Below are 72,089 nucleotides of genomic sequence, written 5' to 3'. Positions count from 1 at the left end.
CTTCTTTCCATGCCTTAAACATCTATGATTCAACAGGAGGAGCTTGGAAACGATGCGGGAAGAACAGAGAGGATGTGGGGCATTGCTGTTAACCTCTCACAAACAAAGACAATTCAGATTATTATAGATAAGACTGCAGTTCTCTGAGAGCGACATCCATTCATTAATCATCCTGCTTATTCTCCACAGAATCTGGTCCCAGCTCTCAGCTCCGTCTCATTTCCTTCCAACTAATTTGCTTTTCAAGCTCTCAGCATTTAATTCTCTCTTCCCTGCCACACGTGGGGATTCACAGCCCTATCTCAGTCAATAGACAATCATATCTAAGAGCAGCAGGTCACTGACAAGAAGCTAAGACTTCATTGCTAATAATTTTGTCTAAATACATCTTTCGGTACAGTACTGAACTAGGGTCTGAAGTATTTTGGAAATGTGGGGGTTCCAAAAAAAAGAACATTCTGACCATTTTAAATGCTGTACACAGTTCTGCTTCAGTTGGGAGATAATCACCAATTTGTTTTGTCCACTAGTCCAAGCCTTCCTTCATGTTCCTGTCCCGAATAAGAAAATACAAGTATAGAAGAAAAAAGAACAGGAGTGAGTCCAACACTCTCTCTGTTAGGGGGAAGCTGCCTCTCAGCATCCATCCCATCAATCCGGCCAGGAACTTTATGACTTTCAATGGGATGCCTTCACATTCTCTTGGAATCTGGATGATGTAGGCTCAATGAACTATGCTTGTACTCAAACAGCAGTTCTCCCATCATGTAACAATGAAGTTCTTTCTATTTTACAAGTTAAAAATCATACAACGCCAGGTTATAGTCCAACAGGTATATTTGGAAGCACTAACTTTCAGAGCGCTGCTCCTTCCTTGGAAGCTAATGCTTTGAAATAAACCTGTTGGATGATAACCTGGCATTGTGTGATTTTTAACTTTGTCCACCCTAATTCTACACTGGCTCCTCGAAATCATATTTCAATAGGGTAGGCATACGCATTCCTACAGAAAAAATAAAATACATATTGAGATTCTAAAGAAAATTGTGCATTTATTTGGAAATGTTTAATGAAAGGGGTGTATGTGTGTGTGTGTGTGTTTGTCCCTGAGGATACCATCAAGAATAGAATGCTTTGGGGAAGCCTGTTTATTGCTTTCCACAGAACTCAAATGTTCATTTTAAATAACCCCTCCCACAACAAGCTTCGACTTCCCCAAACCCACACCCCACACCCCAACCCTCACCCCCATCCCCCATTGCTGGCTAGCTAGCTCTTCTTTATATACACATTTCAGTATAATTAATTATTTAATTCTCAATGTACCTTATTACGTCTAACTCATCGGTTCTGAAGGGGCATGCAGATCAGTCCAGGGAAGGACAGCAGTTTCCCTTTTCTGAAGTATATTGGTGGACAAGGTGGGTTTTTAACAGTGATAAACAGTGGTTACATGGTCACCATTAAACAAGCTTTTATTTCCTTGAGTTCAAAGTTCACTGTGGTGGCATTTGAACCCATGCCCTCATGAACACGAATTAGGGACTTGTATCTGACCTTTGCTATTGACTGAAGCACTGCTGCAAAATCTCATTGACCTTGGACAATAAGTCATTCAAGGAAATGGATCCTTTAGACTGCATGTCTTTTACACTTTGATAGCTTCCCATGTACTCAATGTCGGTGTGCTATGGAGCAATTTCTGCACAGTCGTGGTGATTGGAGGTGGAGATTGAGCACTTCAAATCCTGGGATATTTGTTTTGGTCATTGTTATGTCCAACCTTGTTCTCGAGTGTGAATCAAATGTGTCTATTTTTCATTAAATTTCAAAGTTATCACTACTTCATAACATGTGAATGTTCAGTAGAATATACAAAGTAGATTTTTTTGATTTTTTTTCTTGAACTGTCACTTTCTTACATTGTGCACTTAACGTAATTCCATTTGATGCACATGGGCCTCTCACTGTGGGCTGAAATTATAAAATAAGGCATTAGTTCCCATGGTAATCAGTTCTCGTGTGTCCTTTCCCTCTGTATAACAATGCTCCATTGAAAGACTATGTGTGATCATAATGGGATTTTTTTTTGTGTCTTGCTCTGCACTGTAAGATCCAGTCCACCTCTAGTTGCCAATAGCGACCAACATCATCAGTGACTGTAAAAAGCAAATGATACCCTTGGGCAAGCATCTGAACCATAGCAATGAATGTAGAATTGTTATAATAATTTTAAATTATTGCATCTCCTTCCTGTAGAAAAATATGTAAATGTCACTTGATGTTGGAATTAAATTCTATTTAATTTTATTGCGGTTTTTTTGCCTCTGATTGAAAACAACAAAGTCACTCCCAGGAGCCGGTTGTAATGACAGTTCAGTTATAGAAAATGCTGATCTTAATGGAAATCACGGGCAAATGTTTAGGTCACTTTCTGTGGCAGACGGTGAATACACAACTTAATTGAAGATGACGGTCCAGGAATTGCTCGATGCTGCGCCTGCTTCTCAAACTTACAATGGGCGCCAAGTGTACAACGCAACGGGCTGAGCCCACATTCCACTCTGGGAAGTTATCTGCCTGCTATATCAGAGAAGAGGTCAGCCCCGCCTTCTTCCATCCCTGCAAACTACCTCCATACTTCCAACCTCCCCTGGTCTGATGGTGCTCTCCTGCCAGTGAGGGGCTAAGGGTAAGAAGGGGTATAGAAAATCTGTTCCTTCATTGATCAGCAAACTCAGCATTAGTAAGTGTGTGGTGGGATCAATGACAGCCAATCCAGTGTCCATGTACAGACCCACATCCTCCACTTCTTGCAAAACCTACCCTGGAAAATGCCCCCGGCATCAAGTCACCTGTGCCCAGGGATTCAGTAAAACACCACTTCCTGGATGATGCCTCAGAGCAAAAGAATTGCAGCTCTCTGATTGTCCAGCAGTAGTTAGCAGTCTCAAAATTCCTGCCCCTTGGAGCCTTAATCCTATGGAAGTCTTTCCATTGACCTCCCTAGTTTTTAGTGCACAATACAGAGAATCCTAGGTAGAGGCAGCAGGGGTCTCTTGTCTGATAGGCTTGTGGTTTTCTAGATGTTAATCCATACACCACAGAGAGTTAGGCTCATATTTAGCCAGATATCTGGAAGTTTATAAACAACTAGTGGTGTATGCTAATACGCGAGAAAAATGTTCATCCTCAACAACCTACCATCTGAAGAAGGGTCATTGGACCTGAATCGTTAACTCTGCTTCCTGTCCACAGATGCTGCCAGAGTTTTGTATCTGTTGCAGATGTGGCCATCTATGATGGTAACAGTGGAGGTGAAGTCCTGTGTTCACACTGATGATTCCTTCCATTGTATTCTATGGCACTACCACAGTGTTAAATGGGACAGACTTTGCCGAGATTTAGCAACTCGAAACTGAACATCCATGAGCCCTCAACACCAGATGAGTTGTATTCATTGATAGTGTGTGTGGCCTCATGGACTGCTATATCTCCCTCTCTACCATTACTGTCAAGCCAGGGGATTAACCCTGGTTTATCAGAGAAATCAGGAGGGTATACCAAGAACAACACCAGGAATAGGTAAAAACTGAGTGAGGCTATAACACAGGACTTGCATGTCAAACAATGAAAACAGCATATAATAAATAAATAAGTAGATAGATAGATAGTTGATAGATGGATAGATAGATAGGAGATCTCTTGCCAACAAATCAGAGGTAAGCTTGACAGTCCAGCTCCAATGCTGGTGGATAATTAAACAACTTGCTGAAGATGTAGACTCCACAAATATTCCCCTCTTTATATTTGGAGGAGCCCAGTGTAGCTGTGCAAAAGACAAAACTGAAGTACTTATACCATCTTTTGCAAGAAGTGCTGAGTGGATGATTCATGTCTGCCTTGAGGCATTTACCTGACAATATGGAAAATTGCCCTCTGCACAAAAAGCAGAGCAAATCCTACGCAACCCGTTACCCCCTATCAGTCTACCCTTGATTGTCAGCAAAGTGATCTAGGGTCCGTGACAGTGCTATTAAGCAGCCATCTCACAAATGGGTTCCACCAAAATTACCCAACTCCTGGTCTCATCATAACCTACATTGAAACATGGACAAAAGATATCTGAACTCCAGAAGTGAGGTGAGAGCAATTCCCTTTACATTGAGGCAGTTTGGATTGAGCATGACATCAATAACCCCAGGAAAACTGGAGTCAATGGGAATCAAGGGGCAAGCTCTCTGCTGGTAGAAGTCAGAGGTAGCACCAAGACAAATGGTTGTGCTTCTTGAAAGTCTGTAGGAGTTGCTCAGGGTGATGATCATAGTCCAACCATCTTCAGCTACTTCATCAATGACTTTCCCCTCTATCGTGAGGGCAGAAGTGGGGCCATCACCAAAATGAGGTTGGCATTTGCAATACCTACTTTGATCTCTTGCCAGAAATGTGCACTCAACATGAGCTGAGGATCACCAATGGTTTTTTATCTTCCTAACTTTAGCAAGATGTCATTCTATGCATTGGCATCTCATCAACTGTCATCGCTTGGCAGAGGGACAGAAAGGATATGCAAGTAAAGAGAGCCATGTCTGGCACTAACTGCTGGGTTGAACAGCATCTTATCTTTTCAAAGCTAAGTATTAAGATACATCCCCCCCAGGGCAGGAATGTCCAGAAGCATCTCAATGCCTCAAGGCTCAAACTGGCAGTTGTGAAGAAATCTCTCTCCGAGGAACTCAGGAGCTAGCTGCATACAGCAACACTGGCAATTCATGGACCCTGAGGTATGTATTGTCCTCCATGTTTGAGAGACCTTGATCCTACACTTTGTATGCATCAAGGTTCGCTCAATTAAGTCTTTGAGGTGGCCCAGAAACTACTGGAGGAATGCTGAAGAAAAGTCACACTGGACTCGAAACATGAACTCTGCTTCTTTGTCCACAGATGCTGGCGGGCCCATTGAGTTTCTCCCGTGGTTTTCGTTTTAATTTCAGATTTCCCGCATCCACATTCATTTCTTTTGCTTTTCTCGGAGAAGAAGTATTGTTGATATGTGTCTTCAGTATGAAAGCACAAAGCTTAGTGAAACAACTACTCTCCGGTGCCTGCTCACAAAGATTAAAAAAAAACATTTGGCTGAATTTAAAAGAAAAGTTTTGAGAATTAGCACCATTAGAAGTATAGGGAATCAGTACTGATAGCGAAAAGGTGTTGGGGAAATTGATGTTATTGAAGGACAAGTACAATTACAACATTTAAAAGGCATCTGGTTGGGTAATGAAAAGGAAGGATTTAGATGGATATGGGCCAAATGTTGGCAAATGGGACGAGATCAGTACTGGATATCTGGTTGGCACAGACCAAAGGGTCTGCTTCTGTGCTGTGTATCTCCATGACTCTATGAAAATAAATCCCCGGGGCCTGATTATCTCTATAAGGAAGAGGCATTTGAAATAGTGGTTGCATTGGTGGTCATCTCCAAAGATTCTAGAGTCTGGAACAATTCCTACAGATTAGAGGGTAGCTAATGAAATCCCACTATTTTAGAGGGTTAAGAAGGGAGGCAAAGAGAAAACTCAGTGTAAAGACCAGTCAGCCTGATATCGGTATTGGGCAATAGTGGTAGAGTCCATAGTGAAAGGATCAATAACTAAGATTTTGTACGTAGGTACATTTGTACCTAAAGCGGCACCAGGAATGACGACATAGTAGACTTTTCACTGTACTCCTGTATCCCTGTACTTGAGTATATGTAACAATAAGATCGAATTCTAATTCGAGTTCTAGTTTCAGCAAGGGTTGTGTTTCCTGATTGTGAGGCTGTACTGCCTTCAGCAGGCAGGATGAATCTTAATACTTGTTGTGTTCTGTACCTCAAGGCTCCATTCAATGAAGCTTCTGCTGCCGATATGACCATGGTCTACTGAGTCATAGTTAAGCACTATCCAAGTGCTGGTGAACCAATGTCATAAGTAATATGGTCAGCAGATAGCCCTTATCACTCAATAGTTATCATGGTAGCTCAAGTGCAGACAGCACCATGGACACACATAGTACAAAGACATTATTGTCTCTGCCAACATAATACTGAGAAGGGACCGATATCACATGGATGTTGAGAGAATGGTATCCCTTTTGGTAATGGTACTGTCAAATTCCAGCGTTGTGATCCTTAACACAGAATTTCCACTCTCATACTGAATTGGGAAGAAACATAGATTCGATTTATTTGAAAAGTAAACTCCATCATCAAACTGATAATGTTGACCACACCCTTGATTCAACATGGTGATGCTCAGACTCCTCATGCCTGCTGGTCATGTGATGTCATCTTGGTCTTTGACTCATTAGGAGAAAGTGAGGACTGCAGATGCTGGAGAGCAGAGTTGAAAAATGTGGTGCTGGAAAAACACAGCAGGCCAGGCAGCATCCGAGGAGCAGGAGAATCGGCGTTTCGAGCATTCCTGAAGAAGGGCTTATGCCTGAAACGTCAATTCTCCTGCTCCACTGATGCTGCCTGGCCTGCTGTGTTTTTCCAGCACCACTCTTTGACTCATTATCATACTCAACTCTTAAAGCAATACAGCTCTAAAAGTAACAGTATGACAGTACTTGTCAGGCATGACACATAATGCTTGTGTGCAGTCAATTGCAACATCTCCAACCTGGGAATGTGGCCAGCCCTCTTTGCATTCAGGGATCACGCTCACACAGCAGTGGACGGAAAACTGGACAACACTGCAAACGTTCGCTGTTTCAGTCTGCAGATACATAAGGTTAATGTATTTTCCCAGCCACCAGCAATGTCTCCTTCTAGTTCCAAATAGTATCCAATGCTGCAGCATGGAGCAGAGTTTAGCGAGTAGCTCCTTCCACATTGGTCAAACTCATTGGGAGGAATCTTATCTACCTAGTCCGGTGCAAGAATAGATCTCAATTCCATCATGTGTCGACTAGCATGAAGTTATAGGATGAAGACACTTGTTTCCACATTCAACATCCAATTAAAGATAGTGGCCAGGATGCTGAGGCAAGAAGACCAATCACAGAGTCCAAAGCAATGGATTTTCCAGCAGCCTCACTTGAAGATGGGTAAATCAGGCAGAAGATTGCAAGAGTGCCTCAAATGGACATGCTCCCTCAACGTTATTAAACTTTAGTTGGGGTTACAGCTGGCAGGCCCTCAGTATACTGGTTGAACATTACTTTTCATTAAGTCATAGAGTCATAGAGCACTGAAACAGACCCTTTGGTCCAACCAATCCATGCCGAACATAATCCTAAATTAAATTCATCCCACGTGCCTGTTCCTGGCCTACATCCCTGCAAACCTTTCCTATTCATGTACTTATCCAAATGTCTGTTAAACGTTGTAATTGTACCCGTATCCACCACTTCCTCAGGATGTTCATTCCACACGCAAACCACCCTCTGTGTAAAGAATTTGCCCCTCACATCTTTCTCTAAACCTTTCTCATCTCACCTTAAAAAAGTGCCCCCTCATCTTGAAATTCCCCATCTGAAGGAAAAGCCAACTATCATCAACTCTATGTATACTTCTCATTATTTTATTAACTTCTATCAGGTCACCTCTCAACCTCCTACGCTCCAGTGAGAAAAGTCCCAGCCTATCCTGCCTTTCTTTGTAATTCAAACCTTCAATACCTGGCAATATCCTGATAACTCTCTCCAGCTTAATAATATCCTTCCTGTAACAGGGCAACCAAAACTAGAAACAGTACTCCAGAAGATGGCCCTCTAACGTTCTGTTCAACCTCAACATAAAGGATAATATCATTAATTCTGTGGTCTATTTTCAAAATGGACATCAATGGTTAAAATAGGGATTAATGGTTAAAAGAGTGATCGATGGTTAAAATAATGACTTAGCGCTAAAATGGTGATTGTTGTTAAAAATGGTAGTGGGGCCAATGTTATAAGAACACAAAGGAAACAGTCAAGTGACAGGTTAACAATCTGCTCTATTCCCTCCAGGGAAGTTATATTACAGCCTTTAGTTTCCTGTTTGAATTTTATTTGCATCTCCTTTGTCTTCCCTAATTTGTAGTTCTTGACTGAAGGTCATTCACTGATCAACCCCTCTCAGCTCCAGGGAACCCCAGCTCCTCGAATCTCAACTTTGCTGCCTGCAACACCAGCTAAATGTTGATGTGATGCTTTTAGAGGCTTAACTTGGAAACTAGCTGATGGATTTAATAAAGTATTAAAAGAAATTCAACATCAAACGAGCTTTGCATCAGAAATCCTTTCCTCTGATTTCCAATTCAACCACGCAGAATTCATGTTGTGTTGTTGAGGGTTTGTTAAATATTTATCTGACAGGCCCTGGCTGTCAATTTGTTCAACAGGAAGAATTAAGTGTCGCAAAAGAGCAGGGTTTAATTCTCCACCTCTACTGCTGCTGCAGAGATCCTGATGGATTGAAAACTAAAACCCCTCCTAAAAATGCAAACTGAGCCCTGGTCTCTCTTCAAATGACCAACATCAACAATGCCTGTTCCCATCTGTCAGGAATTTAGGATTACCAAAGAATAATTTAATTCTGCTGACACCATCGTGCAGTTCTGAATTGTTGGATGTAATGTCTTTCAGATCAGGCACTAAACTGAGAGTCCCTTTCGTTCAAGACCAATGGCTATGTTTTAAGAAGAACAAGCAGTTCTCCAATGTCCCAAACATGTACCTCACCTTGACATCACTCCAATAGTTCTGTCAGACTTTGCACACTCTTCAAAGGTGGTTCCTTCTCGACAAAACTCTTTGAGGTGATGGGAAGATGCTGTGCAGATGTAAGCCTACCTGTTTGTTTGGCAAGTTACAGAATGCAGTAGAATACAACAACATCAACAGTAACAATTTCAGTCATACAGAGTCTCTAACATGGAAATATAGTTCTAAGGCAGAAAGGGAAGGGGGATGAGAATAAATGGGTTTTGACATAAAGGGGATACTGTCACCCGAGAAGTGGCCATGAATGGTGCCAGGCTGAGCCAGCCATGACTGCCATTGATCAGACATAGTGCTGGAAATCCTTACATAAGTGCTCAAAAACCTCAAACATTTAATATCAGCAAGGATGACTGATTCATTCTTTCCATTGCAGAGCCCATTCACTTCCTAATTGGGTCGTGCTGCAGTTTCAATTTTGTTCAAAAGGCGATACTATCAAAGTCCTTTACAATCAGAGAGACTGGGCTTTCAATGCCAGCTGTCAGGAGTAACTTCAGATATTAATTCTAAAGATAACGAATGTTATTCCAAAGTTGCACAGTAATGAATCCCAATTTATCTGTGAACAATTGCCTTCCATCCCAGCGATAGAGAAAAGGTTCATTTTCAGACTGAGGCTCATTTTAATTGTTAATAGACTGATGTAATACCACAGCTCGGAAATGGCACTTAAACAGACACCAAAAAAAATTTTTCTGATGTTCAATTTGTTCCAGATTAAATTCATTGGCTGTTTCCATGGTCCAGTTAATGGAACTGTCATGTCAACACACACACATGCTCCTGGAGTTTGATTTACAAGATTAATTTTAACAGAGAAGTTTATCCTGATTTCAGGAGAACTCTGACAATGCACATGCTTCAGAAAAATGAACCCAAAACAGATTTGATTGGGATTTTGGAAGAACTAATATCTTATTGGTTAATTAAATCAACCAAAGCTATTCAGCCTAATGTGAAAAATCAACAATTCACATCCTATGGCAAATATCAAAGCATTAGAATTTCCTCCTTGAGTTAATGAGAGACTGAGTTCACTTGAAGGCTTGAATGAGACATTCAGTAGCCTAGAGGTCAGTAAATTGGCACATGGAGAAAGCACAATTCCTCAGTTTCAAATCAAATGCTGAACAGGTTAGCAAACGTCTTGACCGTATGGAAAGAGCATCAGTTCACATATTGCATAAATACCGCATCAATGAGAAGTAAATTATGTTTGGCAAACTCATAATAATCTTTGATCAATATTTCACTTTGAGAATGAATTAAAAAACTGGCTAGATCATACTTCAAAAACAGATATCAACTTCTAGAGGAGTCTGCTGGGAAAAAAAACAAGAGCAGTGGACTATTCAGCCCCTTGAGGCCAGTCCAAATACTTCAATATTTGGATGACTGATGCAGGGAGAATGCAGGGAGCTACAAAGTGAGAAGGAGCTGAGTAAGCAGTTGAGTGGCCCTGAGATGCAGCCTGGTCCAGTGTCTCCTCACAGCAGTGTTGCCATGATGGTGGCCATTGGGTGGTAAAGTGCAGCTTTAAAGTGCAGAAGGGTCCTGCAAGCGGCTTTTAGAGATGCCATGAGATTGGCCGATATCATAAGCCATGGACGTGGGGATGAACGAGGGTATTGCCCCCTGGAGGCTACCCTGAAACACCATTGTCCAAAATGGCAGGCCAGAGGAGTACATGGCAAGCTGAAGTCACCTAGGGTATCCATTCTGACTTTCACGTCAGAAATTGTCGACATCTAGCTTCCTCACAGAGTGTGGTAGAATATCAATCTGCAAATACATGTCCTTTAGGGAAGCAAAGAATAATTTAATCCTGCTGACACCATAGTGCAGTTCTGAATTGTTGGATCTTAACCTGATCTGGCCAACATGTGACTCCAGACCCACAGCAAATCGATTGACTCTTAACTGCCCTCTGGAATGGGTAATAAATCCTGGCCTAACCAGTGATGCCCTCATTCCCCGAATGAATAAAACTATTTTTTAGAAAAAGAGGTGAGATTTGTTTTTAATGAGGCTGCTAACAAACAATAACTTCCTATAATTTTGAGAAACTCACCTGGACAGCCGAGTCAGTTTGAAAAGACCTCACCTGACTTTCCTAGATTTGTTTTCCATCGCCCATGGCAATTGGACCCTCACTCAGAGTCATTTAGTCACACAGCGTGGAGGCAGACCCTTCGGTCCAACTTGTTCATGCCAACCAAGTTCCTTAAACTTAACTGGTTCCAATTGCCCTACATTTGGTCCATATCCCCCTACACCTTTCCTATCCATGTACTTGTCCAAATGTCTTTTAAATGTTCAATTCCACCCTTAATATCTTTAGACAATGCCAGGGAGGCACCAAGTATTTAAAGGTGTCAGGACACGTTGAGAAAACTGCATTCGAAAAACAAACAAGACCCTTGTCTTTATCAGTAGAGGCAGAAATAAAAAAGCAAAGAAATCCTGCTGAAGCTTCATAAAACTCTAGTTCAACCTCAGCTGGAATATTATTTTGAATTCTGTCCAATGCAGTGTAGGCAGGATATCAAGGCCTGTAAAGTAGACAAGAGGAGATTTATCAAACAGTATCAGAATTGAAAATCTATGAAGAGACTAGAGAAGCTGGTGTTGTTCTCCTCACAGCAGAGAGCCATTGACAGTGGTATTTAAAATCATAAAAGAATTTGATAGAATGAATAAGTAGAAATTGTTTCCAGTGCAAGAGGATCAATAACAAGAGGACACAGGCTGAATGTAATTGCCAAAAGAAGCTGAGATGGAGATGGGGAAGTGTTTTTCTTCTTACGCAGCAAGTTACCATGATCTGGAATGCACTGGCGCAAAGGATAGTGGAAGATTGAATAGCATCTTTGAAAAAGGAATTGGTTAAATTCTTGAAAAGGGAAAAGAAATGGCTATAGAGGAAGACCAAGGGAGTGAAACAAATTGGACAGCTTTATCAAAAAACCAGCAATACAGCAAGGGGCTGAGTCTCATTCTGTTACACTGTGCCAATTGACAAACTCTTGTCTTAACTCACATTAATCCAACTCCATTTAAAGACGCGAATTAATCCTGACTCACCCCACCTTGGAATATCCAACAGTCATCATTGTAATCTGTGATTTTCCTTGTAGATTTGGAGCTTTGGATCTGTGAGTGAATCACATGGAAATTGCTTTGATTTACCATTTATTTGAAATGAGTTGCTTATAACACCATTCAGTCAAAACAACACAACTGAAATCTGCCATTGATCCCTTTACAAATTAAAATGGATTGGCTACGGATTTGGGAGATTGATGGTGCTCCTCACTTCACACGATCCTTTAAACCTGTGTTATGCAGCATTAGAATTAGATTACATTTATTTCTTTTCAGGTGTTATATAACCCAGAAAAATATGCACATATTTAAAATTGCAAAGGGTGCTGTGAGTTAGGCAGCCTTCCTGAATACCAATTGCTTTCCAACTCCCACTCATTCATTCCTTGTCACAGAGACTCTCCTGATGGCTTGCTAATAAATGTTCACAACATCACAATTTCTGCACTTTGTCAGCTAGGAGTTCTCTCTGCAACCCACTCCCGACTCTTAATGCTTCCTCATTCGGACCTGTCCAAATTCACCCTTCAAAGCAATCTGCAGTCTATGGTTGATGCTTTAAAATCAAATCATTAGGTGTCAGCCATGGCTCAGTAGGTAATGTTCTTGCCTCTGAGTCAGAGATTATTCACATCTGACTCCAAGTATTCAAACATTACATCCAGACTGTCACATTATAGTGCACTGAGCAACAACTGCTGATTGGTAGGGGCATGACTGAGGTAGCTCTGCACTGGCAGAACTGAATTTAAAGTCACCAGATGACCACTGTCTCATTAGAGAGAGATGGAGGTGATTTGAACCGAAGGGTCACCATTGTCTCAGGTGAGGAGAGAAGTTGAGAAGGAGAGTCATTCGTGGTACCCTCAGCCAGTGTGGAATTAAACCCAGACTGGTTGGTGTCACTCTGTATCAGAAATCTGCCATCCAACCAAATGAGCTAACTGAACCCTCGAGAACTGAAGGAGTGCGGCACTGTCAAAAGGACAGGCTGAGGAGCTCTGCACCATGGGAGTGGCAGAACTAAGGGAATGCTACACTGATGGAGGGCAGTCCTTAGGGACGCCTGCACTGACAGAGCAGAATTACTGAGTGAGTGGTGCACTTCACAAAGTTCAGCACTGACACAGTGCTGCACGGTCTCAGGGCAGAATGGTTTGTAGTTGGTCAGGATCACAAAGGCAGGAGGACCTGGCCCGTCAGAGCAGTCCTCCTGCAATATGTGGGAAATCAGGGACACTTCCATTCTCCATGGTGATCATGTCTGCAGGAAGTGTGTTCAGTGTTAGCTTCTGATTGACAGCTCAGCGAGCCTAAAGCTTTAGATGGATTCACTATGGAGCATCCATGAAGCTGGGAATGTTGTGGCTAACACACTTAGCAAGCTGGTCACTCTGTCAGTCAGAACTACATAGAGACAGAAGAGTTGGGTGGCTATCAAGAATCTGATTGGACATAGGCAGGTAGTGCAGGAGTCCCCTGTGGCCTTGTCCCCCTCTCAAGCAAATTTACTGTAGTGACTAGTACTAAGGGGAATGGCCTCTCAGGGAAAGCAACAATAGCCACGCTTGTGGCACCATGGTATGCACTGGGAAGGAAAAGACCAGGACAGTTTCAGTGATGTTGTAAGGAGAACTGACTGGAGGTTCATTAGCAGCAAATGTATACAAATAAAAAGAACTATAGATGCAGAAATCTGAAAACAAGCAGAAATTTGCTGGAGAAACTTAGTAGGTCTGGCAGTATCTATGGACAGAAAGCAGAGTTAACATTTCATGTTCAGTGACCCTTCTTCAGATGCTGCCAGACCTACTGCGTTTTTTCCACAAATTCTGTTTCTGTTTCTCTCAAACGGTATGTTGTGTCTCTGGTGCCAGGGTCAAGGAAGTCTCAGAGAGGCTATAGGCCATTCTGAAGAGGGAGGGTGAAGGACAGCAGTCGTGGTACATGTCGGTACCAACACCCTTAATAGTCTTCCTCTTTAATCTGCTACCTAACTCTCTAGATTCCTGTTGCAGGACCTCATTTCTTCTCTTACCCATGTCAGTGTCAACTACATGGGTAAGAAAAGGAATGAGGTCCTGCAATAGAAATTTAGAGAGTTAGGTAGCAGATTAAAGAGGAAGACTATTAAGGGTGTAATCTCTGGATTACTTCCACTGAGCATAGGAGGTAGACCAGATGAACGCCTAACTGAAGGCATGTTGTAGCAGAAAGAACTCTCGATTTTTGGATCATTGGCACAACTTCTGGGCGTAGGTCAGACTTGTAAACGCTGGACAGATTTTGCATGAACTTGAATGGGCCCAATATCATTCCTGGGAGGGTAGCTCATGCTGTGGGTAGGTCTTAAACTCATTTGACAGCGGAGGGGTGGAAACCGAGGAGCTACAAAGTTGGGAGCAAGGTTCAGTCAGATAGAGAAGGAATATCTGGACAGACCAGCAGATGGAGAGGACTTGGCAGGATTGGAATGCTAGACCGTATTTATTCTAATACAAGGACCTGACTGGTAACGCGGATGAACTTAGACAGCATTGATCAGCATGTGAGAATAAGATATTGTTGCAATCATTGAGATAAGGTCAAAGGAAGGGACGGACTGGTAGCTCAGCATTCCAAGGTATCGAAGATTCAATGGTGATTGGGAGGGGGGGTTGTGTGCAGAAGAGGTAGAGGCATTGATGAAGGAGACCATCACAGCAGGAATAAGGGAGGATGTCTCAGAAGACTGTCCAAATGAGCCATCCAAGCAGAGCTTAGAAATAAAAAAGGGACAATCACTTTGCTGGGGTTATATTGCAGGCCTTCCAAGGGAGATAGATAAGCAGATATGTAAGTAAATCACTGGAAAGTGTGAGAGGAAATGCATTATCGTGGTAGTGGATTTAAATTTTGCCAACATTAATTGGGATCACCTTAGTGTGAAAGAATCAGATTGGGTGGAATTTTCAAACAGCATCCAGGAGTACTTTTTTTTGTGCCATTGTGCGGATAGTTTGACCAGAGCTGGAGCGACGCTCGATCTAACCTGAGGGAGTGAAGCCGATTAAATGGGTGAGCAATTTTGAGACAGTGACCATAATTCTGTAAGTTTCAAAGTCATTGTCCAAAGAAATAAGCATAATTAACCATGTTAAGTATCATGCGATACATCCTCAGTATGACCCCTCTGACATTGCAGTACTCCCTTAGTACCAGTGTGACTGCACAAAGCTGTTGAGAGGGAACCTATGACCAGCAGGAGCACAATAAGGTGAGTGCTACTGTGATACAATTGATATTCTGTTTAAAGTAGGCCCCACTTGAGGAGGATATAAAGCAGCAGAGGATCAGAGGACATCCAGGGTGCTCTGGCCCTGAGGAATTTGTGAGCCATGTGTTTTTGTTTTAGAGTGAGAAATTTGAACAGAACGCCCTAGGCTGGTCTCTGACTGCGTATTAAATTACACTTCTAATCTAAGCAGCAAATGTCAGAGCAATCTATCACTATGGCAACCAGCAATTCTCATGTGTGTGCAATAACAAAGAAGAGTAAATAGTGTCATTATAATAGTTCTGGGGTTCAACAAATGAAACGTCCAAGTGGTACATTGCAGATTTGGACAGATGGAAGACTTTGCAAATAATGGAATCAAGTTTAGACAGTGCAGTGGAGGGTTGAGCTGGGTAAATATCCACAGTGGAGCGACGAGATCGCAGTCAGACACAAAGAGTCAACTTTTTATTTGGAATAACGAGAGGTTTAATTCATTGTGAAACAATTGTATTCTCATTCCCTAAACTGACAGTTAGTTCTCAGAGATCATCACTGATCATCAGTTAAACTGACATAATGTCACATCACACAAATATACAGGTACACATGCAAATACAGGTACACTTACACAGACAGTGAAAGATAAACACAGACAAAGATATATATACACACACGCTGAGGTATACTCATCACATTATCACACAGATATATACACATGCTGTGAGACAGGCACATACCCACATAAAACACACACACACACAAACACAAACATACAGACACAGATGCAGAAGCATACGTTGTTGGGAAGATATAAGGAAGTTTCAGACGGATATAGATGGTTAAATGATTGAACAAATATATAGCAGATGGAGTATAATGTGGGAAAATGTGAAGTTATTCACTTTATTAATTAAATGGAGAACGACTGTGCATTTCTGTGGGTGCAGCAGAAAACAGGCTTCCTGATGCTTGAATCATAAAAAGTTAATGTGCAGGTGCTTAATCAAGAAGTCTAATGGGATGCTATCCTTTATTCCAATGGAATTTACAGGACATTAATGAGGCCACATCTCAATACTGTATGCGGTTTTGGTCTCCTTAGTTAAGAAAGTATATAAATGAATTGAACGTGGCTCAGAGGTAGTTTAATAGATTGAAAACGGGATGAGAGATTGTGTAATGAGGATTGTTCCACTAGGACAGGTCTGTTTCTGCTGAAGTTGATAAGACCAAGCAGTCCTGATGAAGGGCTTTTGCCTGAAACGTCGATTTTCCTGCTACTCAGATGCTGCCTGACCTGCAGTGCTTTTCCAGCACCACTCTAATCTTGACTGTAATCTCCAGCATCTGCAGTACCCACTTCTGCCAAGACCAAGCAGTGATCTGATTAGCGTGTACAAGACACTGATGTTTTGAGACAAAGTCAACATTAAAACAATGTTGACTCTTGTGGTTCAGTCCAGAATTAATGGGTTTGAAAGTTAGAGGGTTTCCAATGTCAGATAGAAGTTAAAGGACGTTTGCTATCTTTCAGAGGGTTGTACAACTTCTAACTCTAGGGGCAGTGGAGGTGTTGTTTTATAATATTCTTCAGGCAGAAGTAAATGGATTCTTGTTAGGCAATACATGGGTGAATGTGAATATGGTATTCAAAGCACAAACTGGTCAGGCATCAAATTATTGTGTTGCGGGACAGATTCAGCAAACTGTCTGGTCTATGTGTGCTCTTATCTTGTATGTTTGTATATACACACAGACACTGGAGTGTGTACTCACTGGCCCCCCGAGCCTAGCAACTCTCTTTGGACTTACAGTTGTGTTGAACAGGTGCAGCAGTCAGACAGTAAAGAAGACTTCCAAGATGTTGCACCCTCTCTGCTGAAATCCTGTTTCTTAAAAGAAGTTTCTGGGAACCTGATAGAGTACATGTCCACCTGGGACACCTGACGTAATGGACTGTGTGCGATTCCCAAAAACTCATATCCTATTTAGTTAGAACCAGTACTGGGCATTCATCACCAAACTACAAACTGATAGGAATTCAGCTTTACTAACAAGAAATTCAGTGGACATCAGAAGTCATCACAATTTAGTCTTTTTATTTGCTAAGTGAGAGTGTCTTTGAATGAAATTAAGAGAATATACTCTTACTTCTGATTCATGGTTTAGGTATTAATCAAAGATTGCCGAGGTGAATTGTGTTCATGATAAATAAATTATTTTGATTCGCTAAAAAAATTTGCTAGGCAATTCGTTTAAAGAGAAGCAATTGGCCATTTTGATAATTGACCCTAAAACTTTACACTGATGGTATGACTATTGGAGTTATGGAGCTTGATAATTATTGCACTTCTCATGTCATAGTCCTGACAGTATATACACATAGATTCAAAACCGTCTTAACACAGACACAGAGGAATATACACACAGAGGAATATACACACAAACAGGTTATTAACACACATTTGTGTGCACACTAACATGAACGAACATACAGAAAGACATAGGAGATATACATCAACACAGGACGATATACCCACTAAGATAGAGTTAAGTACTTATACATACCCACAAGCAGGTATACCTACACTGATATCCTAGCTGATGGTATTACTGAGTCAGATGCAATTGGATTTGATAGTTTTTATTATTTTTGTTAATGTTGTGGTCTTTCACTGAAACATAGTCACAGAAGGCTGCAGAATTCTTTAAAAAACAGAAGAACACAAAATGATGAAAACAAAATATAAATAAACCAAACTACATATTCACAGCTGCTGAGGTGTGTATGCAGAGAAACAGAGATAAATACACCAGACACTGAGGTGTACACACACAGATACAGAGGTAAATACATACAAACACATGTATCTCCATAAACCCTGTGTTGTGTACAGACAGACATAGTTCTGTGCAAACAGAAATAGACATAGACATAGATATACACACAGACACAGAGGACTATGTGCACAAACACAAAATTCACAGATACAGTGGCAGAATCTTGTGTCGCTGCCTAGTGCCTCTGTTCAGAAAGAGTAACTGTGGGACAGCTATGGGGTAAAAACAATGGCTGCAGATGCTGGAAACCAGATTCTGGATGAGTGGTGCTGGAAGAGCACAGAAGTTCAGGCAGCATCCAAGGAGCTTCGAAATTGATTTTGCGGGTAAAAGCCCTTCATCAGGAATAAAGGCAGTGAGCCTGAAGCATGGAGAGATAAGCTAGAGGAGGGTGGGGGTGGGGAGAAAGTAGCATAGAGTACAATGGGTGAGTGGGGGAGGGGATGAAGGTGATAGGTCAGGGAGGAGAGGGTGGAGTGGATAGGTGGAAAAGGAGATCGGCAGGTAGGACAAGTCCAGACAAGTCATGGGGACAGTGCTGAGCTGGAAGTTTGGAACTAGGGTGAGGTGGGGGAAGGGGAAATGAGGAAACTGTTGAAGCCCACATTGATGCCCTGGGGTTGAAGTGTTCCGAGGCAGATGATGAGGCGTTCTTCCTCCAGGCATCTGGTGGTGAGGGAGCAGCGGTGAAGGAGGCCCAGGACCTCCATGTCCTCAGCAGAGTGGGAGGGGGAGTTGAAATGTTGGGCCACGGGGCGGTGTGGTTGATTGGTGCGGGTGTCCCAGAGATGTTCCTTAAAGCGCTCTGCTAGGAGGCGTCCAGTCTCCCCAATGTAGAGGAGACCACATCGGGACCAACGGATACAATAAATGATATTAGTGGATGTGCAAGTTAAAACTTTGATGGATGTGGAAGGCTCCTTTAGGGCCTTGGATAGAGGTGAGGGAGGAGGTGTGGGCACAGGTTTTACAGTTCCTGCGGTGGCAGGGGAAAGTGCCAGGAAGGGAGGGTGGGTTGTAGGGGGGAGTGGACCTGACCAGGTAGTCACAGAGGGAACGATCTTTGCGGAAGGCGGAAAGGGGTGGGGAGGGAAATATATCCCTGGTGGTGGGGTCTGTTTGGAAGTGGCGGAAATGTCGGCAGATGATTTGGTTTATGCGATGGTTGGTAGGGTGGAAGGTGAGCACCAGGGGCGTTCTGTCCTTGTTACGGTTGGAGGGGTGGGGTCTGAAGGCAGAGGTGCGGGATGTGGACGAGATGCGTTGGAGGGCATCTTTAACCACGTGGGAAGGGAAATTGCGGTCTCTAAAGAAGGAGGCCATCTGGTGTGTTCTGTGGTGGAACTGGTCCTCCTGGGAGCAGATCCGACGGAGGCGGAGGAATTGGGAATACGGGAAGGCATTTTTGCAAAAGGTAGGGTGGGAAGAGGTGTAATCCAGGTAGCTGTGGGAGTCGGTGGGTTTGTAAAAAATGTCAGTGTTAAGTCGGTCGTCATTAATGGAGATGGAGAGGTCCAGGAAGGGGAGGGAGGCATCAGAGATGGTCCAGGTAAATTTAAGGTCAGGGTGGAATGTGTTGGTGATGTTGATGAATTGCTCAACCTCCTCGCGGGAGCAGGAGGTGGCGCCAATGCAGTCATCAATGTAGCGGAGGAAGAGGTGGGGAGTGGTGCAGGTGTAATTACAGAAGGTCAACTGCTCTACGTAGCCAACAAAGAGACAGGCATAGCTGAGGCCCATATGTGTGCCCATGGCTACCCCTTTGGTCTGGAGGAAGTGGGAGGATTCAAAGGAGAAATTGTTAAGGGTGAGGACCAGTTCGGCCAAATGAATGAGAGTGTCGGTGGAAGGGTACTGTTGGGGATGTCTGGAGAGGAAAAAACGGAGGGCTTGGAGGTCCTGGTCATGGCGGATGGAGGTGTAGAGGGATTGGATATCCATGGTGAAGATGAGGCATTGGGGTCCGGGGAAACTGAAGTCTTGGAGGAGGTGGAGGGCGTGGGTGGTATCTCGAACGTATGTGGGGAGTTCCTGGACTAGGGGGGATAGGACAGTGTCGAGGTAGGTGGAGATGAGTTCAGTGGAGCAGGAGCATGCTGAGACAATGGGTCGGCCAGGGTGGTCAGGCTTGTGGATCTTGGGAAGGAGGTATGTCTGTAACTGTGTATATCTCGGTGTATCTCTGCAATTCTATGATGAGTATCCAGCAATGTGTTTATACAATTAATCCATGTGCCAAACACAGCCTTTCATTGGAATGAGAGAGATGGTCGGGTTGGGGTGGGGGGGTTTAGTACAGGGTTGAGGGATCCTGTCTACCGACAGCTCCTAGCTGGTGAGAGGCCAGCATGTCTTTTGCTCGGCAAAACTTCCTGAGAGGTATCAAAGGTCCATAGCTGACAACTGACCAAGTCTCAGAGCTTGGAGGTCACATGGAAAGGAGGCATGGACAGAATTGGCAGCAGGGCAGAGGTTTCAGATTTCTGGATGTCTGGCCCCTGTATATACAACGAGTCACAGAGTCATAGAGTCATAGAGATTTACAGTAAGGAAACAGAACCTTCAGTTCAACTCATCCATGCCAAAAAGATATCCTAAATTAATCTAGTCTGATTTGCCAGCACTTGGCCCCCATATCCCTCCAAACCTTTCTTATTTATATACCTATCCAGATGCCTTTTAAATGTTGTAATTGTACCAGTGTCCACCATTTCCTCTGGCAGTTCATTCTATGACTGCACCACCCTCTGCGTGCAAAATTAAGGCCCTTTGAATTTTTTCTCCTCTCACCCTAAACCCTCTAGTTCTGCACTCCCCCACTTCGGGGAAATGACCTTGTCTATTTACCCTGTCCATAACCCTCATGAGTTTAGAAACCTCTAAAAGGTCACTCCTCAGCCTCCAACGCTCCAGGGAAAACAGCCCCAGCCTGTTCAGCCTCTCCCTATAGCTCAAATCCTTTAATCCTGGCAACATCCATGTAAATCTTTTCTGAACCCTTTCAAGTTTCACAACATCGTTCTGATAGGAAGGAGACCAGAATTTCAAGCAATATTCCAACAGTGGCCTAACCAACATCTTGTAGAGCCGCAACATGACCTCCCAACTCCTGTACTCAATACTCTATCCAATAAAAGAAGGCACATTAAATGCCTTCTTCACTATCCTATCGACCTGAGACTCCTATTTCAATTAACTATGAACCTGCACTCCAAGGTCTCTTTGTTCAGCAACATTCCCCAGGACCTTACCATTAAGGATATATACAATTCCTGCTCTGATTTGCCTTTCCAAATGCAGCACCTCACATTCATCTAAATTAAACTCCATCGGCCACTCCTTGGCCCATTGGCCTATCAGCCCATCTGCCCATCTGATCAAGATCCCATTGTACTCTGAGCTTACCTTCTCCACTGTCCACTACACCTCCAATCTTGGTGTCATCTGTAAAATTACTAACCATACCTTCTATGTTCACATCCAAGTCATTTATATAAATGACAAAAAGCAATGGACCCAGCACCGATCTTTGTGGCACACCACTGGCCACAGGCCTTCAGTCTGAAAAGCAACCCAACACCACCACATTCCGTCTTCTACTTTCGAGCCAGTTCTGTATCCACATGGTTAGTTCTCCCAGCATTCTGTGTGATCTAGCCTTGCTAACCAGTCTACCATGAGAAGTCTTGTCGAATCCCTTAATGAAGTCCATATTGATCAAGTCCACTGCTCTCCTTTTGAATGACAAAACCACAACTCCATATGTCAAAGATGATGAGAAGCTTGCACAGATTTACTTGCCTTATTCTCCACTCGGTAACAGGGCGTCCTTTAATCATACATTGTATTTAAAGAGTTGAAGTGGGGTTAAAGTAGACCAGGAGCCATCCCATCCTGGGATTAGTGATGCTGGAGAAGTAATGGGAATGCAGTGCTCCTTGCTTCAATGCCCACCTGCTTCCAAACATGATACGAGAGTGGGCAGAACCTTCCATTGGTGAGATAAGAATAACTGCTGGTGATATCACAGTCATAAATGGTCATAAATGACTAAATGGGTCATCAAGGAGCCATAGCAAAATTATCGTCAATGAGAATCCGGCAGGAAACTCTCCACTGCTTGGATTCATACCTGGCCCATCGGAAGATGGTTCTGTTTGTTGGAGGTCAATCATCTCATCTCAGGACATTCTTCAGGAGTTCTTCAGGGTTATGTCCTTTTCAGCTGTTTCATCAATAACCATCCTTCCAACATAAGGTCAAAAATAGAGATATTTATCAATAATTGCACAATGTCTAGCCCCATTTGCAACTCCTCAGATACTGAAGAATGTCCAGAACATACCCGGCTTCAGGCTGACAATTGGCAAATACCATTCATGCCATACAAGTGCTGGCAGTCACCATTTCCAATGAGAGTACATTTAACCATCAACCACTGACATTCAATGGCATTACCATTACTGCATGTCTCATGACCAATGTGGGGGTTACCATTGGCCAGAAACTTGCTGTAGGAACAAGATGCTAAGAATCAGATGCCAGGAGTCCTACAGTGAGCAACTCAACTTATAGCTCCTCAAAGTCTGTCCATCATCTATATATAGAATACTCCCCACTTGCCTGGATGAGTTCAGCTTCAACAACACTCAAAAAGCTTAACACCATCTGGTATAAAGCAGTGCACTTAACTGAAACCACAATACAAATATCCACTCCCTCCACCGATAACAAGCAGCAGCTGTGTGTACTACTAACCAGATGCACTGCGTAAATTCATCAAGGTTTCTCAGACAACACCTTCCAAACCCACAACAAGAAGGACAAAGACATCAGATACATGGAACACCACCACCTGCAAGTTCCCCTCCAAGCCACTTAACATCCTGACAGGGAAATGTATCATGATTCCTTCACTGTCGTTGAATCAAAATCCTGGAATTCCCAATGTAACAGCACTTTGGGAAAACTTACACCAACTGGACCATAGTCATCTGAGAAGGGGTCTCATAATTACCTTCTCAAAGGCAACAGTGAATGGGTAATGTTGCCCGCCAAACAATGCCCACACCAACAACCAGCAACATATTCACACATTGTGACATTGTCACACGCAAACATGCTAAAGGCGTGCAGACATAGTCACCATGACACACTTACTGACTGGCTTAGTACCTAATGTTATGGCCCCAGACCAGAAGGTTTCTGGCGCCAGTGCCCTGAGCAGAATAGGTAGTGTGATACCCCTGGGGAGCGCAGAGGGAGTGCGACATGGTCAAACAACAAGATTGAGAGAGTGCTGCACTGTCAGAAGGTCAGTACTGAGACAGTGTTGTACTGTCAGAAGGTCAGTACTGAGGGAGTACCACACTATGAGAGGGTCAGCACTGAGGGGGTGCTGCACTGTCAGAGTGTCAATACTGACAGAGTGCTGCACTGTCAGAAGGTCAGTACTGAGGGAGTGCTGCACTGTCAGAGTGTCAATACTGACAGAGTGCTGCACTGTCAGAAGGTCAGTACTGAGGGAGTGCTGCACTGTCAGAGGGTCAGAACTGAGGGAGTGCTGCACTGTCAGAGTGTCAATACTGACAGAGTGCTGCACTGTCAGAAGGTCAGTGCTGAGGGAGTGCTGCACTGTCAGAGAGCCAGTACCGAGGGATCTGCACTGTCAGAGGGTCAGTAATGAGGGAGCGCAGCACTGTCAGAGAGTCAGTACTGAGGGAGTGCTGCACTGTCAGAGAGACAGTACTGAGGGAGTGCTGCACTGTCAGGAGGTCAGTACTGAGGGGGTCCAGCTGATGAAACATTCAATCAAAGTTGTATTGGAGTTTAGTGTAGATTTCTGGACACCACCTCATCAGAAGTTTGTGAATTCATTGGAGAGAATACAGAAGAATGATCCAATGAATGAGAACCTTCAGTTCTGAGAATAAATTGAGGAAGTTGTGACTGTTCTTTCTAAAGAGAAGAAAGCTGAGAGAAGATCTGATAGATGATTTCAAAATCATGATCGAGCTGGATAGAGTAGTTAGGGAGAAGCTGTTTCCACTTGCCGAAGTAACTAGTATAAAAAGGTATTGATTGAAAGTGAGCGCAAAAGAAACCTGGACGATCTGAGAAAAAAAACATCTTCAGTCCATGAGCAGTTAGGGTATATTGCCTGGAAGTGTGGTGGAGACATGTTCAATTGAGGCACTTGAGGGGTCTTAGGTAATTTTTTAAATAACACTAAGATGTCAGGGTATGGGGGAAGAAACCCAGCCACTCATTGATGGAAAAGAAGCTGGGAAAATATGGCATCCGCTGTATGAAAGATCGGATCCATGAGATGTACACAGGAAGAAAGAACTTCAAAATGTCCAACAATTTGTTGTAGCCCTGCAAGCTATCTTCACCAAGATGCTGACATTAACACAAAGACACCACACTTTATTGAGAGTGGTGATGCCGGTAACCAAGAAAACCAAACCAACAGGATGATCAGGAAAATTAACTAAATCACACTTGTGAAATTGCCATCATGTTCTGTTAAGTAAAGAAATTATTTACACATAAAAACAAACCAGGAAATTGGCACTCGGTGATGATCACCATTTGAAGAGCCAGTGCAGGAGTCATGAACTGACTGGTCTCCTTCTATGCCATTACACTTCTGTGACTCTGTGATTGCTTTCAGGGTGAGTGTTAAGGTTCAGTGGTTTTATCTGAAGACAAAGATGGATGTCACTGATCGCTTTTTGATGTCCATTTCTGGTTACTTTGGAAGACAGGAACAGGAGTAGGACATTTAGCCTCTTATGTCTGTTCCACAACCTGTGTCAGAAATTGATGATGTATTCTTTTGTCTTACTTTTCCTTTTGTGATTGTTCTGTGTGCTCTGGAACTATGGATAATATGAGTAGCGGCTCAAACCCTCCTTCCAGCACATGGATATCCCAAATCTTCCTCAATCTTACTGCCTGCCATCGGCTTGCATTGGAATGATTTACAGGTTGAAACTCACTGGTTCGGTCATATTCTGTGGCCATCAAGTCCTTAGATGGGACTTGAAATCAGAGCTTCTGACTCAGAGGAAGGAACGTTACCTACTTCACTGCAAGACTACTGTAACCATTCTATAACTCTGTGACATCAGAGTGTCACAGCTTCTCAAACATATTACACTCTATATCTCCTTCATGCCCACAATGCTTTCAATCCTCCCTATTTTTTGTGACTGCAATGATCTGCCACTTTGTTCCAATGGCCCAACTCTGTTTCCCTGTTATCCCTTTCCACATTTTCTAATTCTGTTGTTCTTCTAGATCTTTCTCTGAACATCTTTCACCTGTTCTGTCTGCTTTCCAGAAATATCTCTCGAGCCATTACTTTTTCTGCAACTAGTTCATAATGATCATGGGGAGAGCGCAATTGTCAAACCATTCCAACAAATTCCAATCATTTCTGTGACATTATCTGATTAACTCAAATATAGAATATTCATAGATGATGTAGAAAGACAAGAGGATTGAAAGAAAGTTGGATCCCAATAATGATAAACATCCAATTTATTTTTACTTGTTCATGAGAGGTGGCCATTGCTGTCAAGTCCAGAATTTATTGTCCATTTCTATTTGCCCTTGAGAAACCCATACAATTGACTGCAAATCTGTAACAGTGAACATGGATAGATATGGTATCTAGGACATCATAAAGTACTTTAAAAGTTCTTTAAAAACTACTGAGTAAAAAGATAATGCAACTTTTAGCAAACATACAAATACCAATAATTTTAGATAACATTACCGGGTTTTTTTTAACTCCATTTCTCGCTTCTCAGTGCGAAGTGTTAAAAAACGTGAAGTCAGTATTGAGCTGTGATAGCCTCTATTGTAGAATAATGAGTGTTTCTTGTATCAGTGGACTTAGTAAGTGTTGTGCTTCCACCACTTCTGCCACTCCAAACGGACCCAACCAGCGGAGATATATTTCCCTCCCCATCCCTATCAGTGTTCCAGAGAGACCATTCACTCTGCGACTCCATTGTCAGGTCCACCCCCCTTCCCCCCCCCCCCCCACCCCCCCACTCCCGCCCAGCACACAGCCACTCCTGGCACCTTCCCCTGGCACCGCAGGAATTGGAAAACCTGAGCCCACACCTTCCCCTTCACCTTCGTCCGAGGTCCCAAAGGATCATTCCACATCCGGCATAAATTTACCTGTACCTCTACCAATCTCATCTACTGTATCATTGTGGTGTCCTCTACATGGGGGAAACCAGATGTCTTCTTGCAGATATCTTCAGAGAACATCTCTGGTACACTTGCACCCACCAACCCCACCGCCCCGTGGCTGAACACTTTAACTCCCCCTCCCACTCTGTCAAGGACATGCAGGTCCAGGGCCTCCTCTACCACCCGATGCCTGGAGGAAGAACACTTCACGTTCTGCCTTGGGACCCTGCAACCACATGGGATAAATGTGAATTTCAACAGTTTCCTCATTTTCCCTCCTCCCACATTATCCCAGTCCCAAGCCTCCGATTTGGCACAGCCCTCCTGACCTCCTTTCCCATCCATCTGCTCCACCCCCCCCCCCCGACCTTTGACCGTCTCCCTCATCTTCATTTACCTATTGCTTTCTCAGCTACCTTCCCCCACCAACCCCCCCCCCCCCCCCCCCCCATTTATCTCTCAGCCCCCGGCCCACAAGCCTCATTCCTGATGAAGGACTCTTGCCCAAAACGTCAATTCTCCTGCTCCTCGGATGCTGCCTGACCTGCTGTGCTTTTCCAGCACCACACTCTCGACTCTGATCTCCATCATCTGCAGCCCTCAATTTCTCTAAGTGTTGTGCTATGTCTTATGATCACTATGTCAGTATACCTTTCGGAGATATGGTCATGACTTCATCACTGCATCGTGGAATGTGATGTGGAGGTGCTGGTGTTGGACTGGGGTAAACAAAGTCAGAACTCACATGACACCAGGTTATAGTCCACTACACCTGACAAAGGAGCAGCGCTCTCAAAGCTTGTGATTTCACATAAATCTGTTGGACTATAACCTGGTGTTTTGTGACTTCTGACTTCATATAAAATAAACTGAGGGTATAAATGTCTCATACTCCATTTTGCCTCAGAGCATTTGAAGCATGACACTCTACTATAGCATGGTGTTATTTGTAACCTAATAGTTTAATGTTAGCGCAGACACTTTTGTCTGTCTGAAATATACAGTGTTTCTACATAAATGTTATAAATTACATTGGCTAATGTCTGTTGAATTCTTCAATGCCACAATATCCATGCCCAGTTTCTTATGCTATGAGCAATAACATAAGGACATTTCTGCATTTGCTGAAACACTCTGATGAAGGCAGGGAGAGAAGTATTTTGGATAAAAAGAAAAACTTTCTTGCCACTCACTAGTTCCACAGCTATGACAATTGTGGATTGCCTGGGCTCTTTCAACAGAACCACAGTTGATTTCTGAAAGCCCCTCGTTTGTTCTCCCTTTGGCTGAGACCCTCCTCTGTGTCTCTGCTTATCCCACGCTTTTTCTATCTGAGGATGTCTCTCAGATTCCTTTATGGAGACATTTGCCAAGAAGATGTCTCCCAGAGTTACCATGCAGGTGAAAAATGAACATAGCTGCCACATTAACTTTGATTAATTATTATTCCACAAATTAAATTCAGTTATGTCCAAATTTCCTGTCGTGCGTTTCCAAACTTTAATTCTTCTCAGAACCTTTGCATTTTCACACCTTCAGATTGACCTAATGTTTTGTTCAACAGTTACTCAAATTCTACATGGCTCCCTTTGTGGTAGATGCTGGGGAACACATTAGGCTTTCTGTCTTTTTATCTAAATTGAATCAACAGTAGACAGTCATTCTGGAAGCCACTCAGCAGTTCTTTGCCATTTTTTTTTGAACAGACAGATTAGCCTGCCTTACAAAATGCACAATATTATAATAAAACAGTCATATGTACACAGCACATCTTCTCCATACAAAACTAAATCAGACCAAAATACTTTTGGAAAATTTAATCTATATTGAAGCTTGGCAGCATGTGATTATAACTGTAAATTTATCTTGTCTCTCCAGCTGTTAACAGCTGTTCAACATCCAAGCATCACATGAGGCTCCAGAGTGAGCCTGGATCACGTATCTAATAGTGGAGAGTTATTGGAGGGAGAGCAGTCACTCAAAGAAAGACAGTGCCTCCAATTATCTGCTGTTTATCCTGACCAGATCAATGAATGATCTACAAATTACTTATTTGATAAGAATTGGCAACAGACCTTTTCTAAATAATGATTGCATTATTGCTGCAATTCGGAAACTGAAGGTTTCATGACTTGTCACTTCAAACACGTTTGTATAGATATCACTGAATTCTACTATTACCTATTACACGGTAGGCCAGAGAGTCTCCTGCAGAGTGGCTTCCCCTCAGTAACTTTTAATGTCGTCTAAGGCTTAAATTTTTGCTCCTTCTTATTTTTCATTTGTACCTTGCTCCTCAACCACATCATCACAAAATACAAGTGGGACCCATTGGATCTTTGTAGTTCCTTCTGATTGGGTATGGTTATGAGGACTTCCACTTAGAAGGCTTGTCAAAAATAGTTTTGTTTCAAGATTTAAATAAAAATACTTGAGTGGGACTTTAAAAGAGGTCATCAGAGTTCATCACGAATATTGGAGATTTTTAACTTGGCTTCTTTGAAATCGTATGGCGAGTGATGACTGCTTGCTTTGCTGTAGACCTTGATGGGGCTATTTTGAAATGTGATTGGCTTGGAGAGGGTCCTGTTTTATTTGGCTCAGTTGGAGGAAAGCCTGCTAAGAACAAGCTGCACAGCTGATCTCCCCCATCTCTGTGAAGAAAACCATCTACATTAGTTCAGGATTAACTCTTTTGAAAGAGGAACAAAATTAATATGTCCATGCTGTATTTTCTGAGTGAGCTGCATCTGCAAGCCTCTAGAGAAAACTATACGTAATTAGCAACACAGTGAGTATTAGTCAGTATATAGTTTCCCTTGATGATGTGCTGGTACATAATGACATTTGTCAGGACCACTTGGAACTGCTGTAATCTATGTTTAGAAAATTACAATTGAAAGGTCTTGTGATTACCTTTGTCAAAAGTGAGTTTGTAAAGCATGTGTAACCCATCCTAGACATGTAATAGAGCAGAAAACAACAACAAAAACACAGCATTAATGAAGTTCCTGGTTAGAACAAAGAAGAACAAATGATAGCATAGGAACAGGCCCTTTAGCCCACCAAAAGGTCACTGACACATGATGCCTTCCTAATCTTAACCTTTTGCCTCTGTGTAGTCTGTTTCCCTCTTCTCTAAACATTGCTTCGACCACTTCCTCTGGCAGAACATTCCAGGCACTTAATAACCTCTACGTAAAAAACTTCCCTCTCACAGCTTCTTTAAAATTAACCATTTTTACCCTAAATATTTGTCCCCTAGTAATTAACATTTCTAACCCTGGGAAAAAGACTCCAACTATCCATTTTATCCATGTCTCCCATAAATTTGTAAATTTCTATCAGTTTGTCCCTTGTCCTTCACCATTCAAATGAAAACAAATTAAGTTTGTCTAACCTTTCCTCAGAGCTAATACTTTCGAGCCAAATTGGTAACTTGTCCAAAGCGTTCACATCTTTCCTGTAGTCCAGCAATCAGAACTATCATAATATTCCAAATATGGCCGAAGCAAAGTTCTATCCAGCTGCAATACAACTTGCCAATTTGTATACTCTGTGCACTGACCAATGAAGGCAAGCGTGCCATATGCCTTCTTGACTATCTTATCCACTTGTGTTGCTATTTTCAGGGAACTGTGGACTCTTTATGTTGAAGCTAGTTAAGGTTCTGCCACTTTCTGTATACTTCCCTCCTGCATTAGATCTTCGAAAATGCATCAACTTGCATTTGTCAGATTAAACTCCACCTGCCACATCTCTGCCCAAGTCTCCAGCCTATTTATATCCTGCTGTATCCTGCTTCTCACGATCTGCAACTCCCATAATTTTTGTGTTATCCACAAACTTACTGATTAGGTCACTTACATTCTCCTCCAGATCATTTGCATGTATTAAAACAATAGGATCCCTTGGAACACTATTGGTCGCAGATCTCCAGTCAGAGAAAAAACACACTTCCACCACTACTCTATGTCTTCTATGGCTAAGCCAAAAATCACACAACACCAGGTTATAGTCCAACAGGTTTAATTGGAAGCACACTAGCTTTCGGAGCGACGCTCCTTCATCAGGTGATTATCACCTGATGAATGAGTGTCGCTCCGAAAGCTAGTGTGCTTCCAATTAAACCTGTTGGACTATAAACTGGTGTTGTGTGATTTTTAACTTTGTGCACCCCAGTCCAACACCAGCATCTCCAAATCATGGCTAAGCCAGTTCTTTTTGCATCTTACCAGCTCACTGCCGATCCAATGTGACTTCACCTTCTGTATCAATCTGCCATGAGGGACCTGGTCAAACCCTTTGCTAAAGTCCATGTAGACAACATCCACCATCCTGCCCTCATCAATCATTTTTGTCACTTCCTCAAAAAACTCAATCAGGCTTGTGAAACATGAGCTTCCCTGCACAAAGCCATGTTGCCTGTTTCTAATTAGTCTATATTTTTCCAAATATGAGTAAACCTTCCAAATAATTTGCCTTTCAATGACATAAGGCTCCCCAGCCTGTAATTTCCCAGATTATTCCTGCTGTCCTTCTTACACAAAGGAACAATGTTGGTTATTTTCCTGTCCTCTGGAACCTCTCCTGTGACTGGAGAATACAAAGATTTCATACAAGTCCCCAGCTATTTCCTTACCTGCCCTCCTCAGCATTCTGGGATAGATACCATCAGGTCCTCGGGATTCTGTCTTAATTCTTTCCAAAATGCCCAACTGCTCCTCCTTTTTAGAGTGAATTCCCCAGACTATCAACATACCCCTGTCTAGACTCAACATCTACCTTGTTCTTCTCCTTTGTGAATACCAATGCGAAGTATTTGTTGAGGCCTCACCTACTCCCTCTTGCTCCATCCACAAATTTGCCCCTTTGTCCTCGAGTAGACTATTCTTTTCCCAGCGAGCCTTTTGCTTTTTATGTATGTATAATCCCTCAATCCTGTTGCCAAAGACATTTCATTGTCCCTTTTAGCTCTCCTAATTCCTCTTTAATTCCTCCCATCATTGTATTCTTTGAGGTCTCTGTCTGTCTTTAATAATAAAACTAAAGGGAAATATTGAGTTTTTTGTAGATGTGTGGGTTTTATTGCAAGTTTGTACAAAATTTCAGCACGATAGCTGTTTCACTGCTCCAAAGGATAAAGTGTTAGGCGAGTGTCAGACATTTTTTTGTGAAGTTGAAATCCATATTGTGATTAATGGATCAGAATTGACTATATCAAAGTTTGCTCTCCCCTTCAAGATAGCAATTGACACTTGTGATTTGGGAGTGGGGGCAGTTCTGTGACAAGGACAAAGCTCAGCCATAAAGAAGGTAGTTGGATACTTTTCTAGAAAACTACATCAAAACCAGAAGAGATATACTGCAGTAAACAAAGAAACTCTAGGATTCTTACTGACATTTAAATATTTTGTGGTATATGTCCAACATGGCTACATCAAGATATTGGTAAATATTATTATAACTCCCTTGACCTTGTGGATTTTTTTTAAAAGACAGAGTAGCACCAATTTTGATTGAGTTTGATATCCTAGTCTTATCTTTTAAAGTTTGTTTATATTGTGGGGGTACAAAAGCAATGTATGCACTGAGATGTTGCAAAGGATGCAACCTTGTGTGAATTGGCAGTGTTCAAAAGTTATGAGGGATAAATGGTATAGGTTACAGGTGAAGTGTGAATCAGATTGAGTGAATGAATGCGTTCAAATTTTATAAATATTTTTATTTTCTTCACAATTTACAATGAAATGCATTTAAAACCAACATATCATTTTTCCAAAGGTGCCATCAAGATATTTTATATCTAATATTACTTGAAGGACTTAATTTTGAAGAACTGTGGAAAATAGGTTATTTCAAGTTTTGTGTAAGCACCTGAAATTGTTTCTCTAAAGGAGGTCATTGTCAGTTCACTGTATACATTGGAGATATTTCTTAACATGGGTTTCCTCAAAGTCACATGACTACTGATAACTTGTTTGCTGTTCCGTAAACAGGGGCTGTTTGTGAACAGAAAGTGGCTTACAGAGGGTTCTTATTTTATTCAGTTCATTTGCAGGGAAGCCTGATAAGGGGAAGAGAGGAAAGCTCACTAAGAACAAGCTGTCCAGCTTACTCTTTCCTGGTTCTGGAAAGAAAACACTTTTGTTGAATTCAGAGTGAAACCCCATTTGTCCTTTTGAAAGAGTCATTGATTTTGAAGGAACAATTCTGGATAGTATTTCCTGAACAAGCTATGTCTGAAAGATTTCAGAGATGTCAGTACATGATAAATGACTTGGCCACACATACCAGAACATCCCAGCAACAAACTACAGAATAACCCTCACTTTATTGCCTTGCCTTCAAGAATACTTAGAACATAGAACATAGAACAATACAGCGCAGAACAGGCCCTTCGGCCCTCGATGTTGCGCCAACCTGTGAACTAATCTAAGCCTATCCCCCTACACTATCCCATCATCATCCATGTGCTTATCCAAGGATTGTTTAAATCTCCCTAATGTGGCTGAGTTAACTACATTGGCAGGCAGGGCATTCCATGCCCATACCACTCTCTGAGTAAAGAACCTGCCTCTGATGTCTGTCTTAAATCTATCACCACTCAATTTGTAGTTATGTCCCCTCGTACAAGCTGACGTCATCATCCTCAGAAAAAGACTTTCACTGTCTAGCCTATCTAATCCTCTGATCTTCTTGTATGTCTCTATCAAATCCCCCCTTAGCCTTCTTCTTTTCAATGAGAACAGACCCAAGTCTCTCAGCCTTTCCTCATAAGACCTTCCCTCCAGACCAGGCAACATCCTGGTAAATCTCCTTTGCACCTTTTCCAATGGCCAAGATTGGTCTTTATTTTCTGAAAGCCTGTTTCTTCAGATAAATCTGTTTTATTTTTCTCTTGTCTAGAAGAGAGTGTGATTGAGTGTGTGTGTGTGTGTGTGTGTCTTCAACACCTTGTGTCAATAACCTCATCCCTGTCACAGCCCTTCAGGATATCGACACATCTCTAATTCTGGCCCCTTGTGTATCCCTGATATTAGTTGCTTCATTATTGGTGGTAGTACGGTCAGTTTTCTGGACTGCAAGTTTGAAATTTCTCTCCATCTCCCTACCTTGTTTTCCTACTTTAAAATACTGCTTAAAACCTACCTCTTCCACTAAGCTTCTGGTCATCATCTTACTGTATGGAGTCATGCTCCATCTTAAGACAGGGCGGAGATGGGTACTGCAGACGCTGGAGATTAGAGTCAAGATTAGAGTGGTGCTGGAAAAGCCCAGCAGATCAGACAGCATCCGAGGAGCAGGAAAATCGATGTTTCGGGCAATGCCATCAATGTGGACTTCACCAGTTTCCTCATTTCCCCTCCCCCCACCTTACCTCAGTTACAACCTTCCAGCTCAGCACCGCCCTCATGACCTGGCCCACTTGTCAATCTTCCTTCCCACCTATCCGCTCGACCCTCCCCTCCAACCTATCACCTTTACCCCCACCTCCATACACTTATTGCACTCTCAGCGACCTTCTCCCCAGCCCCAACCTCTCCCATTTACCTCTCCACCCCCGAAGTTCCCAGCCTCATTCCTGATGAAGGACATTTGCCCGAAGTGTCAATTTTCCTGCTCCTCGGATGCTGGCTGACCTTATATGCTTTTCCATGGAGTCAAATCTTGACTCCATCTTAAGACAGTCCTGCAAAGCACCTTGAGATATTTAATTACCTTACAGGTACTTTATAAATATAAATTGATGCTATTGGTGTTGTGCTTCAGACCTTTGACCTGAAGGACCAGTCACCTTCTTTTTCCTACCTTCAGAGGCTCCAGGAATTACAGGAGTAGGCTCAAAATATGCCTTTTATTTGTATAATACCCTGAATACTGCATAGAACACAAAACAGGCACAAGGTCACCACTGCACACAAGAAAAAGAACCAAATCGTGAATAATCAGAAAATCGAATGTAGAAAATCATGAAAATAATACTAATAAGAATAGCACACACTTAAATGTCTGTCTTTATACATCTTAAGGTAGTTTGATTGCGATAGGTCAGCAGAACCGAGCTGTTGCTCTATGATTGGTTCTTTCATAGATGGACAGGCATGTGACTCAATTATATTTCACCTGTTATCTTTTTGAAACTTTTATCCTATTTTCTGAGTCATTTTTCCCAGAACTGAAAATTAATTAGAAACTTCTCATCACAGGTAAAAGAAAAGAACATTGAGTTTTGATCAGTTCCAGCACAGTTATGTGGTTTAATATATTCCAATTAAAATCTCTATATTTTAAAAAAAGAGAGAGAAAAAGATAGAGTGCAAGATTTGTGTCTGCCGCTAACCATTTGTTGTCAGATTTGAATCCTTTTATGAACTAATTTGGTTCTGTAATTATTGATTAAACTGACAATAATGTGAGATTGAGACTTGTTTTATGAATGGTTTAAAGAGTTGAATCAAATGTCAAATAATGTTCTGAATAAAAGAAAAGTTCTGACCTTAAAAATTGGCATTGTTTTATCTCTGGCTTACAGAAACGTATGTACTAGTTATGGCTTCTATTGTTCAAATATTTCTATCTTGAACATGTTAATTTTCTTATCTGATGGTTTCCGTTGACAGAGAAAAAATGGTATCGTCAGTAATTGGAAGCAGGCCATTCAGTCCATCAAGTGCACACTGTCCCTCTGAAAAGCAACCTACCCTAGCCCTGCAACTCTCCATCTCCCATGGCTAACCCAAACGACCTGCACATCCATGACAATTTCCCATGGCCATTCCACCTAACCTGAACATCTTTGGACTGTGGGAGGAAACCAGAACACCTGGAGGAAAACCACTGCTGAGTCTTAACATCAGCAGAGTCACTTGTCTGTCTGTATTAGTCTGTCTGTCTGAGTAAGCACTAAAAGCAATGTCATGCAGCAAAACTGGACTTGATAAGAATCTAAAGGAACTCAAAATAGCACCTGAGGAATTCAACCCCATCCAAAAGCACAGCCTATGTTATTGGCATCGATTCACTCACAACACCACAACGCACAGTGGCAGCTAATGTGTTTCATCTACAAGATGCACTGCAGCAACTCAGGAAGCCTCCTTTTCCACCACTCTCCAAACACACAACCTCCTTAAGTAGCAACTGCACAGTACCATCTGCAAGTGAAGCCACATTAACTCGCGACTATGTTGCTGTTCCTCGCTCACGCTGGGTCAACATCCTGGACCACCCTCTCTACCAATACCCCAGGGATTCCAATGGTTCAGGAAAGCAAGTCACCACCACCTCCTGGCAACCAATGAAAGGTGAACAATAAACGCTGGCCCAGCCAGCGGTGCTTACATCCTGCGAAAGACTGCCTTTAAAAGTGAATTGCCCACGCAAATTGAGCAAAGAAAATCTGTCGAAGGAATTTCTCATTATGCTGTGAAACCTTCGAGCAAATCAAACACAGCAAGGCACCCAGCACTGGAGGGCTGCTCATCACCAGCCTCCAGTATCAGATGGGTGGCAGTGTCAGGATTCACACCGAGAGAACAATCCTTGGACATGGTGAAGATGTTCAGTAAGAGGAATGTAATCTGTCCATCTCTTTGACACTCACAGAGAGTGTTTATCGCACCTTCTGTGCTGCACTTTTGGTTGTTCCTGCATGTTCAGGCACCTGATTTAATTATTAAAGGTTCCTCAGCTGATATTTCTGTAAAGTCAGGTTGTAAATTGCTTCAAATTAACTATTTTGAAAGAGGGAGAAAGATTTGAACTCAGAAACGGCATTCCAAAATTTAGGATGTCCAAACACATTTAAAATATATATTTTTAAAAGAATCTGTGGGACACAGTAAAACACTAAAACAGCATTGCAATCAGTGGTCAGATAATCTGGTTTTCTGTCATTGGTTGCAAGATAATTACTTCTTGAAACTCCAGGAAGAACATACTTAACTTTTGAATGATGGCCTTTGGTCATTTATCTGCACCTAAGACAACAGATCAGGTTTGGTCACGATAACTTTGTGTCAAAAAACCTTCCCCTATGGCAGTTTTACCCCTCAATATTTCCCATATACCCATGCAGCTCTCCTTCAACATTTCCCTTCTGACTGCAATGATATTTTTAAAATATCCCTTTGGTCAGTACGGCTCCTCCGGGAGGATTGTGCCACATCAGTACAGCTACTTCAATAGTGCAGAACTCTCCCATTGTCTCTCCAACAGTGCAGCTCTCTCTCCCTGTCTCTCCAACAGTGCAGCTCTCTCTCCCTGTCTCTCCAACAGTGCAGCTCTCTCTCACTGTCTCTCCAACAGTGCAGCTCTCTCTCACTGTCTCTCCAACAGTGCAGCTCTCTCTCACTGCCTCTCCAACAGTGCAGCTCTCTCTCACTGTCTCTCCAACAGTGCAGCTCTCTCTCTCCTTGTCTCTCCAATAATGCAGCTCTCTCTCACTGTCTCTGCAACAATGCAGCTTTCTCTCACTGTCACTCCAACAATGCAGCACACTTTCACTGTCTCAACAGCAGAGCAGCTCTTCCTCAATGTCTCTCCAATAGTGTAGCTCTCTCTCGCTGCCTCCCCAGCAATGTAGCACTCTCTCGCTGTCTCTCCAACACAGCAGCTCTCTCTCACTGTCTCTGCAACAGTGCATAACTCTCTCACAGACTCTCCAACAGTGCATCTCCCCCTCACTGTCTCTCCAACAGGGCAGCTCTCTCTCACTGTCTCTCCAAAAGTGCAGCTCTCTCTCACTGTCTCTCCAAAAGTGCAGCTCTCTGTCTCACTGTCGTTCCAGCAATGCAGCACTCTCTCACTGTCTCTCCAACTCTGCAGCTCTCTCTCACTGTCTCTCCAACTCTGCAGCTCTCTCTCACTATCTCTGCAGCAGTGCAGCACTCTCTCACGGTCTCTCCAACAGTGCATCTCCCCCTCACTGTCTCTCCAACAGTGCAGCTCTCCCTCACTGTCTCTCCAACAGTGCAGCTCTCTCTCACGATCTCCCCAATAGTGCAGCTCTCTCTCACTCTTTCTACAACAGGGCAGCACTCTCTCACTGTCTCTCCAACAGTATAACACTCTCTCGCTTTCTCTCCAACAGTTCATCTCTCTCTCACTGTCTCTCCTTCACTGCAGCTCTCTCTCCCTGTCTCTCCAACTCTGCAGCACGCGGGCATTACAGGCTGAGGATCCTGGGATTGTATTCATTGGAGTTTAGAGGATTAAGGGGAGACTTAATAGAGACGTACAAAATAATACATGGCTTGGAAAGGGTGGATGCTAGGAAATTGTTTCCATTAGGTGAGGAGACTAGGACCCGTGGACACAGCCTTAAAATTAGAGGGGAGTCGATTCAGAACAGAAATGTGGAGACATTTCTTCAGCCAGAGAGTGGTGGGCCTGTGGAACTCATTGCCACAGAGTGCAGTGGAGGCCGGGACGCTAAATCTCTTCAAGGCAGAGATTGATAGATTCTTGTTGTCTCGAGGAATTAAGAGCTACGGGGAGAATGCGGGTAAGTGGAGTTGAAATGCCCATCAGCCATGATTGAATGGCAGAGTGGACTCGATAGGCCGAATGGCCTTACTTCCACTCCTATGTCTTATGGTCTTATGGTCTTAAAAGCAATAATGGGAATTTTAATGTCGTGGTGATAGTGGACTGGGATTCCATGTAGGACACTGAACACAATCTCTATGGGTGTAGTTAGGTACAAGCAGCATTTTGGATAAGCTGCTGCTGACTGGAAATGGAAGTGCAACTGTGGTAAAGACTGCATTGAAATGTTATAATCCAGCAGTGACTAAGTTGCAATTGACGGTTTCAGCAGTAGATGGGCTGAAACAGGCGATAATATGAAGGTGCAAATAGGCAGTCTGATTATTGGAGCAACTATCACATCAGAAGATTGTGAGGGTTCAAGTGCTTCGGATATACAGTGAACAGTCTGGTTCAGTCACAGGGCAGGATGGGAAGCTGGCTCGAGGTGGAGTTGGAGTTGGTGTAGAAACACAGGAGCCTGAGTGATGTGGGCTATGACAAAATTGATGACAGAATCGGGTGAGGTGTTCGACAAGGCCTATTCTGATGTCAGGAAGAGCTTTAACTCACAGTGCCTTTAATACACGTGCCGAGCGACGAGGGGAGATTCTCACAAGGCAGCAGTGAGGGGTATTGTAGCTTGTTAATTCACCTCAGTGTCTGCAAGGGTTTCCTCAGGGTGCTCCGTTTTCCTCAGCTCATTAATACTCATCCTGCGATCTTACCAAATGTACTCGACTTGGAAGTCAGAGCAAGGTCCCCAGGTGATTCCAGCTCTCCTCTGGCTCAGCAACAGAAAGCAGCTCAGGGCACAGGCCTTAGCGCTCGCCCATGGGCATTGGCACCCAATATCTGCCAACCAACCTACGACCAACATAGCACCCTCTCTGATACACAGACAGGCCACTCATAGCAGAACGTGCCTGAAATGAGGATCGAGAGGCTGAAGCAGGGTCATTCAGTGTTGTTCCTGCTGTCTGCAGAGAGTGTGGTCAATGGGGGAGGCTGAGTGCTTTGAGAGAGATTCAAATAATCCCTACAGTGTGGAAACAGGCCCTTCGGCCCAATAAGTCCACACTGAACCTCCAAACAGTAACCCATCCAGACCCATTTCCCCTACCCTATATTTACCCCTGATGAATGCATCTAACCCACACAGTCCTGACCACTATGGGCAATTTAGCGTGGCAAATTCACCCGAACTTGTACATCTTTGGATTGTGGGAGGAAACCAGAGCACCCGGAGGAAACCCACACAGACACGGGGAGAATGGGCAAACTCCACACAGACAGTCGCCTGGAGACTGGTCCCTGGTGCTGTGAGACAGCAGTGCTAACCACTGAGCCACCATGCTGCCAAGTTGGGGGGGCACAGGATGACAGAAGATGTCACGGGCAGCAGGAAGGGTAGTAGAGCGCGGTCCTTGATGGCACAGTCACAGAGATATTGTGAGGTCACAGAGAGCAGAGTGTGACACCTACCTTGATGTGACAGGAGAGGGTGACTGAGTCCTCACAGTGGAGCTGGATGTTCCTCTGTACCACTGAGACTGCACTGAGCCACACGGCGTTCACAGGACAACGTGCTCCCTCTGCTAAGGAGCGTGTTTCTCACAGAGAGATGGAACTGGCTCAAGGGAAAAGGAGAGTGTGGTCAACTCTCTGCACCATAGAATCACTGAAATGGACAAAGGGACCATTCGGCCCATTGAAACTGCACGGAGCCTCTGAAGGGTATCCCACCCAGACCCATTCCTCTACCCTATTCCTGTAATCCTGCAGTTAGCATGATTAATCCACCCAAGCCTGCACACTACAGGGAAATTTCTCATGGCTAATCCACCTGACCTGCACACCTTTGGACTGTGGGAGGAAACCGGAGTACCCGGAGGAAACCCACTCAGACCCGAGGAGGATGTGCAAACTCCACACAGACAGTTGCCTGAGACTGGAACCAAACCTGGATCCCTGGTGATGTGAGGCAGCAGTGCTAACCACTGAGCCACTGGGACACCCCCATCCCCTCTATCAGGCACCTGCTGGTCTCTGTTGGAGAATTGTGGCACCATCTTCCCCTTCTCCGCTGTGATCAGAATCTGTCTGTCAATGAGCTGGGCAGCTGCAGAACCAGGACGGAGCACCCCTCCCTTTCCTCCTGCCCCTCCCTCCCTGAATGTTTTATGAAGGTAGCCCAGACCTCACTCGTTTTTTAGGCCGATGTAAAGTGGATGTTCCAGGAGCAATGCAGCTGGTCAAACTAGTCTGCCTTGACCAAAACAGAATTTATTTAAACACTACGGTTGAAATGCCAACAAAAGACGACAGAGTTTAGGATAACTTACCCTATTTGATAACCCAACTGACACGACATCACAACTTAACAAAGTTGTTCCAGCCCCTGTGACATTCCATAAATACTTGGCGAAAGGTAAATTCAAACACAGGGTCTTACAGGCAGGAGAGATTTGCTTAAACTCCCAAGTGCCAGACAAGAGTCAATTTTAGGGAAAGCAGAGACTGAGATGCAGCACTCTAAGATGATATAGTTTTAGCCAGCATTCTCTCAGCAGGACAGAAAGTTTAGGCAAGAGCTCTGTTGAAGCATGAAACCTGTTTTCATGGTAACTGTTTCTCTCGGCTCTCAGCAGTTTTCTGACTCGCTGCTAAAATCTAAACCCAAGCTAGAGAAGATAAACCTGAACTGGGAGAACTGGCCACACCCCTCCACCACCACCCTCCCGCCATTGTTTTAAAGTAGATATTTCCAGACATATCGGAACCTCTACCTTTATGACACCTCCCCCCACCTTGAAAATGACCAAGGACAACATAATCGTGCTGAAGAGGCAGCTTTGTCACATTTGTTTGGGTTCACAGAGGGATTTTAAAGATGGTGCCAAGGATGCAGATCGTTCAGTCGATACCCAGTGAGTTTCAAGTTGTCCCAGGAATGGTGCAGATGGGGGTGGAAGCAGCTGTGAGCGATGCCACAGGAGTGGGGTAAGTAGTTAATGGTAAAAGACAGTAAGGAATCTCATTAGGTCTGACTGAGAGGAATCCTACAAAACACCCGACGCTGCTCACCTTTAGCCAAACACCCTTAGGCTTCTCTGATGTTCCCGGTATTTGTTTGGGAACAGAAGAAGGCCATTCAGCCCAACAGGCCAGTTAGATCATTCATTGGGAACATGGCTCATCTGCCCCCTAACTCCTCATGTACTCAGCTTGCCCGATAACCAACATTCAAGAGCAGCAGAATTGGAAACAAAATAAACAAATTCTATTGTGTGCAAATTGATAAAATCAGTATGATTTTGGGAAACAATAATTTAGTGTCCATTGGCAGAAGCGGTTCTCCTGATACCCATGGGATCCATCCAAAACAGTTACATGTGTGCTACCCATCTGAAGCAGGTCTGAAGCATCCTACATGTACATTTCAATCAGTGCATCCTTTTAGGGAATGTATAACATGGAAGCTGGAAGTCTCTGTTGTGTTCACTAAGGAGGACAGTCAAATGTCTCAGGAGTGTCTGATAATGAGAATGCATACATTAAGACGCAGCATCATCAGATACTGTAGAAAGAGAATGGAATAATATGTGTGAAACTGCTTTGTATCAGAGATCAGTATGATGTATCATACTTCATAAACAAAAGAGTTTGCTTAAACTCCCAAGAGTCAATTTTAGGTAAAGCAGAGACTAAGATGCAGCACACTTTAAGCAAGCATTGTCTCAGCAGCACAGAATAGAACCCCTGAGTCCCAAACCTAACAGCAGTTTAACCCTGAAGAATCATCGAATCCCCAGAACATGGAAGCAGGCCATTCAGCTCATTGAGTTCATGCCAACACTCCATACCAGCATCCCACTCAAACCCAACAGTCTACATTTCCCATGGCTAATCCATTCAACCTCAACACTATGGACAACTAATCCAACTCGCCTGCAGATCCCTAGACAATTTCCCAAGGCCAATCTAACTAACCCGCACTCCAAAGATGTGGGAAGAAACTGAAGCAGCTGGAGGAAACCCATGCAGACATGGGGAGAATGTGCAAACTCCACCAAGAAGGTCAATAGACAATAGACAATAGGTGCAGGAGTAGGTCATTCTGCCCTTCGAGCCTGCACCACCATTCAATATGATCATGGCTGATCATCCTTAATCAGTATCCTGTTCCTGCCTTATCTCCATAACCCTTAATTTCACAATCCTTGAGAGCTCTATCCAACTCTTTCTTAAAGGTCACGCGAAGGTGGAATCAAACCTAGGTCCCTGATGCTGTGAGGCTGCAGTGCTAACCACTGCCAGAGTCAGTCAACAAAATCAGAACAGACCAAAGCAAGGAAGTATGGACAGACTGCATATAAATGATTCGGATGTGAGCATAAGAGGTACAGTGAATAGGTTTGCTGAAGACACCAAAATTGGAGGTGTAATGGACAACGAAGAGGGTAACCTCAGATTACAACAGGATCTTGATCAGATGGGCCAATGGGCCGAGAAGTTTAATTCAGATGGAGTTTAATTCAGATAAATGTGAGGTGCTGCACTTTGGGAAAGCAAATCTTAGCAGGACTTATACACTTAATGATAAGATTCTAATGGTAAGTGTTGCTGAACAAAGGGACCTTGAAGTGCAGGTTCATAATTCCTTGAAAGTGGATTCACAGGTAGATAGGATAGTGAAGAAGGCGTTTGGTATGCTTTCCTTTATTGGTCAGAGTATGGAGTACAGGAGTTGGGAGGTCATTTTGTGGCTGTGCAGGACATTGGTTAGGCCACTGTTGGAATATTGTGTGCAATTCTGGTTTCCTTCCTATCGGAAGGATGTTGTGAAACTTGAAATGGTTCAGAAAAGATTTACAAGGATGTTGCCAGGGTTGGACGATTTGAGCTATAGGGAGAAGTTGAATTGGCTAGGGCTGCGTTCCCTGAAGCGTCAGATGCTGAGGGGGTGATCTTATAGAGGTTTACAAAATTATGAGGGGCATGGATAGGATAAATAGACAAAGTCTTTTCCCTGGGGTCGGGGAGTCCAGAACTAGAGGGCATAGGTTTAGGGTGAGAGGGGAAAGATATAAAAGAGACCTAAGGGGCAACTTTTTCATGCAGAGGGTGGTACGTGTATGGAATGAGCTGCCAGAGGATGTGGTGGAAGCTGGTACAATTGCAACAAAAGAGGCATTTGGTTGGATATATGAATAGGAAGAGTTTGGAGGGATATGGGCCGGGTGCTGGCAGGTGGGACTAGATTGGGTTGGGATATCTGGTCAGCGTGGACGGGTTGGACCGAAGGGTCTGTTTCCATGCTGTACATCCCTATGACTCTATGCTAAAACAGACAGATGAAGTTTAATGCAGGGAAGAGTGAAATAACATGTTGGATGGAAAGCAGGAGGAGATACAATATAAAACAAGAGATTCAACTTCAAAAGGAACAGAGCTCCAAGGATTTTACCTTAAAAGAGAACAGCAAAAAGCCAAGAAGGCCATCAGAGCCTTTTAGTTTTATTGATGGAAGCAAAGAGCAAGAACATTATGCTAAGTCTTTATATAAATGTGGTTCAAGCTCAGCTAAAGCATTGTGTACATTTCTGGGCATTGCACTTTAGCAAGATGTCCTGGCCTTGGAAAGAGGACATAGTAAATTAATTAAACACCACCAAAGATAAGCCATCAGTTTTATGAAGATGCTGGAACAATTGGGACAGATCGAGCGCAGAAAAGTAAGAAGAGATTTGATACCATAGGAAGGGATTTGTGGAGGAGGCGGGAGAAACTGGGAAGAAGCTCAGCTGTGATTGAAGATAACCAATGAGTGAAAAGTAAGTCTGCCGAAGACATGAAAATTGCTGAAGTAGTTGACAGTGAGATAGAATGAAGAGGAATAAAGAAAATTTACAGCCCAGGAACAGGCCCTTCGGCCCTCCAAGCCTATGCTGATCCAAATCCACTGTCTAAACCTATCACCCAATTCCTAAGGATCTGTAACCCTCTGCTCCCCACGTATTCATGCATCTGTCCAGACACACCTTATATGAATCTACCGTGCCTGCCTCTACTACCTCTACTACCTGTTAGTATATAGGAGGGAGTTGGTTTACAGGAAGAGATAAATGGATTGGTCAGATAGACCGATCAGTGGCAGATGGCATTCAACCCTGATAAATGTGAACTGATAGACTTCAGAAGAAGTAACAAGACAAGGAGTATTCAACATGAGGACAGCAGGTGCGGGAGAGTCAGAGTTGAAAACTGGGACACGAGAAAAACACAGCAGGTCAAGCAGCATCTGAGGAGCAGGAGAGTGATGTTTCAGTCTTAGACCCTTCATCAGGAAACGCTAATGCCCGAAATGTCACTCTGCTGCTCCTTGGATGCTGCCTGACCTGCTGTGCTTTTCCAGTGCTATACTTTTCAACAAGGAGTACCCAATGAATGGCAGGACACTAGGAAGCTCAGAGGAGCATAGGCATGTTGGGGGGGTGCTGGTCCACAGCTCTCTGAAGGCAGCAGGACAGATTAATAGAGTAGTGACACGGATTATAAGTCGAAAGGTGTGGCGCTTGAAAAGCACAGCAGCTCATGCAGCATCCGGGAAGCAGGAGAGTCAATATTTCAGGCATAAGCTCTTCATCAGGAGCAGGGAGATCATGTTGGAGCTGTGCAGGACTTTGGTCAGGCCACAGCGGGAGTCCTGTGTACTGTTCTGGTCACCACATCACAGGAAGGATGTGAATGCACTGGAGAGGGTGCAGAGGAGATTCACCAAGATGCTGCCGGGAATGAAACGCTTTAACTATGAAGAGAGACTGGATAAGCTCAGGTTATTTTCCTTTGGCAGAGAAGACTGAAAGGGGACTTGATTGAGCTGTTTAAGATTGTGAGAGGCAATGACAGGATGGATAGGAAGCAGCTGTTGCCCTTGGTTGAATGGTCAGTCACAAGGGGGTATCCTTTTAAGTTGAGGAGCAGGAGGTTTAGAGGGGATTTGAGGATTTGAGGCTAGAGAGAATCTGGAATGCACTGCTGGGAGGGTAGTTGAGGCAGGAAACTTCCCAAGGAACATGATAACAAGGAACACTTGAAATATGGTAACATTCAGGGCTATGGGCCAAGTGCTGGAAAGTGGGACTAGTGTTGACTGAGAATAGTTTTCTTGTCGGAACAGACTCAATGGGCTGAAAGGCCTTTCCTATACTGTAACTGACTTGAGGTAAACTGAAGAGAAAATATTTTCTCAGCATGTAGGATATAGATTGGTGCAGCATGGTGTCTCAGTGGTTAGCACTGGTACCTCACAGCGCCAGGGACCTGGGTTTGATTCCAGCCTCGGGCGACTGTCTGTGTGGAGTTTGCACATTCTCCCCATGTCTGCATGGGTTTCCTCCGGGTGCTCTGGTTTCCACCCACAATCCAATGATGTGCAGGTTAGGGTGGATTGGAGATACGAAATTGCCTATAGTGTTGGGGGATGTGTAGGTTATGTGCATTAGTCAGGGGTAAATATAGGTTAGGGGAATGGGTCTGGGTGGGTTACTCTTTGGAGGATTGGTGTGGAATGGTTGGGCTGAAGGGCCAGTTTCCACACTGTAGGGATTCTATGAGATTCAGCAATAACTTTTATTGAGAATTGGAAAAATGCCTTAAGGACAGCTTTGCAAAACAATGGGGAACGAGCAAGGAATAAGAGTCATTTTTTATTTGTTCACAAGATGTTGATATCACTGGCCAGGTCACCATTCTTTGCCTGCCCCAATTTGCCCAAAGGGCAATTAAGTGTCAACTACATCACTGTGGGGTCATGTAGGCCAGACAAGGATGACAGTTTCCTTCCCTCGATAGGTTTTCCCCCAAAGGTCATTTCATGGTCATCATCAAACTCGAGATATTTATTGAATTCGAATACCTCTATCAGCCACAGCAGGATTTGAACGCAGGTTCCCAGGAACATGCTAGGATCCTCAGAGTAACAGTTGAGGAATAATACCATTAGGCCTTCACCAGTGAGGTAATGTGAGCACTCTTTCAAAAATCCAGCAAACACAATGGACAGAACGATCTCCTCCTGAACTGTGAGATTCAGTAAATTGTTACTGGAAACCATAAAAAATACAAAATATTATACAGCATATTTAAAATGTGCAAATTAAAAATGTTTTAAAAATAAAGCCTTTTTTCAGAGTCCTAATGACTGCGGCCTCTTGCTGATTTCTGTCCAGATTATTCTTGGATTTGAATTTTATCACTTCATGACAAGTGATTCATTTGCTTCAGGATGCTGCACAGTTCGAGGCTTTTTCCTCCAATTATGCATGGCTGAAAAAGCTTGTTTTTCTATTAATTGAAACCGTCTTGCTGTGTTGATGGATGTCTCACTGCTGTTTGGGTCAGGTGGAAGGAAAATCCAGGCTGTGTCTGTAGTCAAAGGATACAATCAAGGGAAGGAACATGTCTAACTCCCATTTATGTCAGCTGAGTGGATCAAATTAACTGAGGTAGGAAACTGACAGGATCTGAGCAGCTGCTCGATTTAGGTTGTATTCAACTCTACAACATGGTCATAGAATCATCGAATAATTCCACTACAGGAAGCGGCCATTCGGTCTCTCATCGCTGAAGGAAAAGTTCACCAAATGTCACTGCCTGCAATTTTTATTCCTTTATAGATTATGTACCAACTCCCCTTTGAAAGCTACAATTGAAGCTGCCTCCAACACACTCGTGAGCTGTACTTTCCATATCCTCTCTATTTCCTTGTGGAAAAATGGATTTTTTGTGTGTCTCTGTTGCTCCTTTTGCCAATTACCTTAGATCGGTATCCTCTTGTTCTTGATCCTTGCATTAAAAGAATGCTCTCTCCATATCTGCACTGGCCAGACTGTTCATGGTTTCGAACACTTCAACAAATCTCCTCACAGCCTTCCCTGCTCAGACAGTGAAATATAAAAGCTGGCTGGTTACATTGGATTTCTGATCAATCATTCCTGAGCTACAGGCCAAATCCATGCACAATACTCCGGCCAGCGGCCCACCAAAACCATGCTTAAGTGCAGCAAGTCTTCCTCACTCATATGCTTCAACCACTTTGTCCTAACTGTCAATTTGCCATTTTCCTTTCTTATTGCCAGCTGTAGCTACAAACTAACTTTCACAGTTTCTTGTGCAAGGACTTGCAAATCCCTCTGCACATCAACATTTAACAGTTTCTCACCATTTTACAAATATTGAGCTTTATTGTTCTTCCTACCAAGGTGAATAAGTTCACACTTCCCCACATTATACTAAATCTGTCATCTCTTGGCCAATCACTCCACATCCCTTAACAATCTCTTTGCTTCCCATGCTTCATGGCTTCCAATCCAATCCAGTGGTGGGCACTGCTGCCTCACAGTGCCAGAGACCTGGGTTCAATTCATGCCTCAGGCAACTGTCTGTGTGGAGTTTGCACATTCTCCCTGTGTCTGCGTGGGTTTGCTCCAGGTGCTCCGGTTTCCTCCCACAGTCCAAAAGTGTGCAGGTTAGGTGAATTGGCCGTGCTAAATTGCCCATAGTGTTAGGTGCATTATTCAGAGGTAAATGTCGGGGAATGAGTCTGGGTGGGTTGCTCTTCGGAAGGTTGGTGTGGACCTGTTGGGCAAAAGAGCCTGTTTCCACACTGTAAGTAATCTAATCTAGTTTTATATCATTACCAAACTTGTCTGCATTTCACTTAGTCCCTGGTTTATGACATTAATATTGGTTATAATTCACTGAAGCCCCAAAATGACTTCTTCCACATGTGTCCTCTGATAAGAGCCCAACAAGCCAAGATTGACACAATTCCTATTCTCTGTTGTCTGAAAATGAACCAAATGCTTATTCAAGCCAAAAGGTTAACTAAACCATATGATCCCATCCAAGGTATTTGATCATATGCCTTTTGCAGATTAAATACACAACTTCCACTGGTTCACCTTTATCTACCGTGCTATTTGCATCTTCAGAAGAATAGTGTGTTGACTATACTTAATGATATTATGATTTTCTAATATTGTGTTCCCAGATCCTGACTTCTGGATTCCAGTATTTTCCCAATAGCCAGTATCAACTTAACTGGCCTATAAATCTTAACTTGCCTTTGTCCCTTCCTCCTTTCTTGAAAGTCCAGAGCGATGAAATGTTTCTAGAAATCTAGAATGGTGAAGTAAACTTCTCTTACTGCTCCATTTCCATGTCACCTTCCAATCTACTGGGACCATTGCAGACCCTATGAATTTTGGAAAGATTGCAATAAGTGCATGCACAGTGTCTGCAGCTACCCTTTTCAAATGTTGATTGTTAGGACCATGGTATTGATTGGATTTCTGTAATGTTTAATTTCCTAGTGCTGTTCACGATTTTAAGTCCCTCACTCTGATTGGATCCAGGGTGGCACGGTGGCTCAGTGGTTAGCACTGCTACCTCACAGTGCCAGTGACCTGGGTTCAATTCCAGCGTTGGGTGACCACCTGTGTGGAATTTGCACATTCTCCCTGTGTTTGCATGGGTTTCCTCCCACAGTACAAAGATGTGTGGGTTAAGTGGATTGGCCATGCTAAATTGCCCATAGTGTTAGGTGCATTAGTCTGAGATAAATGTAGGGGAATGGGTCTGGGTGGGTTGCTCTTTGGAGGATCGGTATGGACTTATTGGGCCGAAGGGTCTGTCCCTACACTGTCGGGAATCTAATTTAATCCAGCCTTGCTCAGATGCACTTTCCTGCATTTTTCCCATAGCTCTTCATTCCCACACTGATCAAGAATCTGTCTATCTCAGCCTTAAGTATGCAGACCATCTCTACCCCCGTAGCTCTCTTTGGAAAGAGTTCCAAAGACACACAACCCACTGAGAGAAGAAATTCCTCTTCATCTCAGTTTTAAATTGCTGCCCCTTTATTCTGAGACTATGCCCCCTGATTCCAGATTCTCACATGAGGGGAAATACCTTCTCAGCAATTACCCTGTCAAAGCCCTTCAGCATCCTATAGGTCTCAATGAGATCACCTCTCATTCTTCAGAACTCCATGGAGTAGAGACCCAACCCGTTCAGCTTTTGTTCATAAGACAATTCATCCATATCAGGAGTCATCCCGGGGAACCTTCACTGAACTGCTTCCAATTAAATGATATCTTTATTTCAATAAGAAAGCCAAAACTGCTTGCAGTACTTTAGCACCATGTACAGTTACAGGAAGACTCCCCTACACTTACACTCCAACCAACATTTCTTCAACCTTCCTAATTACCTGTTGTGTGTTAACGTTCTGTGTTTCATGCACAAAGAGCCCCCATGTCCCTTTGTTTTGTTTTTGTAAATGTACTCACTCATGACATGTGGACGTTCTCTGGCTAGGTCAGCATTTATTGCCCATCCCTAATTGCCCAGAAAGGAGTTAAGTGACAACCACCTGCTCCTCAGATGCTGCCTGACCTGCTGTGACTTTCCAGCACCACTCTAATCTTACCGCATTACTGTGGGTCAGGAATCATGTGTAGGCCAGACTAAGTGAAGATGGCAGATTTCCTTCTCTCAGGGGCATTACTAAACCAGATAGGTTCTTCTGACAATCAGCAGTAGGTTCATGGTCATCATTAGACTCATTTCCAAATGCTTTATTGAATTCAAATTCCACAATCTGCTCTGGTGGGATTTGAACCCAGCTCCCTGGAATATGAGCTGTGTTTCTGGATTAATAGTCCAGTGATAATACAACTACCTCCCCAAGTGTTGAGGCTTTTCACAACGTTTCTTCATTTTCTGCATTGTCTCCTATTCCTCATGTTCACTTCTCTTCCTAGCAACACAATAGGCCTCTTCTTTGCATCAGGTCACAGCACATTAATTATCCATGGATGTATCTCCTTTCTTGTGGAGTATTCTGAGGAAATGGAGATTCATTGGAAATCATGAAATGTTTATTCAAGAAGGCATCATTGCTCATCTATTCGTCAAACCTTAGAAACTATTTCCCAATTATCTCAGCCAGCATGCCCCTCACACTGATGTAATTGACTTAATTTAAAATCAAAAATCCAGTTTCAGACCAACATATGTCATTCACCAACTTTATTTGAAATTCAAATGTAACAAGACTATTCTTTCTTAGAGAAATCTTTACAATGAGGCGACCAATTAACTGTCTCAATGCACCAAACCATAACAGCTTCCCTGGTCAATTCCATAATGCATTGTCTTAGGAGACTCTCTCAAAAATATTCTGTGAACTTGTCCTCCAGACTACTTTTACTGATTTGGTTTGTCTGATCTATGTGAAGATTAAAGATCTTCATGTTTATTGCATTGACTTGTTACAAGTTCTATTATTTATTGATATCTATTCTGTCCAATTGTTAGAGAATCTGCAAATTACTCCCACTACTGTTTCTTGCCCCTTGTCATTTCTAATTTCCATTCACACTAATGCCGACGTCCTGCCAATCTGAGTAAAGCTTGTTCGTCACTGCTGTCAATATGATAATTCAATATCAGGACAACTCATCCATCTCGTTTTTTTTTAGCTTTTCTGCCTTTATAACATGTCAAGTTCATAATTCTGGCAACCAGGCAATACATCTTTGTATTGGCTATGAAACCATACCATTTAACTCTATGAATGCTGGAAAAGTCCAGTAAAGTGGCTTTAATTCCTGAACTTGTCCTGATGCTCTCAGATAGTATTACTGACATTTGTTTTGGCCAAAAAATAGGGCTCCACAGTGCCATGGAATAACAGAGATCCCAAAGATATATACTGGCACGGGACAGGCTGCCTGTAATATCTGGTGGCCCGACATTGTTGCCCAGTCTAGGACAGATGTGCCAGGTGACTGCCAATATTGAAGTAAAGCCACACAAAACGAGGTTCTAGTCCAACAGGTTTATTTGAAATCACAAGCTTTCAGAGCCCTGCTCCTTTGTCAGGCAACGTCTTCACTTCAGCTGATGGAGGGACAGTGCTCCGAAAGCTTGTGATTTCAAATCTACCTGTTGGATTATACCCTGGAGCCATGTGACTGCTGACCGACTCACTCCAGATGGTTTGGTACACTCCTTTGGTCCCACTGCAGGTCTGGGCTGATCATTCTCAGGTGAACGTGCACTCAGCTACGAAAAAAGGCCCTCCTGGCCCACAACCTGTGCTACTTAAAGGCTACTTAAAGGCATGAATTAGACAACAGATCAGCCATTGATCTCATTTGTGACACAGATTCGAGGGGCTGAATGGCCTCCTCCTGTTCTGAAATACCATCCTTGCTCCATTGGCCTGACCCACACTCGGGGACTCACCAGGTTCTTAGCCCTGCCCCCCTTCCTATGTGTGACCCTCTTTCAAAACCAAAACTCCTTCGCTCACTGAACAAAGACGCAAAGACAGATTGTTCAGTACTGATCAGTTCTGCTGATTGACCAGTGAAATTTATGTAGTCAAGCTCACAGTTCTAAATATTGACTGAACATTACCAGGAATTGGCAGCTGAATGACATGCAACAAGCTCCTGGATTTCTTTCTGTCAAGCTTTTGCTCATCTGGCCTCTGTCTAATTTCCCATTTGAAATTTACCATGAAATTCCTGTTTGAAAAGTAAACCCCTTCGAAATAATTGCATTTAGTTTGACAAACCCAAACCCAAGCTGGGGAAAACAATTTCAGGTTATCGGGCGCAATGCTGCGACGTAGAGCTGACAACGTAATGGCGAAATCAACACAATAATGCGGCCTGTCAGAAAATTACCGTAAAGTGTTTACATGACACTTCGGGCACCTCAGAATTCTCAGCTGTGTTATGACAGCTGCTGTTAGCTCTCAACTTAGGCATCATCTTCAAGTTCTCTGGTATTTTGCAATCACCCTTGTGGAAATTGGAACCAATGCGTACAGTCATAGAGTCATTGAGATGAGCAGCATGGAAACAGGCCCTTCGGTCCAACTCGTCCATCCCGACCAGATATTCTACATTAATCTAGTCTCATTTGCCAGTGTTTGGCCTATATCCCGCTAAACCCTTCCTGTACCCATCCAGATGCCATTTAAAACAACCAGCTTTCACCATCTCTTCTGGCAACTTATTCCATGCACATACCACTGTCTGCATGAAAACATTGTCCCTTAGTTCCCTTGTAAATCTTTCCCCTCTCACCTTAAACATATTCCCTGTAGCTTTGGTCTCCCCTATCCTGGGGAAAAGACATTGACTATTCATCCAATCCATGCCCTTCATGATTTTCTAACCATCCATAAGGTCACCCTTCAGCCTCTGACTCTCCAGGGAAAAGAGCCCCAGCCTATTTGGCCTCTCCCTACAGCTCAAACACTCTAATCCTGGCAACATCCTTGTAAATCTTTTCTGAATTCTTTCAAATTTAACAACATCTTTCCTGTAGCCTCTTACACATCATTCAAATTTTACAAAGAGGCCTTTGTTACTGCCTTGATCTCAAAGTCTTTGATTGTAGCTGGCATTGTGCATTTCAAACTAAGATCCTATTATCTCAATGTTCTTCCTCAAAGATTTTCCCCAAGGCACTGCCCTCTCACCCACTTTGTTCCTTCTCTATATCTCCTTGCATTTATGTTTCCTGATGTTTCCAATCCACTTTCATCAGCTTTCATCAAATCTGGTGCCCTGCAGTTACCTCAGTCCACTGACAGAATTATCGCAGTTTAATCCTCCTTTTATTTGCCTTTCAATGTGTATTGAAGCTTTGATTGTATTCGAATCATCAAAAAAAGTTCAGATTTCTTTCTATTTCTCACAAATCTAATGAACAGCCTCCAGACTCCACTTCCATTGTCTTTTCGCCTTCTTCATCTTACGTAGTCGAGAGCAATTTGCTTCAGCTATGCTTAAACAGATTCTGGAGAAAGTTGGTATACCCACTATACAATCTGTCGACTCTGCAGCACCAGTTAGTGGCAGGAGGTTCAGATGAGTCAATTATTACAAGGTTTGTGTGCTACATTCACTGCCTTGACTCTGCCTCCCTGTGTTTCCGATGAATACTCTCAGTGCATTCAGTGTTGTCACAAATTAACACTCCTCACTTTGATCTGTCACAAGCCAGGAATTCCTTGGAGACAGACACTCATTTGACCTCCTCATGCAATATTTCAAGACATCCCGAAAGTGCACACATCATTTTGCCTGGAGAACACTGTGGCCTTCTGGACTTAGTATCGAGTTCAATAATTCAGGGACTTGAGGTAACTTCTTCCATGTCCTACCCCACACACCACGCCTTGTCATCACATGGGCTGTTACCACACACAACCCATTGTCAGTTACTAATAGTTGCCAGGTCATACCCTCCACCTGTAGTCACCTATCCCCACTTCACCACCCTGACCCCGTCACCCCTTTATCTGCAGCTCCCCCTACACCACCCCCAGCCCTGAAGAAGAATTACACCGAAAACATTGATTTCTCCACCTCCTGATCCTGCCCGGCTTGTTGTGTTCTTCCAACCTTCTACCTTGGATTCCAGCATCTGCAGTTTCTTTTGTCACCAGTAGTTCCCATTAGCAGCTGTTCATTCCCCCAGACTGACCTTGACCCGTTTCTTTGTCTATCCAACTGATCTTTCTCTCTCTTTGGGCTCTATCTCCACCTATCGTTTATTCTCCCCCTCCCCCCATCCCACCTTCTGCATGAAAAACAACTTTTTCCTAGCTACCATCAGCCCTGAAGAAGGGGCACTGCACCCAAAACATTAATTCTTATTTTTCTCCACAGATATTGTCAGATTTGCTGAGTTTTTCCAGCTATTTCTGTTCTTGTTTCAGAGGAGAGTTTTGGGAGTTGGGTGCCTGTCAGACCAGTCCTGCCCTGCAGAACTGGTTTTGAATAATTAGCATCTTGATGCTTTGGAAATTAGCTTTAGAGATGACACTGCTGTTAGGCTGCCTTTCTTGCTTGACTTAGAGGGTTTGCAACAGCAAGTTTGAAGGTATTTCTCCACTACTTTACGTTGTCTGCTGTAGGTTGGCCAAGTTGCTGATGGAGAGTGCTGCTGTCTAATAAACCATGATCTTTGTCTTGAGGTCCTGGCCCTCAAATGCTCTTTTCATCGGTCGGCTGAAGGCTGAGCTGGTACTTGGAATCGATCGTGAATTTTATTGCACTTGTGGAGAGGGCCTCCCCCACCTCATAAAAAAAAAATCGGTGCACATTTTCCAGGATATCACCAACGATCATATTCAATAATAGGTCCTATACTACAGGTTGGACGAGAACTTTGGTTTCCTAGCTATTTAGTGAAAGGCCAATTGTTTCATAAACATCAGAGAAGATGGTGGTGATAACCCATGAGCTCAGTTTCTGAGTAAGGACACACATAAGGATCCGGTCTTCTACATACTTCGGCTCAGTGATAGATGTTGATGATGATTTTGGACTAAAGGCGGTTGTAAGTTGACCAGTTTTCCCATCTGCTCGATAAATGGTCTTTGATGCCTGGTGGCAGTTTGTTGGAGATGAGGTACAATGTTGCAGTGAGAGAAATGGAGAGGATGGTTGACACAATGACACAGCCTTCTTTAACTCCAATCTTCGCTGAGATAGGGTCTCCGGACATTTCATTGATGAAGATCATGGCTTGTCGTCGTGGAGAAGGTGACATATAGTGACAAATGTTTGGTGGCAGCAAACCCTGAGGCTGATACTTCATAAACCTTGGTGAGAAACAGCCTGAATACCCATGTCACCAATCCTGACCCCATTACGCAGCTAGTTCCTTTCTTTCACTGGAACTTCCATGTTCTCTCTTTCTATTTAAACCACTTCCCAAAGGAAACTTCTTTTCCTCGAGGAAGTTCCTTTCCTCAATTCACTTTCTTCAAGCCTTTCCTTCTCCAATATCCTTTTCCCATTGTCTTTCCTGTTTTTTCCTTGTCAATTCTTTCATGAAGTATATCCCCACTTTACCCTCCAATGGCTGGCGCAGTTGACCAATGCTCAGATGAGAAGCTGCACACTTGGTTGTTGAGCCACTAATAGCAAACTCCTGCTAAATCCTGTTGCTGTCTTCTTGAGATAGCAGCGTGAGCCACAGCAGGTTATTCCCTACTCACTGTCATGTGTTATGACACGATGCAAAAATGCTACTGCTCGCTACCAGTTACCAGGCTACGATCTAGGCATTTCATGGTTGGTGTAATGCAACTAGGCATTGAATGCACAGGGGTCCTGGGAGGATCCACCATGATCCTTCATGGAAACATTGTCCTCGTAAAGCATAAATATTGCTGATTTTCAATCTTTTCCTCTATAACAATCTCAGCCTTCTTGGATTTGTCTTCACTTCATCGGTCATTGTCACTTTTTTTAATCTTCAGTTTCCCTGTCTCCTTCCTCCCAAGTTCTTAATATCTCAGCCTTAGTCACATTTCATCACCCTTACACCTCCATTGCGGTAAAATCTCAACTCAATCTGCCCTCTCCTATTATAGCTGATTCCTGGCTAAATCATCATTGAATCCCTACAGCGTAGAAGCATTAAGTCCATACCAATCCTCCGAAGAGCATCCCACCTCCTATCCCTGCAATTTCCATGGCTAATCCACTTCCCCTACACATCCCTGGACACTATGGGTAATTTTGCATGGCCAATCCACCTAAACTGCACATCTTTGGACTGTCAGAGCAAACCAGGGCACCCAGAGGGAGCCCACACGGAGACCGGGAAAATGTGCAAATTTTACGTAGTCGCCTGAGGCTGGAATCTTATCCAGGTCATTGGCTCTGTGAGATAGCAGTACTAACCACTGAGCCAACATTCTGCCCTTCAGGTCCTGGGGTTGTGTTCCTTCCCTGCTCCTTGAATTACTGGCAGACTTCAAAATCCAAAACTTAACCAATGCATCCTTGGAATGTGGGTGTCTATGTCAAGCTCAATATTTATTGCATAGTGTAAATTAGCCCTTGAGAAAGTGGTGATGAGCTATGTTCATAAACCACTGCTGTCCATGTTCTGAGGGTACACTACAGTGCCATTGGGGAGGCATTTCAGGACTTTGACCAGCAATAGTGACAGAACAGCAGTAGAGTTCCAAGTCAGGGTGCTCCATGTGACTTGGATGTGAAGCCGTTTTCAATGACATAGAGTCATAGAGATGTACAGCATGGAAACAGACCCTTTGGTCCAACCCATTCATGCCGACCAGATATCCCAACCCAATCTAGTCCCACCTGCCAGCATCTGGCCCATATACCCATCCAAATGCCTCTTAAATGTTGCAATTGCACCAGCCTCCACCACTTCCTCTGGCAGCTCATTCCATACACGTACAACCCTCTGCATGAAAAAGTTGCCACTTAGGTCTCTTTTATATCTTTCCCCTCTCATCCTAAATCTATGCCCTCTAGTTCTGGACTCCCCAACCCCAGGGAAAAGACTTTGTCTATTTATCCTATCCATGCCCCTCATAATTTTGTAAACCTCTATAAGGTCACCCCTCAGCCTCCGACACTCCAGGGAAAACAGCCCCAGCCTGTTCAGCCTCTCCCTATAGCTCAAATCCTCCAACCCTGGCAACACCCTTGTAAATCTTTTCTGAACCCTTTCAAGTTTCATATCGTCTTTCCGATAGGAAGGAGACCAGAATTGCACGCAGTATTCCAACAGTGGACTAACTAATGTCCTGTACAGCTGCAACATGACCTCCCAACTCCTGTACTCAATACTCTGACCAATAAAGGAAAGCATACCAAACACCGCCTTCACTATCCTATCTACCTGTGAGTCCACTTGCTGCCCTTATTCTCCCAGGTGAGAGATGGTAGAAGGAGCTTGGGTAAGTTGCTGCCATGTATCTCCAGTTGCCGTGACAGTTGCACCTTAATTTTCCCCACCACTTCCTTCACTCCTGTCCGTTTGAGCAACTTTCTCAAGCTGAAGTTTTTCTGTTGTTTCTAAGAGTGCATTTCTTGGTATTATTGAGGGAGTTTTTAATTTCATTTTGATGACTCCATTTTCATTCCCATTATATCGGCGTCTAATGTTAAGTAGTAAGATTGGGACAAAATAGGATCGTCCTCTTGAGAGCAGAGGCAATTATATTGAGATGTTCATGACCATGAAGGGATTAGGCAAAGTAAATACAGAGAAACTGTTGCAGCAGAAGGACACAGATTTCAGGTAATTGACAAAAGTGCCAGAGGGAGAGATGGAGAACTTTATATTTCATGCAGTGACTTGTTATGATCTGGGGAGCACAATCTGAAAGGACAGTGGAAGCAAATTCAAAGATGCCTCTCAAATGGAATTAAATAAATCCTTGACGGCCGAGATAGTTTCAGGGTTGTGAAGAGAGAGCAGGGGGTGGCATTGAATTGGAGAGTCTTTTCAAAGTGTGATGTGCTGAATAAACCCTTCCGTGCTACAAGCTTCTGTGTCGAAAACCCATTTTTAAAGGCAGTGAGGAGCAGCTGATCAAGCCAAATATCACCAGTTTTTCTGCATCGTCATTGGCTTTCACTGAAGCGATAAAGTTAGTGCTGGAATAATCCGCAGCAGTCTGACTGTGCTTCAGGCCCAGATTCACAACTCCATTTGATTCGTTAGAACCTCATTTAAAAAGAAATTGCTTATTGCTCTGGAAACTGTAATAACAGAATTCTCTGGGTCTCAAAACTGGTTAATATAGTTGGAGGAATCTCAGCTAAAAACGCTCGACAGGTCTTATTCACAGACACTCCCCACTTGGATGGTGCAAAACGTTTTTGGTCAAACAGGGGTCCAGTTTGGGAAGTGCAGGTGCAGAGACCTCCCTGATACAGGGGAGAGGGGACAAGGGGAAGAGAGAAATCCTCAGAAACAACAGAGAGGGATTAGAGGCAACTCCCTGAAACAGGGGTATGAGAATGCAGTTACAGAAACCTCCCCAAATACAAGAAAGAGGGACCAGAGGGACCCAACTCACACAGAAGTGAGAGAAAAGGGGTCACAGAGAAAAGCCTAGATCGAAGACTGTGAGAAGAAAGATTTAGATAGAAGTTCCCACATTCAAGGGAGAGTGGTTAGAGAGACCTCCCCATATACATGGCTGCGTGATAGGGGGTGTGGAGAGAGAAATTAGAAGGGCCTTTCTTGAGTGGGAGAGGAATGGAAGAGTGAGAGAGAGGGTCTAAGGGAGAGGGAGAGAGGGAGGGTCTGAGAAAGAGAGAGAGAGGGAATTCTGAGGGAGAGGGAGAGGCTGAGAGAGAGAGAGGGAGGGAGGGTCTGAGGGAGAGGGAGAGATATGAGGGAGCGAGGGATGGAGGATCTGAGGGAGAGGGAGGGTCTAAGGGTGAGAGAGGGAGGAAGAGTCTGAGGGAGAGGGACGGTCTGAGGGAAGGGGAGGGTCTAAGGGAGAGAGACAGAGAGGATCTGAAGGAGAGTGAGAGAGAGAAGGAGGGTCTGAGGGAGAGTGAGAGGGAGGGTCTGAGAGAGAGAGAGAGAGGGATGAAGGGTCTGAGGGAGATTCAATGGAAGAGCTTATTGATCAGTCGACAATCCCAGAACAAACAGAAAATGATCTAAAGATTGAGCTTCAATTCTGCATTTCAAACTCGGTTTATTTAAATTTCAAAGCTGTCACTTTGGAATGAATGCAAATTAAAACAGTCTAAACTCAGGGTGTGCATATTTAATGAAACAATCAGTTACAGGAGAATTGAAGGTAAATGTTATCATCTATTTCGAAAGAATAAAGCAGGTTTCTGAGCTTTTTCTCAGCCCGTGACGTCAGTCTAGCTGTTTGAACTGGAACGCTTGCTAATGAAACAATTCTCTCAGAAAATAGATTTACTTTACAAGCCCCTCCAAAGTCAAAGGCCATTGCAATCTTTCCAGATCCTACCAAACTGAAACTACACCACTCCCCATTGAAATATCTTTGTCCAAATGGCTGGGTCTGGCGCCAATTAATGCAGACTGCATTAATCCCTCACAGCAGTTCAGGGATTTTCCTGGATTCAGTAAAAATCGCTGAAATAAACCCAACAGTGAACCTTATCCTCACTCTAACCTCAAACCTTCACCTCACCCTGACTCCTTTTCAAGTATGTTGCTTGGCAACACGTCATTCATTGCAAAGAGAGGAATCAGTACCTTGAGGCTGTCTTCAGAAGCTTCAGTAGCTGCAGTTTGCTCTGAAGCTAATTCCCTGCACTTTACAACATCAAGCTCATTTACAAATAGTTGTGCATCTTCCTACCACCCCTCCTCCCTCCATCCCTCAATATCACTGACCTTCCTCCGCATATCCCTCAGTAACACCACCCCTCCTCCCTTTTCCCTCAATATCACTGACCCTTCTCCATATATCCCTCAGTAACACCTCCCCTCCTCCCTCCATCCCTCATATCACTGACCCTCCTCCTCCGTATCTCTCTCAGTAACACCTCCCCATCCCTTTCCCTCAATAACACCTCCACTCCTCCCTCCATCCCTCGATATCACTGATCCTCCTTCATATGTGCCTCTAACATCTCCCCCTCCCTTTCCCTCAATATCACTGACCCTCCTCCATATGTCCCTCAATAACACCTCCACTCCTCCCTACATTCCTCAATATCACCAACCCTCCTTCCTATGTCCCTCAATAGCACCAACTCTCAACCCTACATCCCTCAAAATTACCGTCCCACCTCTGTATGTCCCTCAATAACACCTTCCCACCTCCCATGTCATAGTCATAGAGATGTACAGCACGGAAACAGACCCTTCGGTCCAACCCGTCCATGCCGACCAGATATCCCAACCCAATCTAGTCCCACCTGGCCCATATCCCTCCAAACCCTTCCTATTCATATACCCATCCAGATGTCTTTTAAATGTTGCAATTGTACAAGCCTCCACCACTTCCTCCGGCAGCTCATTCCATACACATACCACCCACTGTGTGAAAAGGTTGCCCCTGAGGTCTCACCAACCCTCCTCCCTATGTCCCTCACTAGCACCAACCTGCAACTCTACATCCCTCAAGAATACTGACCCACCTCTGCATGTCCCTCAGTACCACCTCCCCTCCTCCCTATCCTTGAATACCACTGAGCCTCCTCTCTACAACCCTTAATAAATAACTCCCCTCCTTTCTACACCCCTCAATATCACCAACCCTCCTCCCTACACCACTCAATAAATACCTCCCCACCTCACTACATCCCTCAATAAATATCTCCTCTCCTCCCTATGTTCCTCAATACCATTGACCCTCCTCCCTATGTCCCTTAATGCCACCAACCCTCTTCAATACATGGACCTTCTGCCCTACATCCCTCAATAAATACCTCCTTTCCTCCTTATATCCTTTAATGCCATTGATCCTCCTCCTACAACACTGAATACCAATGACCCTCCTCCCTACATCCCTCAATCCCGTCTCCTCGTCACATTCCTCATCTCTGTTGCATTTTAGGGTCAATGGTCACTCTGCAGCCTTTAATTTAAAATTCATTGATAGGATGTGGGCACTGCAGGCTGGGCCATCCTTAATTGTCCTTCAGAAGGTGGTAGTGAGCTGTCTTCTTATGCCACTGCACTCTGTTTGGTACAGGTGTCTCCCCAATGCTGTGGGAGAGGGGATGTTCTCAGGTTTTGATCTGGCAACACTGAAGGTGCCATGATATGTCTTCAAGCCAGGATGGTGAGTCATCGAGATCTACAGCTCAGAAAAAGGCCTTTTGACCTTTTTCTTTCATAGATTCCCTACTGTGTGGAAACAGGCCCTTCAGCCCAACAAATACACACCAACCCTCTGAAAAGTATCCCACCCAGACCCTACTCTATTATGCTAGATTTCCCTTGATTAATTCACTTAACCCATACATCCCTGGACACTATGGGAAATCTAGCATGGCCACTTCACCTGACCTGCACATCTTCGGATTGTGGGAAGAAACCAGAGCACCCGGAGGAAACCCACGCAGACATAGGGAGAATGTGCAAACTCCACACAGACAGTCACCCAAGGCTGGAATCGAACCCAGATCCCTGCTGCTGGGAGTCAGCAGTGCTAACTGCTGAGCCAACGTGCCCATAGTGGCAATGCCAGTAGCTTGGCTATAAATATTTCTTTGCCCAGGTAAGGACACCTTTACATTGCTATACCATCTTGCAATCCAGTGGAGAAATCAGAACCTATCTGGACCTCTAGAATGAGATTTTGAATTTGGGTCATTTACTCAGAGTCAAAAGTGTAGTGCTGGAAAAGCACAGCAGATCAGGCAGCATTCGAGGAGCAGGAGAATCGACGTTTCAGGTATAAGCCCTTCATCTGGAATGATGAAGAGTTTATGCCCAAAACCTCGATTCACCTGCTCCTCGGATGCTGCCTGACCTGCTGTGCTTTTCCAGCATTAAAAACTCTCAACTCTGAGCTCCAGCATCTGCAGTCCTCACTTTGCCCTGGGTCATTTACTCAGCCAGGTGGATGGGAACGAGTCCAGGGAAACAATGAAAGAAGAACAAGTCAGGTTCACCCATGTCCTGGCCAATGTTTGTACTCCGTACAAAAGGAGCTGCACAAATGGATGTCATTGCTAATCAATACCATGGGAGATTACTATGGGGTGACACAGTGGCCCAATGATTAGCACTGCTGCCTCACAGGATTCAATTCCAGCCTTGGGTGACTGTGGAGTTTGCACATTCTCCCTGTGTCTGCGTGGGTTTCCTCTGGGTACTCCGGTTTCCTCCCACAACCCAAAGATGTGTAGGCCAGGTGAATTGGCCATGCTAAATTGCCCGTAGTGTTAGGTCAATTAGTCAGGGTAAATGTGGGGTAGGGGAATGGGTCTGGGTAGGTTACTCTTCGGAGGGCCGGTGTGGACTTGCTGGGCCGAAGAGCCTGTTTCCATACTGTAGGGAATCTAATCTAATGTAATCATTATTTGATCAGCATGCCCCTGCTATCAGTGGGATCTTGCTTTGCAGAATTGGCTGCCACATTTCCTGAAGTGCAGAATTGACTTGCACTGTGAAAACCGTCCCTTTGCTTTCTAAGTGCTGCCCCCTGAGGGCAGAGAATAGCATGGCAGGAAGGTAAACCATTGGTCTTAAAACGGGTCACGTTGCAATCCACAGTGCCCCCGGTGATGAGGCAGGAAGGCAATTTAGTTGAGAGGCTGCTGATGAAATCCTGAATCCTGCCTCCTCTGGAATTAGAGGAGCAGGGGAACCGACGTTTCGGGCAAAAGCCCTTCTCCATTCCTGAAGAAGGGCTTATGCCCAAAACGTCGATTCTCCTTTTCCTTGGATGCTGCCTGACCTGCTGCGCTTTTCCAGCAACACATTTTCAGCTCTGATCTCCAGCATCTGCAGTCCTCACTTTCTCCTCTGGAATTAGATCAGGGTAGGCATGCTCGTGGACAGACTTCCCCTCCACCGCCAACACCATTAAGTGGTCCTTCACTGACCAGCACTGTGTGTAGGTATAAACTCAGCTGGAGGCAGGTTCCTGTCCCATGTACCATGAACCACAGCAGCTGCCTGGGCCCCTCTGTAGGATTGGGGGTGAGGTTAATCCCTCCCTGGGTATCAGGGAGTGGGAGCCCACTGAAAGCCAGCTCTACCCTGGCTGCCAACGTCCACTGCCCATACCCATCTCCCCACGACACCTTCACCCCACAAAGCTACTGCTCATCTCCCACACCAGTGACTAGGCTACAGGGTGTGTCCTAATGACAGTAGCCATGGTGACCATTTCAGACCAAGCATTGCCAGCCTCTGCTCACAGCTCCATGCCCCAGGATCTTGATCAGAAGGGAAGCTGAAGCAGACAGACACTGGAGGATTACGGCTTGATTAGTCTATGGGTTGGTGGGCCATCCCAGAAAGAGGTTGAACCATTGAATAGCATCATGAAATCCCTATAAATGTGGGAGCAGACCATTTGGCTTCTCAAGTTCACGCTGACCCTCTGAGCAGCATCCCATTCAGACCCACCCCACTTTCCCTGTATTTCCTAAGGTCAATCCACCAAGCCTGTACATCTACAGAGGAAACTGGAGCACCCAGAGGAAACCCACGCAGACATGGGGAGAATGTGCAAACCCCACACAGACAGTTATCTGAGGCTAGAATCGAACCCAGGTCCCTGGCACTGTGCAGCAGCAGTGCCAACCACTGAGCCACTGTGCCCCTGAGCTGCTCACCAGCTTCCTCTCTGGAAGGCAACACCCCCATCCACCAGCCACCCACTCCCAATAAGACCTTAGCATGGCTCCTCCCCATTCCATTTTGCCTGCAAGGTCACTGGGATAGAACATAAGCCACAATATCATCAAGTGGCGGAACAAGCTTGAGGGGCTGAATGGCCTAATCCTGTTCCTATTTCTAATGTTGTTATGTTCATTCATCCAGGACATTAAAGTTTGTGCTGATCTTGGAGCTTGCTTATCTTGAAAAAGAGATTATTTCTGTTACAGAGCCATGAGTAGTAAAGGAGAGCATTTATTTCAGCTTTGCAATAATTCTTTAGCCTGAAATGTTTTGCCTAAATTTGAGAGAAAGATAGACATGCAATTAATCTTGGATTTCACACTTTGCATTCAGGCTCCATGTAGGACCTTTTCCTATCTCAGAGCCCTTCACACCGCAAATTACTTGAGATGATGTTGCAGCTTTTTGTAAACTGCAACATGGTCACAAATAACATAGCTCAGTGAGAAAACTTGTCCCCTTTAGCTCAAGGATAGATGCTGATCAGGGCACAGGAAGAGCTGTTCATCTTTAACTTAAATCATGAGATCCCTATCATAATCACAAAACCTTCGACTGAGCCTCAGATTAATCTTACATCAGGATCCGACGGTGCGGCACTCCCTCAATACTGACTCTCTGACAGTGCGGCAACACCCTCAGCACTGACCCTCTGACAGTGCAGTACTCCCTCAGTACTGACCCTCTGACAGTGCGGAAACACCCTCAGTACTGACCCTGTGACAGTGCAGCACTCCCTCAGTACTGACCCTCTGACAGTGCAGCACTCCCTCAGTACTCACCCTCTGACAGTGCAGCACTCCAACAGTACTGACCCTCTGACAGTGCAGCACTCCGACAGTACTGACCCTCTGACAGTGCAGCACTCCGACAGTACTGACCCTCTGACAGTGAGTGCATGATGCCATCTATACTATTTCTTTGACAGTGCAGCACCAATCAGTGCTCTCCTGCAGCAGTCCATGTCTCACTCCATACTGCTCTCTTAACACTGCTGCATTGTCATAGTACTGTCCTCCAGATGTCACGTCCTCAGTGATGTCCTTCCAATGGTGAAATTCTTCCTGACTATTACACCTCAACAATGCAGCACCCCTTCAGCACTGTCCCTTCAATGTTGCTGCACTACCTCATCACCATGCCTCCAACTGTACAGTACTCCACTTGTCATTGACCTTCCAACAATGTGACAATATTCAGCAGCAGTATGACACAGGGTCAGCAGCTAACCCCAGGATTAAACATCAGTCACACTCCACCACACAGTGACTCCAACTGTGCAACTCTCCATAAAATCAGAGCTGTTTTAAAAGGAACTGTAAATTGCCTGGAGTCCAATCAGTGAAGAGATCACTGTCAGTGAAAGAAAGTTGAGAAAGAATGATTAAATTTAATTAGAACGTAAATCGTTTCAAGTGCAGTAGGAACTGTCCAATTAACCAGACTCCAATAATTCAAAATGATCTGGTGTTCACGACACAAATGGAAAAGCTTTTATTCCAGGCAGTTTATCTGCTACACAGTAATCAATAGGGGTGTGTGTGTGTGTGTGTAACACTCAGCTTCCCAAGGTCCCAGTTGAAAAAACTTGGTAAGATTGAAATCATGTCCATTATTTGTTGGTAACAAGAGAGCAGTAAGTGTAACTGTCTCACCTGGATGAGAATGCTGAGCATTAAGATGAACGTAATACAGCATAATGACATGGTTAAGAAATATTCACAGGCTGCACTGTTCCAAACGAACAGGTAGCTGCTATTGACTTTGGTAAATTCACGGTCTACGCACAGGACTTGTCAAAGTAACTGAGTTATCCTGAAGTACTGTTCAAGCATTAACAATAAGCGCTCGAACTTTTTCCTCTCTTACACACTTAAAATCCTGCTTTTTTTAATCAATAGCAGCTGATCTTGCTGAGTCTTAGCTTAATGTAATTGAAAGAAACACCCAAAATGAAAAAGTCCAACTGGAGCTACATAGGGCATGGGAAGATCCCAGCTACCATCTTGCACTCAGAGTTGTCAGTTCCTACAGGCCATAGTTTTACCTCTGTAAGATTGACCCCATTCAAAACCTTATCTCCTAACTCACACCAATTTCTGTTGAAACAGTACCCCCTGCCTTCAATTTACTGCATTGGTTCAAAACCAGGTAAAACTTTAAGGTGAACATTCTCATCCTTATGTTCAAATTGCTCCAGGGCCTCACTGTGACCTATCCTTGCTGTCAAACAACCCTCCAAGACCTTGCTGCAGTTCCCATTCTGGTTTCTTGTACATCCCCAATTTTAAATGCTTCATCCTCAGCATCTCAGCAGATCAGCATCTCAGAATCCTCAGCAGATTCAGGAATCTGGAATCTAAGCTCTGGACGTTTCCCTCCAGGCCACTCTGCCCATCCAATTACCTTCTGTCATCCTTTTAGATTCATCACTGAATCTACCTCTTCGACCAAACCTTTGACCATAAGATCCACATTCATCCAGATGAACCTTAACACGTTTATTAAATATGCAGGTGAAAAGGGGTCATGAAATAGCTTTAGCAAGCAGAATTAAGGAAAATCCCAAAGCATTTTATTCTTATATAAGAAGCAAGCGGGTAACTAGAGAAAGGATTGGTCCACTAAAAGATAAGGAAGGAAAGCTGTGTGCCGAACCTGAGAGAATAGGTGAGAGAATGATTACTTTGCATCAGTGTTCACTGAGGAGAGGAACATGATGAATCTTGAGATTAGAGATAGAAGTTTGATTAGTTGGCATAAGTAGGGAAGATGCGTTGGGTAGGCTAGAGGTTATTAAGGTGGACAAATCCCCAGGACCGGATGGGATCTATCTCAGGTTGCTGAGGGAGGCGAGAGTGGAAATAGCTGGGTTCCCTGACAGATATCTTTGTAGCATCCTTAAATACAGGTGAGGTGCTGGTGGACTGGAACGTTGCTCATGTTGTCTCCTTGTACAAGAAGGGTAGTAGGGATATTCCAGGTAACTACAGACCAGTGAGACTGACGTCAGTGGTGGGAAAGTCGCTGGAGAAGGTACTGAGAGATAGGATCTATTTATATTTAGAAAAGAATGGGCTTATCAGTGATGGGCGACATGGTTTTGTGCAGGAGAGATCGTGCCTTACCAACTTGACAGAGTTCTTCAAGGAAGTGACCAAGTTGATCGATGAAGGAAGGGCTGTTGATGTCATATACATGGACTTTAGTAAGGTGTTTGATAAGGTTCCCATTGTAGACTAATGGAGAAAGTGAAGTCACATGGTGTGCAGGGTGTTCTAGCTAGGTGGATAAAGAACTGGTTGAGCAACAGGAGACAGAGAGTAGTAGTTGAAGGGAGTTTCTCAAAATGGAGAAAGGTGACCAGTGGTGTTCCACAGGGATCAGTGTTGGGGCCACTGTTGTTTGTAATATACATAAATGATCTGGAAGAGGGCACTGTTGGTATGATCAGCAAGTTTGCAGATGACACGAAGATTGGTGGAGAGGCAGAAAGCATAAGGGACTGTCAGAGAATACAGGAGAATATAGATAGACTGGAGAGTTGGGCAGAGATGTGGCAGATGGAGTTCAATCCAGGCAAATGTGAGGTGATACATTTAGGCAAATCTAATTCTAGAGCGAATTATACAATGATGGAAGAGCCTTGGGAAAAGAGAGGCCAGAGAGATCTGGGAGTGCAGGTCCATTGTACCCTGACGGTTGCTGCACAGGTGGATAGAGTATTCAAGAAGGTATATAGTATGCTTGCCTTCATTGGACGGGGTATTAAGTATAAGGGCTGGCAAGTCATGTTAAAATTGTGCAAGACATTGGTTTGGCCGTATTTAGAATATTGTGTACAGATCTGGGCATCACTTACCAAAAGGGTGTGGATGTTTTGGAGAGGGTGTAGAGAAGGTTTACGAGGATGTTGCCTGGTATGGAAGGTTCGAGCTATGAAGAGAGGTTGAGTAGGTTCGGTTTATTTGCACTAGAAAAAAGGCGATTGAAGGGGGATCTGATTGAGGTTTACAAAATCATGAAGGGTATAGACAGTCTGGATAGAGACCAGCTTTTTCCCAGGGTGAAGGATTCAATAACCAGAGATCATGCTTTCAAGGTGAGAGGTGGAAGGTTTAAGGGGGATACACACGGCAAGTACTTCACACAGAGGGTGGTGGGTGTTTGGAACGCGTTGCCAGCAGAGGTGGTAGTGGCAGGCACAGTAGATTCATTTAAGATCTGGACAGGCGCATGAGTAGGTGGGGAGCAGAGGGAGACAAATGCTTCGGAATTGACCGACAGGTTTAGACAGTGGATTTGGATTGGCTCAGGCTTGAAGGACCGAAGGGACCGTTCCGGGCTGTAAATTTTCTTTGTTCTTTGTTCTCTATGACAGAATCACGGAGCTATTAGAGTATAGAAGAAAGCCATTCAGACTATTGTACTTGCACCAGCTTTAACAACCAATGCCAGTCTCTTGACTTTTCCCCACATCCCTGCACACCATTACTTTCCAAATGAATTTCCAATGCCCCTCTTGAATGCTTCAATTGAACTAGCTCTCACCATATTTCCAGGGCATTCCATACCCTAACTACTTGCTGTGTGAAAAGACTTTTTCTCACATCACCCTCACTTTAGTGGCACATCTATTTAAAAAAAAGATGTTTTTGCCTGGAGCGCTAGAGACACAGGCTGTGATTCCTTGTGCTCTGATGTCACTATCACATGGGCTCCTTTTGCACACTCTCTCTTAACGTGTTCCCATTAATTTTATTCACAGGATGAGGGCTGTTGCTGTGGGTCTATAATCACAGAGAGCCCCGAGGAGGAAAGAATGGCAATTTCTTTCCCTAAAGCTTATTCTTGACCCAGATGAGTTTTTAACCAACAATCAACACTGGATCCAAGGTCATCATTAGACTCTTAATTCCAGAGTTTTGTTGAATTCAAATTTCAAACCCAAACTTCGAGAACATTACCTGTATCTCTGGCCTAACAATCCCACAATAATATCACCAGGCCATTGTCTTCTCATTTTGATCCATCCTTGCCTGTCCCAATATTTCCTTCAGTAGCTCGATGCCAAACATTATTTGATGACTCTTCTGGTGAAACATCTTTGAATATTTTATTGTATTAAATTGTGGGTTGCTAATCACACTCTCCTGACATATCACAAATAATTTCACACTATGAAACCATTTATTTCAGCATGAGATAAATGCTGAAGTGTATTTACGTACAAAAATGATTACAGAGAAGCAGAAATCACAGCAATAAATAAACAATTTGACCCACATGATCATTAACTTAAAAATGTGTTGCTGGAAAAGCGCAGCAGGTCCGGCAGCATCCAAGGAGCAGGAGAATCGACGTTTCGGGCATGAGACCTTCTTCAGGAATGAGGAGAGTGTGCCAAGCAGGCGAAGATAAAAGGTAGGGAGGAGGGTCTTGGGGGAGGGGCGTGGTAATATGAGAGGTGGAAGGAGGTTAAGGTGAGGGTGATAGTCCGGAGAGGGGGTGGGGGCGGAGAGGTTGGGAAGAAGATTGCAGGTCAAGAAGGCGGTTCTGAGTCTGAGGGTTGGGACTGAGAAAAGGTGGGCGGAGGGGAAATGAGGAAGCTGGAGAAATCTGCATTCATCCCTTGTGGTTGGAGCGTTCCTAGGCGGAAGATGAGGCGCTCTTCCTCCAGGCGTCGTGTTGCCATGGTCTGGCGATGGAGGAGGCCAAGGACCTGCATGTCCTTGGTGTAGTGGGAGGGGAAGTTAAAGTGTTCAGCCATGGGGCAGTTGGGTTGGTTGGCGCGGGTGTCCCAGAGGTGTTCTCTGAAACATTCCGCAAGTAGGCAGCCTGTCTCCCCAATATATAGAAGGCCACATCGGGTGCAGCGGATGCAGTAAATGATGTGTGTGAAGGTGCAGGTGAATTTCTGATGGATATAGAAGGATCCTTTGGGGCCTTGGAGGGAAGTGAAGGGGGAAGTGTGGGCGCAAGTTTTACATTTCTTGCGGTTGCCAGGGAAGGTGCCGGGAGTGGAGGTTGGGTTGGTGGGGGGTGTGGATCTGACAGGGGAGTCATGGAGGGAGTGGTCTTTCTGGAATGCTGATAGGGGTGGGGAAGGACCCCAAACGGACCCCACCACCAAGGACATATTTCTCTCCACACCCCTATCAGCATTCCGGAAGACCACTCCCTCCGCGACTCCCTTGTCAGATCCACACCCCCACTAACTCAACCTCCACTCCCGGCACCTTCCCCTGCAAACGCAAAAAATGCAAAACTTGCTCCCACACCTCCCCCCTCACTTCCCTCCAAGGCCCCAAGGGATCCTTCTATATACGTCAGAAATTCACCTGCACCTCCACACACATCATTTACTGCATCTGCTGCACCCGATGTGGCCTCCTATACATTGGGGAGACAGGCCACCTACTTGCAGAACGTTTCAGAGAACACTTCTGGGACACCCACACCAATCAACCCAACCACCCCGTAGCTCAACACTTTAACTCCCCCTTCTGGATTAGTGATGCTGGAAGAGCACAGCAGTTCAGGCAGCATCCAAGTAGCTTCGAAATCGACGTTTCGAGCAAAAGCCCTTCATCAGGAATAAAGCCCTTTCAGAATCTGATTTCCAGCATCTGCAGTCATTGTTTTTACCTCATTGACTTTAACTCCCCTTCCCACTCCACCAAGGACATGCAGGTCCTTGGCCTCCTCCATCGCCAGACCATGGCAACACGACGCCTGGAGGAAGAGCGCCTCATCTTCCGCCTAGGAACCCTCCAACCACACAGGATGAATGCAGATTTCTCCAGCTTCCTCATTTCCCCTGCCCCCACCCTTTCTCAGCCCCAACCCTCAGACTCAGCACCACCTTCTTGACCTGCAATCTTCTTCTCGACCTCTCTGCCTCCACCTCCTCTCCGGCCTATCACCTTCACCTTAACCTCCTTCCACCTATCGCATTCCGAACGCCCCTCCCCCAAGTCCCTCCTCCCTACCTTTTATCTTAGCCTGCTTGGCACATCCTCCTCATTCCTGAAGAAGGGTTTATGCCCGAAACGTCGATTCTCCTGCTCCTTTAATGCTGCCTGACCTGTTGCGCTTTTCCAGCAAAACATTTTTAAGCTCTGATCTCCAGCATCTGCAGTCCTCACTTTCTCCCACATGATCATTAAGCACTTCTTAAAAATGAAAAAAGTCAACAGATCTTCCCAGACTTTCCAATGGATGAGCTGGAATGGAAATGAGTTTGCACCTGATTTCGGACATGAAGCCAGTGTTGACAATGATCACTGGATCAAAATCACCGCTCAATACTGATGTGTTATGGCTCACTCAAGAAATCTAAAGCATTGTAGCAACTGACACTTTTATAAGCGTATTGTAGTCCAGAGCTAAGGTTAGTGATGGTGGAGGTACAGATGACTTCATGTGACTAAGCAGGAATCTCTCCTGGTCTTAACATCTGCTATCATCAGGTGATGGGAGAACTTGCAATATGATATTCTTTGACCACATTATGAATGTCTCCATCTTGACCATCAAATACTGAGGTGGGATTCCAACATAAAGCTTCTAGCTCAGAGGTAAGAATGCCACAAAACAGTGGCATAAGAACTCCCTCAGAGTCCAAAAGGACCAGGGAAAATTGGTACTGCAGTGATTGGAATGAGGTCAGCTCATACCATATGAGTTCTCTGATTAGGGCTGTTAATCTGTTCCAATCAGGGAGCTCCGACTGACAGATATAACAGGAGGGTCAGAGGTTCTGCTCACTCTAGGAACTGAGCACTATGCACTTGCAAATAAAGGGTAGCCTGGTGATGGGATACCAGCCTTCATGGAGTTATCTCAGGTACACTTAGACTCTCAGATATAACTGGCATGCTGGGGTCACTCCTATAGGCAGCATATAGACCTGACGAGGACAAGAGTTGGGAAGTCATGTTGCAGCTGTACAGGATATTGGTTAGGCCACTTTTGGAATACCGTGGGCAATTCTGGTCTCCCTCCTTTCGGAAGGATGTTATGAAACTTGAAAGGGTTCAGAAAAGATTTACAAGGATATTGCCAGGGTTGGAGGCTTTGGCCTATTGGGAGAGGCTGAACAGGCTGGGGCTGTTTTCCCTGGAGCGTCGGAGGCTGAGGGGTGACCTTATAGATGTTTATAAAATCATGAGGGGCATGGATAGGATAAATAGCCAAGGTCTTTTCCCAGGGGTGGGGGGTCCATAACTAGAACTATGCTGCCTATTGGAGTGCAACACAGATTTAGGGTGACAGAGGAAAAGTTTAAAAGGGACCTAAGGGGCAACGTTTTCACGCAGAGGGTGGTGCGTGTATGGAATGATCTGCCCAGGGGAAGTGGTGGAGGCTGGTATAATTGCAACATTTGAAAGGCATCTGGATGGGTATATGAATAGGAGGGGTTTGGAGGGATATATGCCAAATGCTGGCAAATGGGGCTAGATTAATTTAGGATATCTGGTCGCATGGACGAGTTGGACTGAAGGGTCTGTTTCCATGCTGCACATCTCTATGACTCTATGACTGTAAGAGTTGGTCAGGCAGAATGGCTGGGGACAAGCGTCTAATGAATCCTGAAAGAGGTGTGAGGAACAAGATGGGTGGTGGCACAATGTGGAGGTCTGGTGCTGGTGATTTGGACACAGACATGGAGGCAGAGATTGGTAGAAAGTGGAGAATAGATGGTAGGACATGAATCAGGCATGCGGTCAAGGAGGTAATGAGGGTGATGAAGGAGGATGGAAAAGGGTTGGATATTAATGAAAGGAATTGAGGGGAGATTGGGAAGGGAACTGAAGGAGATCAGATGTAATGGAAAACATAGGAAGGACGGGGGAGGAGATTGGGAAGGTCAGTGCATGACGAGAAAGGAATTATTTCTGGCACCTTTGAGAGATTCCTTTTAAAACTGACCAATGAATGAAACAAACTGAAGGGTCTGTTTCTATGCTGTACATCTCTATGACTCTATGACTCTAGAATAACTGCAGCCAGCAACTAAGGTTGATCATAATTGAATTTGGAAAAGATTCTGCCACGAGAAGGGTTTTCACAGGAATGGGCTGAGTATACACAATGTAAAATATGGCAGAAATTGGTAACCTGAAATAAAAGCAGCAAGTTCTCGAAATAC

Source organism: Chiloscyllium punctatum, chromosome 20, assembly GCF_047496795.1.
Source record: "Chiloscyllium punctatum isolate Juve2018m chromosome 20, sChiPun1.3, whole genome shotgun sequence".
NCBI classification, from domain to species: Eukaryota; Metazoa; Chordata; class Chondrichthyes; order Orectolobiformes; family Hemiscylliidae; genus Chiloscyllium; species Chiloscyllium punctatum.
This window is presented reverse-complemented; position numbering follows the sequence as displayed.